The sequence below is a fragment of the Hyperoodon ampullatus genome (genome assembly GCF_949752795.1).
Source record: "Hyperoodon ampullatus genome assembly, chromosome: 18".
NCBI classification, from domain to species: Eukaryota; Metazoa; Chordata; class Mammalia; order Artiodactyla; family Ziphiidae; genus Hyperoodon; species Hyperoodon ampullatus.
Window position 1 is genome coordinate 11,091,474 of NC_136931.1, and position 71,651 is coordinate 11,163,124.

General features: G+C 44.9%; 3 protein-coding genes across 4 annotated transcripts; all 3 read right to left on the bottom strand.

The window, feature by feature from the left end:
* Positions 1-2,643: 2,643 nt before the first annotated feature.
* Positions 2,644-13,996, bottom strand: SYCE1L (synaptonemal complex central element protein 1 like). Of its 2 annotated transcripts, XM_079723493.1 has the most exons (12): positions 13,899-13,996; positions 8,880-8,942; positions 7,140-7,199; positions 6,874-6,948; positions 6,250-6,297; positions 5,925-5,979; positions 4,646-4,729; positions 4,335-4,398; positions 3,418-3,487; positions 3,244-3,331; positions 2,952-3,030; positions 2,644-2,764 (listed from the first exon to the last, which is right to left on the bottom strand). In XM_079723493.1, exons 1-12 carry the CDS (start codon positions 13,957-13,959, stop codon positions 2,717-2,719), a joined length of 795 nt encoding a protein of 264 aa, XP_079579619.1. In that variant the 5' UTR covers positions 13,960-13,996; the 3' UTR covers positions 2,644-2,716. The 2 variants fall into 2 exon arrangements, with proteins under 2 accessions (XP_079579619.1, XP_079579618.1); XM_079723492.1 differs by having other exon boundaries at positions 2,644-3,030.
* Positions 13,997-15,190: 1,194 nt separating this feature from the next.
* MON1B (MON1 homolog B, secretory trafficking associated) lies at positions 15,191-22,952 on the bottom strand (the record flags this gene model as incomplete). The annotated part of the gene is made up of 5 exons (XM_079723645.1): positions 15,191-15,400; positions 18,777-18,924; positions 19,284-20,103; positions 20,626-20,946; positions 22,805-22,952. The coding sequence occupies 5 exons, from the start codon at positions 22,950-22,952 to the stop codon at positions 15,191-15,193; spliced, it is 1,647 nt and encodes a 548-aa protein (XP_079579771.1).
* A 44,486-nt stretch (positions 22,953-67,438) lies between these two features.
* On the bottom strand, positions 67,439-68,969 carry LOC307066782 (metalloproteinase inhibitor 1-like; the record flags this gene model as incomplete). Its single annotated transcript, XM_079724026.1, has 5 exons — positions 67,439-67,672; positions 67,964-68,029; positions 68,395-68,472; positions 68,619-68,692; positions 68,855-68,969. 5 exons carry the CDS (start codon positions 68,967-68,969, stop codon positions 67,439-67,441), a joined length of 567 nt encoding a protein of 188 aa, XP_079580152.1.
* Between the last annotated feature and the right edge of the window lie 2,682 nt (positions 68,970-71,651).

Below are 71,651 nucleotides of genomic sequence, written 5' to 3' on the forward strand. Positions count from 1 at the left end.
ATAGCTCTAAATCTAGAACATAGGAATCTTTTGATTTCCATCTTAGTGGAAAATCTTCTCCCTGATATAAAGAAGCAAATTGAGGATAATGTAGCTGGGTGAGTGGGTCAACCTCCATATTATTCAGGTGGGCCCCAATCTTTTGAGGAATTAAAAAATGTACTTGTCTTATGAATCTGGTCTTTACAAGACCAGACATGTGGCTCTAGAAACAATTCAAAGCACACCTATTGTTTTTACCAAGCCCCAAACATTCCCTATTCATCTCGAAAGGCTTGAAGATATTTGTAAAACCTCTGAATTTAGGAAACAAGAGCCCTTGATGGCGGAACTTGCTTTCTTTCCCAGTGCCTTTTGAGATGTGAGTATTCTACAAGCTGGGTCGGGTCAGTCTCCACTTTCAGAGAGTTCAGTCTGGGAGGGGCAGTCCCGTGCACCAGCCATCTCCTTGTGTATCACACTGTATTCACATGAGGAGGAGGAGATTCAGATTCCCTCAGAGGAGGTTTTGGAAGGAGTGAGGAGTTGGCCAGGTTTATAATAAGTTCTGTGCAGTTGGTGGCACCATTTTGCAAAACTGAGTTTTGGAGACATTAAACAATTTGCCTGAGGTCACTCAGTGAGCGGGGAAGCAGGATTTGAATCTTAGGAGGAAAGTGATGTCAATGGAATATCCAGGCTGTCTCCATTTGTGTGACATAGAGAACATTTAAGTTCCCTAAAGATCCCTGGACGGTGGTCTAAGGCATGCAGGCAGTGTCAGTTGGGCAGGTTATCAGGACCCAGGCCTGGGGTCAGCTGGACCTGGTGTGAGCCATGGTACAGGGATTAAAGCCTTCTGGCCCTTGTCTGTGGACTTGGGATAATAATGGCAACAACGGTGAGACCCAACATTTATCCTGGGCCTACTGTATACTTTCACTGCCTCAGTTTTCCTCATCTCTAGATTGGGAATAACAAGAATAGTAATGAGAATAATAAACGATAGGTGGCATTTATTGAATATTTTTTGCATGAAACTCTCTAAGAGAAATACACACCCTGGTGTTCCTCATCTGTAGCCTGGGAATAATAATAATAGTAATAATAACAATAAATGATATGAATGATTTATTAAATACTTAATGGATTATAGGCCCCCATTCTAAGTGATTCATGCATCTGAGTTTCCTTCACAGATGGATTGGGAATAATAATAAATCATCATAGTAATTAGTGATAGCTAACATTTCACTGAGTGTTTACTATATGCCAGGTCCTGTCCTGAGAAGAACAGATTAGACAGACAAGGGCCATCTTGCCTGGGTCCCCAGGAAGTCTCTCATATTGTTAAGGGAATCACTGACTGAAACCACCTGTCCTGGCCAGGCCCAAGAGTACCACTTGCAGGAGTTATCTTACAACAGGAGGTCCTGGTAAGGAACGCAGAACTAAGAAGCTACCACCAACCAGAAGAATTCGGGAAAGGTCAAAAGGAGACCAGGAAGGACCCTCAGTCAGAATGATTGGCCAGAGACAACCCGGAAACTAACCCCATCACCATAAAACCTGAGACTGCGAGCCACGTGGCAGAGCAGCCCTCCTCGGTTCCCTTACGCTGCTGCGCTGCACCCGGGCGTCCCTTCCCAATAAAGTGTCTAGCTCTGTCAGCACGTGTGTCTCCTCGGACAATGCATGTCCAAGTGTCGGACAGGAGCCCGCTCTCGGGCCCTGGAAGGCTTCCCCGGTCCAGTGCCAGCACTCTACCCTGTGCCTCGTCACCTCGCTCGGCTCCACCACACTGGCCTCCTCCAGATGCTCCTCGCACTGGACAAACTCAGTCCCCTCCACAGCCCTTGCGGGCGCCATCCCCTCTGCCCAGCGCCCCTTCGCCCAGACACCTAGGGGCTCACTCCCTCGCCTGCCCCCTCACCTCCCTGCTCAGGCACCACTACCTCGGTGACATCCTCCCTGACCCTGCTACTTAAAATCCGGGGCCTACAATAGTGCCTGGTACACAAGCAGACATTCAGCAAATGCTTGTTTAACCCACACGTGCTTAGCAGGTGGCAAGGTGCCCTTTGGAACTGGGTCCCCCAGGCCAGCCTCCTGAGCAGCTGACATCCTTAACAGCCCTGCAGTCCGAGGAGACTGGGGTAAGGGCACCCCAGATGACGACACAGCAGGGCAAAGGCCCTGAGATGACAAGGTGCTTGGAGAAGGGTGGAAAATCAGCGGTGTGGCTTGAAGCAAACCTGTGAGGGTGTGCGAGGCGAGGCCAGGTAGGCGGGCAGATCCGAGGGAGTCTGTGGGTAATGCAGGGACTCTGGGAGGCTGGGATTTTACTCTGAACCACAGGAGACTGACAGGACCTGCAGCGGGTTTTTAACACGTCCCTTCTAGCCCTTACTGGTAAAACAGACGGTTCAGGAACCCGAGATGAGGCCGTGGAGATGGAGTTGTCTTGACACCCACCCAGTTATTGAGCTGTCGGGGGCGTTTACTGAGCTCCCGCGGCCTGAGCCGGCCAAGGGACTGGTGGGCGGAGTCCGGCGAGGCCCCGCCCAGACTTCCTGAACCACTCCCCTTTCTCCCTGAGAGAGGAAGGGTTCGACCCCCACCCCCAACGACTCCTGTGGCACAGACTCAGCCGGGGAGTTGGAGGATGGTCCGCGAACGTCGCCTTTATTTCCGGGCGGGCCTTGAAGTAAGGTGGGGCCGGGTGGGCCCTACTGGCCTAGGGGGGCGCCAGGTCGTCGCCCTCGCTGGGGAGCTGGGGGCCGGCCTGCGGGGGCTGGGAGTCAGGCTTTGGGGCCCTGGCGCCCGCCCACGCTGGCCCGAGCCGCCCTTTCCCTGTCCCCACCGCCCCGAGGACGCCCTGCACCCGCACACCCCCCTCTCAGAGGGGCTCCGGATCCCAGATCCCGCCCGCTGTGTCTCGGCCCGTCTGGCCTCCGTCCCGGGCTCTCTACCTCTCCGGCCCGGTCCTCTGGGGTGGTCTGGGTCTGGACGGGGACCTGCCCCCCGAGTTTCTCCAGCTCCGCCTTCAGCCTGCGGAGAAGGGTCAGAGGAGAGGAGGAAGAGAGAGGGAGTGTGGAGGGGGCACAGGGTGGAAGCGACTGACACACTGAGCCCTCAAGACTGCAGAGAAGCCCCGGCGGGAGGAGAGCCCAGCCCGCGGAGGCCCCGCCCTTCTGGGAGGAGCAGAAGGGGAGGTGTTGGCGGGGCGGACCTCGGCACCCCGCTCCTCCTTTCCCCTCTTACCCGTCTTTTTCTGCCGGGGCGCTCTGGACCTCGGGCGGCGAGCGCAGCCGCCGCTCCACCGTCTCCAGCTTGGCCCGCGTCTGCCTCTCTGCGGGTGGGCGGGGCGTCATGGGCGGGGCCGGGAGCTCCCGCCGGCCGCCCCGGCTCCGACCCCACCCCGCGCAGGAGTCCCACCTTCGGTGAGCAGCTGCTCCTTGCTGCTCTGCAGGGCACGGATCTCCCAGGCCAGTCGCTGCTTCAGCATCTGTGAAGAGAGAGAGGGGCCCTGTCCGTCCAGATGTCCTCCTGGCCCCTCCTCCTTCGCGCCTCTCGGAAAGTCCTTACTTGAATTAGGGCGTTCATTCATTCATTCAGCTCTCCGTTAATTCAGTGTGCAGCTTCTGCTGTGGCCGGGCGCTGGCAGAGATGCTCTCCCCCTCAATCACTCCCCATGTCCCCATGTACCTTAAACCTCATCTCTTCCCACTCTCTTATCCCCCAGCCCCACTGTTTGCTCTTCCTCAAATACCCCAGGCACAGTTCAGCCTCCCAGGGGGCACTGGCACTCAGATACCCGCATGGCTTCCTCACTTACTTCCCTCGTGTCTGTGTTCAGATGACACCTGCTCAGAGAGGACTTCCCCACTGGCGTTACATGATCTATCTACTTATTTTCTTGTTTAGAGTCTGGGTATGCATCTCCTTGCTCCTAACCAACCTGGGGACAGCAAAGACTTGGCCCCTTTGGAATGCTGCTGGACACATCCAGAGACATTGGTTGAACGAGGGAATGCCCTGACCATGTCTGGTTCAGAGTTCCCATTTGCCACTGCAAGATAAGCACTCTAGGCAAGCAGGAGGGAAGCAAGATCAGCAATGGCTACTGCAACACTCTGGGCAATGGATGCTGGGTGTGGCAGTGGGGGATGATGAGAGGTGGTTGGGTTTAAGGTAGAAGCTGAAGGACTGAGTTGGGGCGGTGAGAGGAAGAAAGGAGTCAAGGACTACCCCTCAGCATTGGGCCTGAGCAGTAGGTGGACCCTGGGCTGATCAGCAGAGACACTGAAGCTAGGGGAGGAGTGGCTTTGGTTGAGGCAATGATAATGGCTCACGTGGAATTCCCAGGGGTCCTTGTGCTGGCCTGTCAAATCCTCCAGATGTTCTTCCATGTGCAACCTAGGGGCCAACATCCAGGAATGAGAAAACACGTGCTAGGACTGACACCCAGCCTGGCCCAGTCCGGGGGTTTTTCATTCATAGGCCTTCAGATCTTTGCCTGGTGCTCCCTTGCTAGGAGCCCCTTTATGGGCTTTTTCCTCCAAGCCTTGCTTCCAACAGCACCACTTCCAACAAACTCTCCCTCATGCAAGCCCCACTCCCATTCCCCACACCGCGCCACCCCAGGCCCTAGACCCAGGGTTACCCCGGCTTCCTCTGTCCTTGACTCTCTGTGATCTGACAGTTATGGATAGAAATTTGTTCCATGTGCTCCGCCAACATGTACTTCCTGGGAAAGGAAAGAGAACCCTCAGTTATATTCTCTGAATGAGCCACCACTCCTTCTAGCAGGAGAGGGGCTGGGAGTCCTCATTCTCCTTTCCTCTGAGCAAATGTGAACCTTTATAGGCCTCTCTTGACACTATCACCCTGTCCATTCTGTCCCCCATCAAACCATGACTTCCCAAGAAACCTTTGTGAAGGGTACAGTAGTTTAGTTTCATAAATTATAAAGTCCTAGATTGAGGTCTGGATCTGCTATTCCACTGTGATCTTGGACAAGTTAGTTAACCTCTCTGGGTCTGTTTCCTCATATGTAAAATGGTGGTACTGTCATTGCGAGGATTAGTTGATAAATGAACATAAATTGCTCATCAGACAGTGGTAGGTGTGGTGCGGTTAAGCATATATACACTTTATCTATCATCAAGTTTTCCCACATTATTAAAATAATGATGTGCCAGCATTTGAGACTTTTGGTCACAAGAATATAAAGGTTCAAAGGATGGAGAGATAGATGGATAGATGGCTGGATGGACAGTGAACTGGATGGGTGAATGGTAGGCTGGAGAGATGATGTCTGGTTAGAGAAATGATGAGTGGAGGGATGATGGATGGATGGAGAAATAAAGGAAAGATTGTCAGAAGGATGCATAGCTGTCTGGATGGATGGTTGGGTAAAGAAATGAACGGTTAAATGGTTGATTGGAAAGGTGGAGAGAAGATGAATGAATGATTGGATGGGTGAAAGATGATTAGACGCAAGGCTGGAGAGATAATGGCTGTCCGTCTGGATGAAGAGTTGGACAGTTGGATAGATGTATGGATGGATGAGTGGGACAGTGGGTGGACGGGTGGGTAGATGGACGGCTGGGTCAATGGGTGGCTGGGGTCATAAATGAATAAACAGATAAACAAATGAATGGATGGCAGAAGAGCTTCCCCTATTGAGGGGAAGACTTAGAATAATACCAATGGATGAAATTTATTTGATAAGGAAACTAGCAATGAATGATTAAATGAGTTCATTTTAATACCACCACTTAATATTAATGAATGAGCAGGGGTGTCTCTTGTCTAGCCACTCGATTTTATAGAAAGGGAAAGTGAGGAGTGTGTGTCCAAGATTTATTTTCCCTAGCTCTTGCCCGCTCCTCCCTCAGGCTGGGGAAAAAGGCGGGGAAGAGCTGGGCACGACCTCTTACCTCTGAGCCTCACTTTCCTTCCTTTGGCAGTGCAGCTGGAGGGTCCTCAGTGCCTCTGTGAGGGGGGGCACCAAGGGGCTTTGTGAGAGCTCTTGAGAAGTCAGGGTTGGGTAGAAGCAAGGGGCCTCGCATCGTGCTGGGCATTGGAGGGCACTGAGGGACTTCAGTGCTTACTCCGAGTCAGATGGCAGCCAAGGGAGAGATCTGAGCAGAGAGGGGAGCACCCTGACTCAGGTGTCAGGGGGATTCCTCTGGCTGGCTGAGAACTTCAGGCATTTGTGGGGTGACGGGGTAGAAGAAGGAGGACGAAGCAGCTGGTAAATACCTTGCTTTTTGCTCAAAACCTCCTCCAGGTGCACTTTCTCTCCATTCACTGCAAAACACAATGACACTGAGTCTCCAGGGGCCTCATCCTGGGCCCCGACTGCAACTTCATGCAAAGGGAAGGCCCAAGGTCACACAGAAGATATGATACAGCCTCAGGGGAGGAGAGGTATCTCCTCACCAACCGTGCACCCATCTCCCGCTGGGGACCATCCTGGTGCAGCTTTTCCCGCTCGGGGCACACACTCCCTGTAAGTGGGGAAGGGGTGAAAAGCTGCAGGGCTCCCTTGCATAGGATGCCTATGGTTTATACTGAGGGTAGATATGACGAGAAATGCAAAAGTACACCATGTCAAGTAGAAATAAAGGCTGTGAAGAAATCAATCAAGCAGGGGAGTGAGAGAAGGTGGTGTTCTATTTTTAGAGGGGGCCATCAAGGTAGACCTGTTGGGGTGAAGTTTCAGCTGAGAGCTGAAAGGTGACTCGAGATAGCACGAGGCAATGTGGATTATGTAGGACGAGAGCCTCAGGTGGAGGGAACAGCCCTTGCAAAGACCCTGAGGTGTGCACAGGAATGTCAGCACTGGTCATGAGATCTCTGGGTCCCTCTTCTGGTCCCACTTACAGGAGTCCAGGTCCCTATGCAGGGCCTCCCAGAGAGCTTGGGCTTCTCCCAGTTCCTCGCTGGATTTCTTCTTTGCTGGGTCAAAAGAGGGAAGAAGACACGGTGTGAGTGCAGCCACAGCCTTGCTATTCTCTCACAGACCATGACACTGCACACTCATCTTCAGACAACCTGGAGGGGCCTGGATCTCATAGATGAGGAAGCGGAGGCTTTCAAAGCCCAGGTCCCTCTTGGGCAGCTGGCCGTCTTAACGTTCCGGAGCTTACCTTGCTGAAGCTCATTAATCCGGTTAATCAGGTCTTTGACCTGTGGCTCCAGGGTTCCCTCTGCAGAAGGAAAGAAAGATTGAGCCAGAGAAGGCAGATGCCTGGCTGTCTAAGGCAGGAGGTGGGGGGTTGTTGCCATTGTGTCTCTGCTGCTATGGATCAGCATTTATTGAGTGCGCGCTGTGTCCCAGGCTCTGTAAGAAACCCTTGCAGGGCTTGCATTCTGGGTGGGAGACATGGACACTAAACAAAGATTCATGATGTCAATGCTGGTGGCAGGAAACGCCAGGGAGGGAAATAAAGTGAAGCAAGGTGCCTCTTGAGATGTGGAGAGGCCCCGAATGAGGTGAAGGAAGACAGCCCTGCAGCTCTGTGGGGTGCGGAGTGTGGAGTGGGGGACATGCCAGACAGAAGGACAATGAGTGCAAAGCCCCCACAGTGGGGCTGAGTGAGGCGCATGCCCCAAATATATGGCCAAGCAGTCTGCTGTGGCTCGTGTGGCTCTAGTGAGCTAGTGGGGAGTAGCTGGAGGCCAAGTGGGGAAGTGGGAGTGGCAGATCGCCCAGGGCCTCCTGGGACGTGGTAGAGGCTTCTACATGGAAATCTGAATGTGGTGGGAGACAAGGGAGACCCCCCTGCCCCCCCCATGAAGAGGCTGGCGGGGTGGGTTGTCGCTTCTGTCCACCTGGACTCTGGTGCTGACCTCATATGAGATACGGGGAAAATGCCACTTCTCATTCTGACAGCTATCAAGTTCTCCAATGACAGGGAGATCAACTGTCCCTTTAGGGCGTCATCGCTAACTGCTCACAGTCCGAATTTCAGTGCTCCGTATGGGGAAGCCCTCCTCGTCCCTCTCTGGCTTCAAGGTTGGAAGCACAGAGTCGAGATAAAAATCTGCCCAACCCTCGCTGGGTCTCACTACCAGCCTATGAGACACTCTGGAGTTAAGTTCAAGTTCTGGATTTCCAGAGGCCACCAGCTTCATCTCCTGTGACTTCCAGGAGACTGAGTGCTCTCCGAGGTGCTGATTATGATACAAATCCCTGGGGTCCTTGTTTTACTGGAGACGGGCAGAGTCACTGCATTTTCAATCACGCAATTCCTCTACCTAAGTTTAGTCTAGGCAGCAGCTCCAATGTACTTTTGCATGTGGCCACAGAGTCAGGAGAAGGGGAGGTTCCCCTTTATTTGGAACAGACCAGTGGATTGTAGTATTTTAAGCTGCTGATGGACTGGGGGGGATCCAACCTCAAACACAGCCAGAACTCTGCCCCAGCTCTGTTGTGGGTACTGGATGCTGGCTGGCTCCCAGTCTCCCATCAACAAGCAAAGCAAGGTGCAAAGCTGTTTGCATTGCCATTTGTATATAAAAAAGGAGGGCAAAGAATGTATTTTTTTTAATGTCTAGAAAAATACCTAAGAATTTAAAAATAGTTGCTGCTGGCCTATGGGTCAGGGAAATGGATGGCTGGGGTGTGTGTGAGTGTGAGTGTGTGTGTGTGTGCGTGTGTGTGTATGTGTGTGCGTGCATATGAGTGTTGGAGGGTAGGGTTTTCCATCCCTTTATACTTCTTGAACTTTGAAGTTGTGTTTTTGGTTTAAAGAATTAAATCGTGTAAGAGGGAGAAAGTGCAATGGGATAATTTCCCAAGGTTGTGAGTTGAGAGGGTGGGTTTGAACCACATCTTCCTGACTCAAAACCTCAGGCTAAGCCTCAGACACGAGGAGACACATGACCTTTCTGCAGCTTCTTCACCATTTCCAGCAACTCTTCAGTCTTCTTTGAAGACTTGGTCTGACCTGTGGAGATGAAAATCAGAATTACAGCATCCAGTGACAGTGAGAGGGGACTGAGGAAAGGTCCAAGCTAATCTGGGCAGGGAGGAAGAAAGCCTTACTGGGTTCTGAGGACACCCCTGGGCTGAACCAAAGATAGGCTGAGGGGCAGCTTTCCAGCCAGAGCAGGGTCCCTGCCTGACCCCTGTCCTTTTTTTTTTTGGCTGCACCACACGATTTGTGGAATTTTAGTTCCTTGATCAGGGATTGAACCCAGGCCCTTGGCAATGAAAGCATGGAGTCCTAACCATTGGACCACCAAGGAACTCCCAGGACCCCGTCTTGTGTCTCTAGGGTTGATGGTGTGTGCTAGATGAATCAGGACCCCTAATGGCCATTTCTTCCTGAGAGGTCAAAGAACACCACAGACATCCCTTTAACGAAATTGAGGTGTGAGAGAAGGGGATGCACTTTTGCTGCTACTGCTGTTCAAAATCAGTATGAAGTTTTAAGCAATGCAGTAGGACAGGACAATTTCATATGAATTTCTTTAAAATCATTATAGGCCATAATTTGCAAATTCTTAGAGAACTGATGGGTCTAGGAAATGGTTTACTAATGGCTGCTAACATCCACGAAAGCCAACTGGATATTATAAGCCTCCTGATGGAAGAACATAACACCACCTGTGAAGGATTCTGCTCCCCTCAATCCCAACCGGAAAAAACAAACAAACAAAAAGGAAACTTCACCCTTTGTCACTTTTGCCAGTGGGATAGGCAAAAACAGCGTTTCATTTCAAACTTCCTGGTAGTAAATATTAAAAACGTACTCAACTCCTCTGGATCAGAAATTCCACCTCTAGACATTTTAAGGGAATAATTAAGGATGGTGGGCAAGATTGTTCCATTGTTCATAATCTTAAAAGACGGAAGCAACTTAAAGGTATCTTAGTTGACTACGGTACATTCAGAGGATAAAATTCTTTGCAGCCATTAAAACCCATGATTTAAATCAAGGGTTCTTGGGAATTCCCTGGAGGTCCAGTGGTTAGGACTCAGCACTCTCACTGCCGGGACCTGGGTTTGATCCCTGATCAGGAAACTAAGATCCCACGAGCCTCGGGGGGAAAAAAAAACAGGGCTTCTTGACCTAAGCTTATTAAATTTTGTTGAAATATTTGGTGGTATGTTCACTTGCTTTACATCTTTTTGTCTTGTCTGAGATATTTTACAGATTGGTATGTATTAATTTAATTGTGCATAAATCTCATTGCTTTTCTCTGGTATCATTGGTTGGTATGTCTCCTGTGGAGACTTTTATGTTCTTTGAATATTCTTAATATTTGGAATGAAACAAAAACAATTAAATCTACTTTAATAACGAAGGGAGATATTTGTGATTACTTGTTTTGTTTTTAATACTATGAAAATTTCCAAAGGCACACGAAAGTAGAGAGGATACCATGATGAACTCCAGTTTACTCATTGTCCAGATCTGACAATCATTAATATTTGCTTCAGCCGAAGAAAACATATTTGCTTCAGCTATGTTTTTCTTGTGCTAAAGTATTTTCAAGCAAGCCCCAGACTTCATGACATTTCATCCCTAGATACTTCATTGAGTCTCAACTAAAATAAAAGAAAGTCTCAACTACTAGAAGACATTTTCTTAGATGACTCCAATCCTATAATCACACCGACAAGATAAGGAATCATCATTAATCATCGGATCATTTATATCACAAAATGCCCACAACGTATGTGGTTTCCCGATTGTCCCCATATGTCTTTCACAGCTGGCTTGTTGAACCATTTCTGTGAAAGCTCCATCTGTGTTTTTCCTCTCCACTGCATTTATTTTTTTATTGCAGTATAGTTGATTTACGTTGTGTTAGTTTCAGGTGTGCAGCAAAGTGAATCAGTTATACATATACATATATCCACTGTTTTTTTTTTTAAAGATTCTTTTCCCATATAGGCCATTACAGAGTATAGAAGAGTTTCCTGTGCTATATAGCAGGTTCTTATTAGTTATCTATTTTATATATAGTAGTGTGTATATGTCAACCCCAATCTCCCAGTTTATCTCTCCTCCCACCCTTATCCCCTGGTAACCATAAGTTTGTTTTCTACATCCATGACTCTACTTCTGTTTTGTAAATTTGTACCCATCTGTACCCTTTTTTAAAGATTCCACATATAAGCAACATCATATAATATTTGTCTTTCTGTGTCTGACTTACTTCACTCAGTATCACAATCTCTAGGTCCATCCCTGTTGCTGCAAATGGCATTATTTTGTCCTTTTTTATGGCTGAGTAATATTCCATTTTATATATGTACCACATCTTCTTTATCCATTCTTCTGTTGATGGACATTTAGGTTGCTTCCATGTCCTAACTATTGTAAATAGTGAACATTGGGGCACATGTATCTTTTAGAATTATGGTTTTCTCTGGTATATGCCCTCAGAATGGGAGAAAATATTTGTAAATGAAACAACTGACAAGGGATTAATCTCCAAAATATACAAACAGCTCATGCAGCTCAATATATATATATAAAAAAACACAATCAAAAATGGGCAGATCTAAATAGACATTTCTCCAAAGAAGACATACAGACGGCCAAAAAGCACACAAAAAGATGCTCAACATCACTATTAGAGAAATGCAAATCAAAACTATAATGAGGTATCACCTCGCACCAGTCAGAATGACCGTCATCCAAAAATCTACAAACAATAAATGTTGGAGAGGGTGTGGAGAAAAGGGAACCCTCCTATACTGTTGACGGGAATGTAAATTGGTATAGCCACTAAGGAGAACAGTACGGAGGTTCCTTAAAAAACTAAAAAAAGAACTACCATATGATCCTCTGCGCTGCATTCCTAGTCCTAGTCACACAGTAAGATCATAGGTGATCAGTAAATCTTTCAAATAGTCCAGCTAACATCTTGACAAAAGTTTAAAAAAATCAATGCGACAAAACAAAACAGCCTATAGAGCATGAACCCCTTTGAAACACTTTATTTTGAAATAATTTCAGATGTATTGAATACATAAAAGTTGTAGAAATAGGCCACAGGGCTATTTGCCCTTGTATCAGATTTCCCATTTGTGAGCATTACTGCACATAAATTGCAGGCATCATGACCCATTATTTCTTAATATTCCAGTATATATTTCCTATTTATAAGGGGACTCTACCAGGTAACTGCAGTATAACCATCAAAACAGAGACATTAATATTGACCAATATGAATGTATGATCCTCAGATGCCATTCAGGATTTTCCCTCTTATATTTTAATATTATTTAGCACTACTTACATTTTCCTTTTTAAAAAATTACAAAAATGCTTCCACCTCTACAGCCCCCAAAATCCAAGTCCCTTGTTGAGGGTCACCAGTTAGGCCTTTAGCCTTCAGACATTTTTCTAAGCAGCACACATAGGGCTGTAGTTGAACTGCTTCTTTTTTTTAATCTCAACTTGCTTTTCTCTCATAAGAATATGATCTCTTTTGAAGCTCACTCCCTGTTAATGAATCACCATCTTCTCCTTTAAAAATTAATTTTAATTAATTAAATTAAATTGGAATTTATTTTTTCCTGCCTCTTAAGAAAAAATGTCTACTCTACAGGCATTCCATAATGCATGGATATGCCTAAATTTAGTCATTTCCGTGACTGCTCCTGTGTTTTGCTTCCATCAGCAACATTCCAATGACCCTGCTTGGTCCACACATCTGTGTATTCTAAGATTACCAAGCATGGTGACTGAAGATATGAAAATACCAGATATACTTTTCCAAAGCCAATTTTGATGGGTTAGAAATCGTAACTTGATATGCTTTTCAACTTTCTCCATTGCTGGCGAAGTTGATAACTTCCTTTTTAAAAAAAATTTGATAATAATAGTCTTTTTTTTTTTAAAGCACAGTGGCAGCTATACTAAGTGCTTAATAAGGAAGATTTATTGGCATCTGCCTTATTTCTTGTTGAAAGCTTGCACTCAATGTGAGGCCAAAATCTAAGAGAGCTCTCAGTGTTATTTCATTATTCATGCAGTAAAAAAATTACTGAGCACCTACTATATGCCAAGCAGGCATTGTTTCAGGTGCTGGGGAAACGGCAATAAATGGTTCTCATGAAGTTCACATCCTAAGACAGACAATATACAAGTGCATAATTATTGTCATCTGCATAGATATATCTGAAAAGATGGAATCCAATGTGTTCATTAATATGACGGTTTAAAGAGTATGTAGGAAAGGTGGTCAGAGATAAATAAAAGGAGGGCCAAGAGTCGAAACAGTTGATACAGAGTGATGGGCATTCATCATGCTATTTTCTGTGCTTCGGTACATTTTGAAAATTTCTAGAATTAAAAAAAAATGCTAGTGGCTAACAGGGGTTCATTGTCTTGGGAGATTTTCTTCTTTTGGCTAGACCTAAATTTCCAACTCCCTCTAGGAAAATTTTGTCTTTCCTCTCATTGGGGTGTGGGGTGTCAATATTAACAAAATGCCCTGGAGAATTTTCTCCAAAGAAGCCGTCTGTGGGAGTGGCCATTCACAATTAAGATTTAAGAGTCCATGCAAAGTGGGATATGGGCTCAGTGTGAAATGATGAAATTGGGGAATTAGTTAATTTTCTTAGCTATGGCAGCAGTTGAGTGGGTTCTGTGAGACCAACCACCCCTCTTTTGTTTGAAGAGATGCATACTGAAGTATTTAGTCTATTGTTTACTTTAAAATACGTAAGCAATATAGCCAATAACGTTGATAACAATTAATCGAGCTGCTGAGAATATACATGTTATTTATCTACACTTTGTTGAAGAGCATTTTTTGTTTTTATAAAAGGCTTACAATTTTTCTTCTTTAAGTACTGCTGTCAATATTTCATTATTTTAAGGGGACGAAGCCTCCCTCCCTTCTACCCTGGCCGCCAGATGCCCACTTGCCCTCACTACCTTCAGCCTCCTCAAGGACCTCCGGCGGCGCCACTTCCGAAGGCTCCAACTTCGCCGCCATTTTCCAACGCACGCACGACTGCCGCGCCTGCGCTTGGGACGATGGTTGGTTTAAAAAAAAACAAAATCGCGCGAGGGCGGAGAGACTGTGCAGAGCGCATGCGTCCAGTGCGTGTCTGTGCGTCAGTTGACCAGGGTGAGGAGCGATGGACTTTCAGCTCCCGGGAGGGGACAGCCCGGAGCCCCCGAGCGACAGTTGGCCCGCACGCGTGCACCACGAGGCCTGCAACTCCAGGTTAGAGAAAAGAAGGGCAAAACTAGGGTCTTGGTCATTGGCGAGTGAGTGCTGCGTGCACGCATGGAAATTACAGGCAGGTCTCGCTATCTCCCTCTCTAGGATGCTTGTGTTGTACAAGTCTGGGACAAATGTCCATGCGCTGTGTGGTGGTACGCAAGCGTTGAGTCCCTTTTCGTTCACGAATCCTCACTTAACAGCCTATGAGAGGTTAGGTATCTCCATTTCACGAGTGAGTAGAATGAGTCGTGGAAGGTAAGTGGATCTACGTAAAAATTCTGGATCTCAGCCACCATGTGAAGTCAGGTGCTTTGCCCCGGGTTACACAGACAGGTAGACGCTGGAGGCCATCTTCTCATTAATATTAGCAGCAGCCAACACTGATGGGGGTCATTTTTGACTGGGTAAAGATGAAGTACATGAAGCACAAAGGAATGTCCTTATGGGGATCGGTTTTAGGCTTTTTAAGTGCAGTTTTTTTCTTTAAAATATCTTCAGGCCGTTTCTGGGCACAGGCTGGTCCTGCATTCCAATTCCAGAACCCCCGTGGGCCACCCAAGGAGACCTTGGCCAGCCCTGGACCCTCAGGGCTGAGATCCCATGGGGGAGGCAGACCCCTGATGCAGGACAGAGGGTGTGGTGCCCAGGGTTGGAGGAGACGGTCCCTGACAGAGGCTGGAACATCATCCAAGTGAAGGAGGTGTGGCAGGGGAGGGGAAGAGGGAGTCCTACGGACTTCCCCAGAGGTGGAGGGGCCGGAGGGGGCTGGGGAAGCAGCCTGCTCACCTGTGTGTAGTGACACTGCCACCCGTCTCTCATGTGTGGGCAGCCCCCCAGATCTTGCTCCACTGCCCGGGGAGACAGGGACCAGCCACAGACACCACCCCCAGCAACCTCCCCGCCCTCGCCCCACCCCGGCCCATTTCCAGGGCGGAGACAGTAAGTAAAAACCAAAGGTGGTGGTTCCCCACACGGCCCAGTCTGAGAGCTCCACCTCTCAAGGTCCAGTAAACAGGCCGTTATGGGACGCCTGGTCCGTGGAGGCAGCTGGGGCTGCTGGGGGCGTGGAGTACTTGGGTGGGTAACGAATAAAGAGACGATCCTCCTCTTTCTTCACCCAACGCAGGAGTTTGGTCACTACGAGGATGGCACCTGCCTTGGTCACCAGGGGGCTGAGGCAGGTGTACAGCTCAAATTTGGAGGTCACCTGGGGGTTTGAGAGGAGACAGGGTCAGCTGGGCCGGAGCTGGCCATGCCCGGTGCTGTCCACCCCACCCTAGCCCCATACCTGTCCCGTTTGGAAGGTGCACTTGGCAGCAGCTCCTCCTTGGTGCTGCCTGGTCACTGGGCTAAAGCGGGTAAGCTGATGCTATTGTATCATGAGTGGGCCAAGGGATCAGCGAGATCTAGTGGCTTCAACTGGGTGATGCTGGCTCTGTGTGTGTGTATGTATGCTCTCTGGACCTCAGTTCACTCATCTGTGCACTGGCGACGACAACAATGCTTCACGTTTAATGAGCAGTGGTTGTATACAAAGTCCTGTCTAAGCTCCACACACCTGTTTCTATCATCTGTAGCCTGGGCATAATAGGAGGATTAACGCAATTTAATCTTCATACCAACCTGAGAGGCTTAACCTGACCAGGTCACCAGCACCTTTCCACGTCACCTCTCTCTGCTCTCCCCCTCGCTCTCTCTGTTCCAGCCACTCTAGCCTTTCCTTGCTGTTCCTCAAACATAACCAGGCTCAGCCTCACCTCATGGCGTTTGCACAGTCCTTTCCCTCTGCCAGGTGTACTGTTCCTGGAGATACCCACACGACCTGTGACCTCCCCTTCCACGTGGATGTCATTTCCTGACCACCCGCTTTAAAATCCTAGGCCTACCAGATCTTGTTTTTGAAATACCATCCTCCACTGAAAGGTACAAGGGCTCATTGGACAGATGGCCAATTTCAGGACTGGCACAGAGAAAGTACAAAATGAGCTTGGAATATCTTGTGCCAGAAAGTAAGAAGGGCTTAAGCAGTCATGCAGACGTGTCAAAAAGATACAGGGGCCAGTCTGGCTAAATCATGGCTCCTGCTGGCTAACTCAGAGACAGTTTAAGCACAAAAATAAATGAAAGGAAAAGATTTTAGCCCACTGAATTCAAGAAAATTCCATAATATAAAATTTAAAATTCAACAAATAAATAGGAGCAGGGAAAGTTCTTCCATACAGTAGAATCTCAACCAATAAATGAAGTTATGATGGAGTTGGAAAAGTAACCATCTGGTAAATACCAGAGAAACAACTGTCAAAGGCAAAAATCATTAATGGATATTAAAATTAGTGGAACAAAAACAAACAAAGAAAATTAGTGGATGAAAATATGGTGAAAAAGAGAACACTGGGCTTCCCTGGTGGCGCAGTGGTTGAGAGTCCGCCTGCCGATGCAGGAGACACGGGTTCGTGCCCCGGTCTAGGAAGATCCCACATGTCGCGGAGCGGCTGGGCCCGTGAACCATGGCCGCTGGGCCTGTGCGTTCGGAGCCTGTGCTCCGCAACAGGAGAGGCCACAACAGTGAGAGGCCCGCGTACCGCAAAAAAAAAAAAAAAAAAAAAGAGAACACTGACATAATCACCACAAGGTATTTACTAATTACAAAGGGCAAAACCCCCTAACTTTAAAGTGGAGAAACCTGGCAGATACCACCTTAATAAAGTGATAGAAGTTAACATCATCAATGGGACACAGTGACATTGTGCTCCTCCTGATATGAAGCAGAAAAGGACACATCCCTTCTGTGATATACGTGCCCAAAATGCATGACCTCAATTTAGTCTTGATAAAATATTAGAAAAACCCAAGTTGAGGGACATTCTACAAACTAACTGGCTGGTACTTTCTAAAAGTGCCCAAGTCATAAAAGAAAAAAAAAAGAGTGAGGAAATGTTCCAGAATAAACGAGAGTAGGGAGACACAATAAATAAATCTAATATGTGATCCTGGACTGGATTCTGGACCAGTAAAAGGACATTAGTGGGACAAGTGGTGAGTCTGAATGAAGTCTGTGGATAAGATGTGATTGTACTGATGTTAATTCCCTGATTTAATGAGTTCCTGTGGTTATGTTAACATCTGGAGAAACTATGTGAAGGACCTATTTAAAGTAACTTTTTGCAACTTCTTTGTAAGTCTAAAATTGCTTGAAAATGAAAGCTAAGGAAAAATTTTTTAATTAAATAAAATTCTCAGCCTAGAACAATGCCTGATACATAACAGGCATGCAAATAAATGATTTAATAAATATGCACTAAATTGCAGAATCTAGGGGAAAGTGCCATTTCCAGTGGAGTCACATGACCAAACTCCCTGAAGCGGACCTCGAATAGACCCATAGGAAGTGAGGACAGGAGCCCTGAAGAGACCCCAGGGAAGGATACCCCAGGTGGAAGGCACAGCAGGGGAGCAAGCCTGTAGTGTTCAAGAGTGCTGGGAACTCATGGAGTCAAAGCTCAACTGGTACCTGCAGACACGTGGGCGGGGCTCATGGGACATCGGCGAGCACAGTGATGGTGGATAACGCGGCCTCTTGAAAGTCAAAGACACGCTACTGGTGGCTAACCAGTAGACACTCTACTGTAGACTGGTGGTTTGTCTACAGGTGTCAGTGCATGTGTCTAAGAAGAAGAAGACTTAATTTCTGTTTTATGTGAAGAACAAATTCAGATTTGGCACTTTTGTGTTTTAAGTGCCTAAGAATGGAAAGAGATAACTAAAGAGTATTAAAGAAATTTAAGATCATGAACTGGGAGAGTCCTAGGCATAACTGCTAAGAATCTTGGAAACAGAAAAAGAAGTTGAGTGTCTGTCGTGCAGTTTCCTTAAGCTACAATGAACACCATCTTCTCTCTGGAAGAAGACAGAAACTAGGAGCAACTGTGCATGGTAACTTTCACTAAATTCTTCTAAGAATATTTACCTTGTTTACAACTGGATTCATTTATTCCTTCTAGTATTGACTGGAACACTCCAGTCAGATACAGGAATTTTTTGTGTAAGTGTAATTTCAAAAATTTCCACATGATGGCGGAAGATCCTAATATCTGGAAACAGGTTACTGAATGAAATTCGGAAAACTTTGTATTTCAATTTTACCTGAAATAGTATGCATCTTTTCATATTTCCGCTAGTAATTTTCACACTTGTATCGTCTGATAGAGACAGTTATTGCTACTTAGAACATTTTAAATGTTTTCAGTAATTTTAAAATTTTAAAAATAAATTTGTTTTTCCAGAAAAAAACCCCAAAAACCACCAGACTCTCTGCTGCTTGTTTCTCTGGTATTTACCAGATGGTTACTGTTGACCGAGGGGACGGTCAACACAATGACGGAACTAAAGATTCTGGACTCTGCAGCTGCTGGGTTTCACGGACACACGCAGTGGCCAGGACACTTCTGGAGGCAAAACCGCAGCCCAGGCCAAGGCCTGGTGCACTTGAAGGGGGGCTGTCACAGCTGGAGGGGATATGGGGGGCGGGAAAGAAGGCTTGAAGTGGGGCCATTAACTCCTTCAGAGCCCCCCACTCAACTCACCCAGGCCAGCAGCGTCTCCTTCTCAGCCACGTGGTAAATGAGGCGCAGGGGCCGGGAGGTGTTATGGAGGCGCGCGTGCAGGCGGTGGTACAGGTCGGACAGGCGCTGTCGCTCCTCCTCTCTGCTGTATGGGGCCTCCAGCTCGGGGCTGCAGTGATGGACGGGGGTGGGGGACAAGGTCAGTCTAGGGCTTTCTTGGCTGGCCTATCTCCCCTCAGTCTAGGGAGTTCAGTTAGGAGCTGAGCCTCCCCCATTAGACTGGAGGCTTCTCAGGGCCTAAGCTCCCCATCAAACTCAGGGATTCCTTGAGTCCTGGGGCCCTCCGCTCCATTGGAACGGGATTTCTCGAGGTTGGTGGCTGAGCCTCCCGCATCGGGCAGGCCCATTCTATTGCATCTCTCTAGAGCATGGCTGGCTCTCTCTCCAGACTCATGTCTATGAGTTGCCGAACCTTCCAGTTAGATAAGCCCTCCCACCGGGCCACTTGCCTGCAGGGTAGGGGCCCACCTGGTAAACTGGGGCAGCTGGCGGTGATGGTCGGGGATGTCCAGCGGCTTATAGAGGAAGTGCCGGAGGCCGGCGGCCTCCACAGCCTGCACACTGTAGGCCGAGGCACTGGCCGATGGGGTGTTGGAGAAGCTGGCAGCCTCCCTGAGGGTGCGCATGGCCCCAAGGGAGTGCATGCCATCCTCGACCAGGCGCCGGCAGGTGGCCATGTCGTGGAAGGCCTCGGGGTCGGTGCCGAGCAGCAGCAGGCAGACAGGCATGGCGTCCAGGCGGGCCACGTAGGCGTAAAAGAAACCATCGGGATTGAAGCGGGGCAGGCACACAGGCGCCCAGGCCTCGCCGGCCGCAAAGGCCGGTGCCCCCACCCAGTCCAGCAGCAACTGCAGGTCGGCTGGGTCCAGCCGGCACTCGGCCAGCACAGTCCGCTCCTGGGCTGCTGTCACCAGGCGACCGCCAACCGCCAGCACCGAGAGGGCCAGGCCAGGCGCCGTGCAACGTCGGAGCAGTGCACCCAGCGCATCCCGCAGCGGGCGAGCGAGAGGCACGCAGCGCACGGCGCCCAGCAGCAGGGCCCCCGGGTCCCGCTCCACACTGTCCAGAAGCCGGTCTAGAGTGCGCTCCGAGCCGGCCAGCAGGCGGCGGAGGTCGTAGTTCTGCTTGCGCGCGAAGATGCGGGCCACGCTGGCGCGCGTCAGGGTGCTCACGATCTGTGCGTGCACGGCCATAAGCTCCCCCCGCAGCTGTGCTGCTGACTGAGGAGTCCTTGACACGGCCACCAGCAGCAGTGGGCCCTGCTGCAGGAACACCAGCTTGTGGTCCTCTGGAGGAGGGAAGGGACAGGAGGTAGAGATGCGTCAGTGGTGACAAGACGGGGTCAGGTGCGGCTCTTCCACCCTTCCCCGGAAGGCATACACTCCTGGTCCAAGCCCACACGGTCACTCTAGGGACGCAGCACTAAGGTCAGGACAAACTGGGGGAGTTTGGACATCTGCAGAGACATGATGGGATGGTCAAGCAATCAGGCATACAGCATGGAGTGAGGAAGATGCGGCAAGGACTGAGAGAGCTAGAAAGACACCAACTCGGCCAAACAGCCCCCAAACCCACCCTCTTAGGCAAGAAGGAAATATCCAGCCAGCTACCTAGATCCCAGTGAGTTAACCACTCAGAACCCAGCAGGGCCAACAGACAGACAGACCCCTTGGACAGACAGACGCCTAGCCAGCCTCCACACACACTGACTCACTCCTAACTAGCTGGATAGTCCCCCAGGCAGCCAGCCAGACAGACGGCCATAGTCCCAGTCACCGTCACCTGTTCTGCCTCCTGCCCCTTTGCTCACCAGCATAGATGGCGCGAATGGCATCTCCTGCACTCTGCACAAAGGACACGAGGGCTGTCATCACACCCATGGTAGTTGACAATGCCTCCACGCTACCATACCGCGAGTAGATGGGCTTGCCAGCCTCACTCAGCACAAACACGTGCTTCCGCTTCCTGCGCCAGTCCTCGTCACTGGGGTCCCCGCCCTGGCCCCCTGAGCCACTCTCAGGGCCACCCACGGGACTGTTCTCAGAGGCTGCCGGACCCCAGAGCCCATAGGTGCATGATGGAGCCTCGGACTGGAGCAGCAGGCCGGGTGGCTGGTCCTTGGCCTCGGATCCTGAAAGGGAGCCCCTGGTGAGTCATCTGCCTGTGGACTCCCAATAACCCCATGTGCCCGCAGACCCACCAAATCCCTACCAGCCCTGCAGTGACCCCCTGCTGCTGACACAGACCTCCAGGTGTCTCCTCTGCCCCTCAATGACATCCACTAACACTTAGGTTTCAACGATTCCCCTAAAACTCCAAGAATCCCATCTCACTGTCATTACTGAACCCTTTATATCCCTACAGACTAATCATTCCCCTTTCAATAACTGCCATTCCCAAGTCTTCAAAGCACTCCACTGCCTCTGAATGATTATCAATATCTTCATCTTCAATGATTCCCCCATTAATCTCTGACCCCTCTTTTATTTTCCTGGTATCTACTCACCCCTCAATAGCTACCATTATATCTATTAACATCTGTGTCTTTGAATGTGCCCCTCACTACCCTAACCCCTTATTTATTCTCACTGATGTCCACTGATCCTAATGACCCCATTGACTCTCCCAGTCTTGGTGATGATCACTAATCCACATTCTGCCACGATTATCCACTAATATCTGGATCTTTAGGACTCCCCTCACCCCCTATTCATTCCCACTGCTGTTCACTAACATTCCAATGACCCCACATTAACGTCACTAATACCTGGGTCTTCAATGACTGCCCCGACCCACAATTTAATCTACTCCATGTCCACTGCATTCCCAAGAATGACCACCATTAACCTCCACTAACATCCAAGACTTCCAGTGACCTCCACTGACTCCCCTGACTTTTATTCTCATTGATATGACTCCCCTTTATTCTCACTGATACCCACTCCCCTCCCTACAATAACCACCATAACATCCACTAACACACAGGACTTTAATGACCTCTATTGCCCTTCGCCATGACCATCAACATTCACCAATGAAATCCACAATTTCATTGCCCTCTACTGACTACCCTCCCATTTATTTTAGTTGATGTCCACTGATCCCCAGTGACAACCAGTGTTATCCACTGGCAAACTATGTATCAATACTTTCCTCATAAAATCCCAATGACCTCATATTCCCTCATTTTCTCATTGACAGTCCCCAAGTACCTACTCCCAATACTTGCCAACAAGTTCTCAAAGATGCCCCCCCCAATTACTGATTTTCAGTGATGTGTACTGATCCTTCCCAATGACCCCATTAATATCCACTAATTCCAAAGTGGTCAATGAGCACTCATTCCACAATGACTTACGCTGATCCTCCACTCTATACCTTTACACATACACCAGAGTCTTCAAAGATCTTCCTACTGGTCCTCTAACTCTCCAGATAATTTCATTGATGTCCATTGTCTCCTCATCAATGATCATCATTAATGTCCACTAAGATCTGGTTCCTTAAAGACTTCCTCCAACAACTACCATCAACTCCTCAATGATGTAAATACTCTGAGTGCCCACTGGCCCCCACTGATCCCCTTTCCCACCTCAATGATTTAAAGACCCCAAAGGGGTCAAAGGGGGGACTGACTTCTAAATAGTCCCCCTTTGACCCTATTAACTTTTTTTGGTCATTCACTGACCTTAACATCCTCAATCCCTAGTGCCCCTCTCTAACCCCAACGGATCCCTTTCTGATTCTTCAATTACCTAAATTCATACCAGCTCCCCAATGAACATCCATTGACACCCACTGATTTCTTTTTCACTCCTCAATGATTTAAACTACAACGTGAGTACACAATGACTTCCCACTGACCCAAGCTATGGTTTAAACTACTTCCCCGAGTCCCAAAAGGCTCCCCTCTGGTCCCCCATGGACCTCCCCCAACAATAACACCCCCTAGGGATTCCTTCCAAGACCCCAGTGAAGGGAATGCATACCTGTTTTCTCCACGCTCGCATCTCCAGTACCGGGTAGGTCCCTGCAAATCCCTCCACCGTCTCTAGCCTCCTCACTGGGGAACCGCATCTCCTCCAAGTCCTCCGCGTCCCCAGGGGCTGGGGCAGCAGTGCCTCCTCCGGCCTCCATCTGCACATCCCTGTGGGGGAGGGGAATGGAGAGTGACCCGCAGCAAAAGAAACTTCTTAAAAGCTGTCACTGAACCTGGCCCCCTTGTACACACTCCTGGGGCTCGTTTCCCCTCGCGTTTCAACAGGATGAGACATTCAAAAACACGACCACATACTTGCAACCTCCAACACTTTACGAAAAGGGAGGCTCTACCGAGCCTCTGGAAATAAAGATATATAAACACCTGTTTTAACTCCGTATCTCAATCGGCCAGGTACCATTACTTCCCGCAGCCGCGGAAGAATCACACTTCCGGGTGTGGCTGCTCTCTTGCCACACTTCCGGGTGCGACGCGGCTCTGAAGACACTTCCGGTTGCGGACTTTATTCGCTCCCTGGGCGCCGGACCCCTCTCTCCCGCCGCCCACTTGTGTTCTCTCACCGTAGAGAAGGCGCGCGCCACTCCCGGGTCTACGTCGGATGTGGCCCGGAACCCAGAGCCCCTTCTACCCTTGTTCCCACCGCACCCGCACCAGCGGCTAACAGGGGCGAGTCCGGGCCACTTCTCGTACCCAAGGTTGCCGGCGTGAGGGGGGCGCGGCTCACGTTCAGCCAATCCGGAGTACGGAGGGCGGCACTGCCTCCTTTATGGCCCAATCAAGCGAAGCCGGTCCCCTCCGACCGTTCCGCCCACATTCCGTGAGCTTCGTATCTCCACCAATACTGTGCGTCGGATTGCTATTGCAACCGCCGATCCCTTGACTGACATCTCTCTGGACCCAATCTAAGGTTCGAGCCTATTCCTCTCTTAACTGGAGGAGGTTCGCAGCCTAGGTCATGATAGATGCCCGTGCCTGGTCTATAGACGTGCTCGCCAGAATTGAGGCAACTTCACCCTCCTTTATCCACCAGGAAAGGCAGGGGCGTGAGGGTGGAGTGGACTCTTGACAGAGAGAAAATGATTGACGGACAGTCGCCGCTTCCAATCGGAGTGCCGTGCGCAGGCTGGACAGCCTATGGGACTCAGCTTCTAAGGCGAGAGGCGGGCCTCTCAGATGTAGGAAGTATTCGTGGGTGTCTGGGTATTCAGGCAGGCGAAGGGCTTAGCGGCCTCTGGAAAAAGGCAAGCGCGAGCCGTGGACATGCTCATGGAGCAGAGGGGTGAGTCTGCAAAGGCAATGTGTAGGCTGACCAGGGCCTGCCCAGACCGGCAAAAGGCCGAGCTGACCTCACTTCCGAAGATAGGGCTCTGTGGGCGGAGCCATGCAGATTAGGAGCCCAGGCCTAACTGGGGTGCTTGTGGGCGAGGCTTTGGGAAGCTTCTGAGGCCTCATTGGTTGAGGAAAATGCCACTCCGGTCTCTGAGCGCCACCACTGGCTGGACGAGGGTAGGGCAAGATGCCCGCCGCTGGGATCCGCCCCCTGGAGGGTGTCTAAGCTAGCTTAGAGGAATGCGCGGTCCGGATGATCCGATCTTCTTTCCCTGGGCTGCATCAGGCGGTCCTAGCCGACAAATTTAGTGTGAGGGTGAGCGCAGATGAGGACAGGCCTGCTCTGGATTCTCCTTCTTTGCTCTGAATGTCTCTGCCCGCGACTCCTTGTCTCTGAGCCTCTTTCTCTGTGTCTGGATGTCTCTTTGCGTCTGCATCTCTGTCTCTCTTCCGATGTTTATGTCTCCGTGTGTCCTCCTTCCTTATCCCTTCAGCTCTTTTTATATCTTTTTCTCCAGGTCTTTGGCTTTCTTAGTCGTTCTTCAGTTTTCTCTCCTCCAATATCTCCCTTTCTCTCTCTTCCTCTGTGTCTCTCACTTTGCTCTCGCTTGATCTCTGGCTTCCCACTCTTTCCCCTTTGGTCAGCCGAATGGAGCTCAATGAGGCAAAGTCCCTGAGGACCAGCCTAGTTGGAACCCCGACCTCCCCTGCCCACAGGATTCCCATTTACGTTGAGGAATCTTAGGAGAAGTTGACTCTCACTGTTACCGAGCCCAAGCTCTTTCTGCTCGCCGCATGACAGGCTAATAAATCAAGAGAAGAGGTGTTGGGGCAAGGAATAACAACTTTATTTGGAAAGCTGGGAGTCTGAGAAGATGGCAGACTAGGGTCCTAGAGAACCGTCTTGCAGGGGGTCTGGATGCGAGTTTCTTTTTAAAAAAATTTATTTATTTTTGGCTGAGTTGGGTCTTTGTTGCTGCGCACGGGCTTTATCTAGTTGTGGCGAGCGGGGGCTACTCTTCCTTGCGATGCTTGGGCTTCTCATTGCAGTGGCTTCTCTTGTTGTGGAGCATGGGCTCTAGGCGTGCGGGCTTCAGTAGTTGAGGCTCACAGGCTCTAGAGCGCAGGCTTAGTAGTTGTGGTGCATGGCCTTAGTTGCTCCGCGGCATGTGGAATCTTCCCAGACCAGGGCTTGAACCCGTGTTCCCTGCATTGGCAGGCAGATTCTTAACCACTGCGCCACCAGGGAAGCCCTGGATGCTAGTTCCTTGTATAGAACAGAGAGGGGGCAAGTGAGGAGGTAAAGTAAAAAGCCCATACGTTTTGCAGATATCTTCTGGTTTCACCAGACTCAAGGAGGGGATATGTTAATTTCTTCTTTCCTGCAGTCATTCACAGGTGGCTTGGGTCAGGATGCTTCCCTGTGAGCTGAACAAAGGTATTTTAGTTTAACATTCAGGCAGAGGGGGCAGGGCTACCTGAGACGGGCCATTATGTATGCTTCATGTTATAGGCAACATCCTTTTAGTGATTAACTTGTAACAAAAGCAACAGAAATCAAAGGTTAAAGTAAAAGAAACAGATCTAATATGGAGTCAGATTTGTTATTCCCTATTACAATTCCCCACTGTCAATGTCCATTCCACAATCTTATGGGAAATGGGGCAATGACCCCTCTGGCTACTTCCTGCTAAATAGGGGTGATGTGGGTGATTGTAGAATGGAATTGATCAGCCTTGGGCTGATAAGAATATTCTATTCTAGTCTAAGAATAGTCCTTAGAATCTTTGGTAGATAGGACAATTCTCAATTATTTGAACCCAATGAAATCCCTCAGTCCTTCTGTTGTCTAATTTGTAATTGGGCTTGGGGGTTTTGGTTCCAGTTTCTATACATATCTATTAATTTTAACTTTCCGACTGTGTCATAATTACACTAGATTGCTGTGTTGTTCAGTTGAAGAATATTAAACAAGTAGGTTGACCCACGCTTTTCCAGCTATAATGAAATTGCAATCTCAATATTTATCTTTTTTGAAGAGCAAACTTAAGTCTTCTAAGGGTTCACAAACCCATTGCTCTCTAGGCCTTTTGGCAGTTGGGCCATTTTCTGATGACAGTGGTGCTGTTTTAATCTGAGTATGATAAATCCATGGCTTTTCTTCAGCTAACTTGACAGATGAGTGCATGGTAAGTAATACCACATGTGGTCCTGTCCACCTTGCAGTCAGCTGAGCTTCAGGCCCTTGTTCTCTCCAGGTTTTAAGGAAGACTCAGTCTCTGGGTCGGAAAGGATGTAAGGCTCCTTCAGTTGGATAGGCAAACCTGTTGGAGGCAAACTCATGAAGAGAGGTCAGTATAGTGCCCAAAATTTTAACCTAATTAGCAACAGCTAGATATTTCAGAGCGTTTACGGATTCCCTGGTCCAGGTAGACACCTGTAATGGCCTACCATAAAATATTTCAAAGGGGCTTAATTTAAGCCTGCTTCTGGGAGCCACTCTGATCCATAGCAGGGCAGTTGGCAGAGCCTTATCCCCAGTTAAATTATTCTCTTGACCTATTTTAGCAGTGCTTCTTTTTAATGTATGATTCATTTTCTCATTTTTTTCCTGTTGATTGTGGTCCCAGGATGAATGTAACTGCTCATTAACTTGTAGTGCTTTAGACGTCTATTTGTTGGATTATGCTAGAGACCAAAGCAAGCCTTTTATCACTTTGAAGGGTGCTAGGCAGTCCAAACCCAGGGATAATTTCCTTAAGGAGGACTTGAACCACTTCAGAGACTTTTCCTGTCCTGGTGGGTTATGCTTCCGCCCATCCTGAAAAAGTGTCCACAAACACTAGCAGATATCTGAAATTTCCTGCAGCTCAAGGCATTTGCGTCAACTTTATTTGCCTGTCCTCAGTGGGGCAGGTTCCTCTGTGTTGGGTCCCCATCTGGGGAGGCCTGACAGCAGTCTTTGGATTATTTTTAGCTTAAATCATGCAATTCTGAGTGACTCACTGGATGGTTTTTTGTAGGTTAGGCCCCATCATATACTTTTGAATCCATCATAAGGTGGCATCTCTCCCGTGATGGGTACTATTATGAATGTGCTACAGCACAGTGTCCAGGAGTATCTCAGGAATCAAAACAATTCCTTGTGCACTACGTTCCCAGCCAGGTGATGTGTGGTCAAGAGTGAAACCCCACTCTTCGGCCCTCTCCTTGTCCTTTTCTGAATACACTGCCTGGTATTTTGACAAGTCAATCTGTGGGAGAAGTGATCCTATCATGGCTTGATTGTTGCCTTCTTTGCTCCCTTCTTTGCAGCTTGGTCAGCTAACCAGTTGCCCTCTATTATATGAGTTTCTCCCTTTTGGTGGCCTGGGCAGTGCATTATGGCCAAGTGGGAGGGCTTATGGACTGCTTCTAACAGTGAAACCACTAGGTGGCATTTCGGGGGGCTCCAAGGAGCTCCGGTTCTTTATGTCTCAGCACAGAAAGAATTAAGCGCGAGGCAAAGTGATAGATAAGAAGTGATTTATTAGAATAGGACACTTGTGAGGCTTACAAGTGGGTGGGTGAGAGGGTGCTGCACCCTGAGAACTCAGTGGGCTACAGTTTTATAATCAGAGGAAAAGTGGGAGAGGGAGAAGACCACCTTCTTCCTCATTCTTGAGTAGACGTCACAGTTCCATTATCAGGTCATCCTCCAGGTTGGGCAGGAGAGTTTTCTTGTCCCTACATGGTCAAGCCAGGACTGTCATGGCACTATGGAAAAATGATTTCAGCTCTCGGTGCAATGAGGGTCTTTCACTTTGAAATGTCACCCTTCCATAAATTATTGTTTTTTATGTGTGCAGAGAGCATGTCCTAGGGGTCATTAACTTACTGAGCTCACTGGGCAGGATATGGGTCTCATGCCACCATTGTTTTATTGTTTGGGGGCATGTCTCATGCTTCTGTTCCATGGTTTTATTGCTCAGCAAGCCTGCTTGGTTTTGTGGTTAAGCAAACCTGCTTTCTTGAGTGATCATTAACTAACAGGGGTCTCCCACCCCTTTTTCTTTACCTACAATACCCTAGTGGGATTAACTATTTAATTACTTACTTTGTCCCTTTACTCTGTCTCTATCAATAGTGACAGGATTTCAGAAGAATGTTTTATGTCTTTATTGTTCGAAATGAGGAGCCCCTTTTCCTTCCAGATCGCCCGTGAGCATGCGCCACGGAGAACACATAGCAAAGTATATAGTTACTCCCTTGCCTTCAGTGGGAGTAAGGCTCTTGTCAGTGCAATGATTTCCACCCTCTGAGCTGAGCTCCCTGCGGGGCAGGGCTTTTGCTTCAACAATCTTTTTAAGGTTTACCACCACATGCCCAGCGTGTCGGCTACCTTGGTCCATGCAGCCGCTTCCATCGGTGAACAGTTCCATATCTGGCTCAGCTGAGGGTTGGTCCGTTAAGTCTGGTCTGCTAGAGTACACTAGCTCAATGAAGTGTAGGCAGTTGTGCTCTGGGGATTGTGCAGCATCAATTGGGAGCAATGTGGCTGGATTTAGGGCTGAAGTGGGCTGAAGTGACCTGAACTCTTACGTTGGAATTGTCTAAGAGAATGGCTTGGTACTTTCCCATTCTCCCAGAACTCAGCCAATAGCCCCCTTTTTGTTCCAGTAAAGAAAGGACATGGCGAGGGACATACACAGTGGTGGGTTGCCCCAGGGTAAACTTCTCAGCTTCCTGAAGTCTGTCACATGTAGTGGCTACAGCTCGAAGGCAAGGTGGCCATTCCTTAACAGTCTCTTCTAGTTGTTTTGAGAAGTAGGCAGTGGGTGGGGGGATATTCCCCAGAGCTTGAATGAACACCCCAAGACTTATGCCTTGTCTTTCATGGACATACAATTTGAAAGGTTTCTTTCAGTCTGGCAATCCCAAAGTCGGGGCTGAGACTAACTTTGTTTTTATTGTTTCAAAGGCTGTTTGGCACTCTTTAGTCCAAGTAAAGGGTTCAAGATCATGTCCCTTTAAAGCCTCATAGAGGGGTTTTCCTGTGAGATCCAAATCTGAGAGAACCCTGCCATTCCCAGGAACCCTCTCAGTTGCCTGTGGGTCTTGGGTATTCCCAAGCCTGCAATTGCCTGTTTTCTATCAGGCAAAAGATGCTGCTGTCCTTGGGAGAGGAAAGAGCCCAGATAGGTGACTTGCTTACATATCTGGGCCTCTTTCTGGGAGACCTTATATCCACAATTGGCCAAATAGTTCAGGGTTCTGATGGTATTTTATAGACATTTATCATATGTAGGACTTGCTGTGAGCAAATTGTCCACATATTGGAGTTAGAGTCCTTCATCCAATATTAAGTTTCTGAGGTCCCTAGCCAACATTTCCCCAAACAAAGTAGTGTTACCGAATGAATCAGGTCCTGCTGCTTGCCGCTTACAAAATCAATACTCACAAATGTCGGTAGAAAGAAAAGGTGCCTTTAATCAGAATGCCAGCAATCTGGGAAGATGGTGGCCTCAGCCCAAAACCACCTCCAAAGATTCTGCTCAGGCATCAAAGTCTTGAAAGGGAAACAGAGAAGGAATCTCAGTTAATCATTGAGAGGAGGGTCAGAGTCAGCGCCACCACCCACTGTGTGCAGGCTTGTCGATTCCTCCGGATCTTCCTCTAGACATTATCTTGTTCACAGAGTTTGCTCACACAGTTTGTTCCAGAGATTACTGAAAGGGAAGCTAGGGAAGAGATCTGGTCATCTGTTAAATACTTATTCTTCATTGTTACTGCTTTGATCTATGGAAAGAACCGACAAGTTAGGTAAAGTATTTGTGTGATTAAAAGATTTGAAAGGCGTGCTTGGGTCAGATATGAGTAGAGCATGGGGCTGCTTGGTTTAAAAGTTAGTTACAATATAGCCTTGCTAAAGTGACAAGGAAAGGGGCTTCCTGCTGAGGGCGGTTTCCTGCAAAGAGCAGCTTACAGTAGGGGAATTCTTAAATCCTTGAGGCAGGACAATCCAACAATACTGTTGGACTACCTGTGTTTCTGGGTCCTGCCACATAAAAGCAAATAGCTGCTGTGATTCTTCTGCAATAGGAATGCAGAAAAAAGCATCTTTCAAGTCCCAAACCGAGAACCAGCCGTATTCTCCAGCAATAGTTGTGAGCACAGTGTATGGATTAGGTACCACAGGGTGCAAAGCTTGGACTATTTCATTAATAGGCCTCAAGTCTTGGACAAAGCAATATTCTGCTGAGTTTGGCTTTGACCGGGAGAATAGGGGTGTTGTTCAGGGACTTGCAAGGTTTAATCAGTCCTGTTTTCAAAACCTTTTCGAGAACTGGCTGAATTCCCTTTTGGGCCTTTGTTTTAGATTAGGTGTCCCAGCATTCCTTTTTAATGGGATTCATATTGGCCATGCATTTTTGGCTTTCCCTGGGGTGCTGTCAGCCTACACTTCTGGCCTTACGTTTTCGTAGACTTCAGGGGGAAAAGAGCTATGTCTCCTTTTCTGGGGTTTCCATGAGCCCCATCTGTAGGCTCAAAGCATACTCTAGTGGGTCCCTGCTGTCAAGCTATTCTGTCAAAAATGTTACTTGAGCTTTTAATTTACTAAGGAGATCCTGTCCCAAAAGAGGGATTGGACACTCTGGCATATATAAGAAAATGTGTTTCAGGGTGAGGTCCCCTAGTTGACATTCTAGAGGTTGTAAGAACGAACGATTTTGTACTTCTCCAGAGACTCCCATGACCAGGATGGATTGAGATGTTTTCTGTGCCACCTTGGTGTTTACCACAGAATATGTTGCACCCATGTCTATTAGAAAGTCAATTAACTTGTTCTGCACTGTCAAAGTTGCCCGGGACTCCTGTGGGGAGATTGGAATTTGATGCCTCAAGTTCAAGGGAGCCCCCGGGACTTTTCATTTATCATGAGCTTTCCTCTCTTTCTACCATACAAGAGAGGCTCCCTGCTTCCTTTTATCGTTTTTGTTCCTATGTTTTAGCCTAGGGCAATCTTTCTTCCAGTGCCCTTCCTCCTTACAGTAAGCGCATTGTTCTTTCCCCAGTGGTGGCTTACCTCTCTTTGGGTTACTCACCTTCTGGGAATCCAGTGCTGCTGCCAGAAAAGTGGTGTTCTGTTTTGCATCTTCTTTCTTATGTCGTCATTCCCTGTTGTTGAACACGTTAAAAGCAACACCTACCAATTGAGAAGGGTCCACTCCAAATGCACCATCTAACTTTTGTAATTTTCTTCTTACATCTGGGGCGCTTTGCCCAATGAAGGTCATATTTGCCCTCCTTATATTCTCAGGGGCCTCAGGATCTGCATCCCTGTAGCGCCTATGAGCTTGATAAATTCTATAAACTCTGATGGATTCTCACTGGGTTTTTGTTCTGTCTCCTGAATTTTGTTTAAGCTCTTTTGCCTAGGTAACCCCTTTTGAAGACCCGCTACACTTTCTATTGATATAATGCTCTAGGTGTGGCATGCGTCCGTTTTTAGGAGCCCAATTAGGTTCAGCAATAGGACTGCCAGATTTGCTTCTGGAGCTTCACCTGGATCCGCTAGATGGCGCTGGTGTGCTTCCTCTGTAGCCTTGTCAACAACCATCCTCCTTTCATCCCCAGTAAGCACCCCATTCATGAGTGTGAATGTCCACCCAAGTGGGATGTTGAGTGGCAAAGATAGATATAAAAAGTTCAGTCATGCAGAGGGGGTCCTCTCGGTAAGCAGGGTTATGGTCTTTCCAGTTAAGCAAATATGAAGTTGAGAATGGATTGTGCATCCATAGAAACCTAGCTGGTTGGCCATTTGCATTAAAGCCTTCTATGGGATATCAGCACAAGGGAAATTTCCCAGCTCCGGAAGTGGCTCCAGGTCCAAACTGAGTGCGCTGTTGGGTTTTAAATAGTGATACCAAACCAGGTCTCCGTGCCCCAGCGGTTAACATAGAAATGTCTATTTGATCCCCATAAGTAGGGGAAACAGGAGGCGGTAGAAGGGGTGAATATATTGGCGGCATGGGGACGGTCGGCACAGCTGCTAGTACAGTCGTCTCTGCCGGTGGGAGAAGCGGATAGGCTAGAGTTCCGGGGTAAGTTTTTTTTTGGTTTTTTTTTTTTGCGGTACGCGGGCCTCTCACTGTTGTGGCCTCTCCCGTTGCGGAGCACAGGCTCCGGACGCGCAGGCTCAGCGGCCATGACTCACGGGCCCAGCCGCTCCGCGGCATGTGGGATCTTCCCGGACCGGGTCACGAACCCGTGTCCCCTGCATCGGCAGGCGGACTCTCAACCACTGCGCCACCAGGGAAGCCCCCGGGGTAAGTTTTGACATAACATGTCCCCGCTCTCATTTCCTCTCTCTCCCTCTTGTAGAACAGATTTTCCCTTGGGTTTCCTTTCAGACCGAGGCACCATAAGGCGTTAGCCCTCTGACTCCTTTTCCTCCTGATGTAATAGTATAAATGCTTCAGTGTGTAGGATCTTGGCAGTTTCCCCTGCTCTTTCACAAAACAATTCTAACTGCAAGATCGTATAATAATTGAGTGAGTTATGCAGGGGCCATCGCTCCTCCGATCCTAACATATATTGTGGCCACACACTATTACAATGGAATATCATCTCTTTCTTAGTTCTAGGCTTGTTATCGAGTCCAAGCTCATTCTCCTTGCCGCATGACAGGCCAATAAATCGGGAGCGAAGGTGTTGGGGCACGGAATGACCACTTTGTTTGGAATGCCGGGAGTCCGAGAAAATGGCAGACCAGTGTCCTAGAGAAGCATCTTACTAGGGTCTGGATGCTAGTTTCTTTTAGAAAACACATAAAGGGGGAGGTGAGGAGGTAAAATAAAAAGGCCATGAGTTGTTGCAAACATCTCCGGCTTCATCCAGACTCCCGGAGGGGATGTGTTAATTTCTTGTTGCCTGCAGCCATTCACAGGTGGGCTGGGTCAGGATGTTTCCTGTGAGTTGAACGAAGGTATTTTAGTTTAACATTCATTCAGGCATGGGGCTGGGGGTGCGGCAGGGCTCTCAGAGAAGACTGGCCATTATGTATATTTTAAGCTATAGGCAACATTCCTTTAGTGATTATCTTGTAGTAAAAATAGAAAACAAAAGTTAAAATAAAAGAAAGATGTAATACGAAACCAGATTAGTTCTTCCCTGTTACAGGGCCTGATGTAAGGCCGGGCACGTTACAGAAAGCCAGGCTCTTGACGAAAAGCAGGGTTAGGAAAGTTAAACCAGGATAAGACGGGTAAAGCCAGATCACCTGACGAAAAGCCGCCTGAAAACCTGAGGTCACGCCAGGCAGGAGAAATGCCATAAAGCAGGGTCAGGTGAGGTAAAGCAAAGTCAGCTGATGTAAAGCCTGGAAGTGCCGTAAAGCATCGTCAAGCGACATAAAACAGGGTAAGGTGACGTAAAGCCTGGGAAATTAATGTAAACAAAGCCTGGTGGTGCCGTAAAGCATTGTCAACTGACGTAGAGCAGGGTAAAGTGTCATAAAGCAGGGTCAGGTGACGTAAACGCCGGGAAACTGAGGTAAAGTCTGCGGACCCTTGTGTTTAGTTCCACTTACGTTACAAAAGCTGGGCACATGACGTTCAGCCCGAGGACCAGACATAAAGAGGGAACGTGAAATAAAGCTGTGGCACCAGCTATAAAGCCGGGAACCTGAGGTAAGGCTGGGCACGTGACGTACAGCCGGGGCACGTGACCTAAAGCCGAGGGATAAACGTCAGGAAGGAAACATCCTGGATTTCATCCTAGGGGTCTGGCTCCATTCTCTTTGATGCTGTGCCTTGTGGAAACTTGTCACAAGCCTGTAGTGTCTGTGCGTCATCCACATTATATTGACATAGTAGTGTTGGTGGTGGTCAGCAAGGTTACTGATAATACACACTTCATGAGTTCAGCGTTAGGCAGGTATATCCTTCAGTGTTTCCTCCTACTTGTAGCCCCAGAACCCTTCACCCCCCACCCCGCCCCCCGCCCCAGTCTCCTGTAGCTGCGGGAGCCGGGTGGGTCTCAGGCCTCCAACAGGTCCTGTTGAAAGAACAAGACTCTGGCCCTTCATCCCACAGAAACTCTTCTGTCCCATTTCATTCCTTTTCTCCCCGTAGATGACCAAAAGCTTCGGGAGGACATTTGCTGTCTTCTAATTAGCTACGTCATTGATTCTGCTTGAGACCAGCCATGAGGCTGGAGTCCCAAGCAAAGGTTTCCTCATGTGGGCTTCGTGACCCACGCCAGTCTCCTTGCCCCGCACGATTCCCGGTAGCTGGGTCTCAGACATGGACCTGGCCACACAGAGCCTCTCACGTAAGGTCTTCTGCCCTCTGAGTTGTCTCCAGGACACTGCTGCAGAACGAGGAGTCCTAGAGGATTCTTTACCTGCCTCAGCGTCCTCTGAGCTTCTGGAACTGACCCTTGTGAACCACACTGTGTCCTTTTATGGAGCTATCTGGACACATCGTTCTGGCTCTAATGTTGTACCGTGTGTTCCCTCAAAGTTATCTGTATAACAGGTTATCTGAGTCACAATATTTGCCCTATGGATTCCTGGATGGTGTAACGTTTTGAGCAAAACCAGGTTTCCTGGTACACAACAGGTGGGATGAAACGGCACCACCAACAGCTGAGCCTGCAGCTCCAGGACTATGGCTTGTTTTCCCTCCACGTTCCCTCCTGCTTCTCCGTGTTCCTTGTTCTCTGCTTTTTCTTCTCCTTTGCTGCCTTCACTCACTGACCGTGCTCTCTCTCCTCCTCCCCAATGCCTGTCCCTGTTCCCAACTCCTTTACCACGTTCCCCGATCCCTTTCTCCCTACTTTCTGATCCCGTTGCTGTTCTCTGTGGGATCTGGTCTCTGTTTTTTCTCCCCGTTCTCTTCCCGCTCACTCTCAGCCTGTCTCCATCTCTCTGCTCCGTGGCTTCACCAAGACTCCGTTTCCTCTTCTCAAATATTTGATTCACTTCTCTTCTCTAATTGGGGTAGACTGCCGTAATGGAGAGCCGACGGGGACCGACTTTGCTGTACTTTGAACTCTGTAGATAGATTTCAAAACAGACGTGGGTTGCTGCTTTCCTGAATTCCTGTCCCATGAAGAAGCCCCATTTGCATAAAAACATTGAGTTCAATCCACTTGCTGGTGACCGGCTCCTGATGCCCTCTCTGCTCACTGTCAATGAAACTACATAAATAAGAGCCTCTGCCTTTCACTACACCTCACCCAGTTGGTTAGTTGTCTTAACCTCTAAGCTCGTAAATCTCCCCAAGCCTGTCAATGTTCCCAAACACCTTAAGACTGCCAGGCTCACCAGTCATTCCAAACACACCATTCTTGCTAATCCCATCACCCCTCCTCCAAGCCCTCAAAGCTCACCAAGCACATGAATTCTTATCTGCATGTGGGCACTTGTTTTGTTTTGTAACAGTTCACGGAGTTGTACACTTACGATGTTCACACATCAGTACAATAGAATAAATAAGTATACCCAAATTGTCATCTCCTCTATGCCTCTTCATTCTGTGTACTTTGCTATCTGAATTCTTCGTCACCTGCAAGTCACACTCCTGGCGCTGTTTTTTTCCTCAATCTCAAGTATAGTCTGAGTCTTTACCCCGCTGAGAGTATAAAACCTGAAGCTAGAGAGGGTGCTAGATCCAGAGTGTTTTGGGGGTAAGAAAACTTCTTTCATCTTGTGAACCTCTCTTAAAGATCATGGAAGCCATGAGTCATCTGGGATAGGGAGACAGGGAGAACATCTGGCCTGTTTGGAGGGTTGAGTGTTACATTTGACTGGTAGATCCCACAAGGTCTTAGACACGCACAGGAGATGGTCTTGAGACGTGGGTGTAGTTTAAAGAGTAGGGTCGTGCCTCATGGATGCCATTGGCAGCTTGACCCTTTTTCTCTGATGAGCCTGTCAGCCTGGCTCCAAGTCCAAGGCAGGGACAGGTCTATGGCTTATGGGGTAATGGACAGGTCTGTGGAAAAGGGCATGGTGCATGGGGAGAGGTTCCTGTGCTGCCTGTGACCTCCTCCTATCTACAATCTGGTTTTCCTCTGAATCCCAGTGGCCCTATATCCCTCTTCCTGGTCTCCTGTTCTCAGAGGGTCTTTGGGGGACTACACAGCTCGAGGCAGGAGACACTCACATTGGGAGTTCAGGGGTCATCATGGCAGACTAGATGAGCTAGTCAAGGCCCGTCCTGCCAAACCCTGTCTCCTCCACAATACCCTGGGGACTTTGAGAGGTCCAGAGCCGTGCCTGATCAAATGGATTTAATTCTGAAGTGAGTGATCTCCTGCTGTGTACAGAGAAGATCTTGGAGAATGGTTATGACCTGGGGTCACAGTCCAAGAGGAGAGCCCTGGAGGAGAACAGGACCACCAGTGCCTGACCTGCCTGTGTCCTCTAGCCAAACACCTGCTTGGCCCTGGGCCTTGCCAGGACTGGGAAGGAGCTGATGGTCTGGTTACAGACCAGTGTGTGTCCAGAGTTTATGAAGGCATGGTGACTGCTTTCTGACCCGTAATTGCCCTCTCACTAAGTCCTTGATGTGCCCTGTACATTTCCTTGCTTGACTTGTGCTCTCCTATGATTGCTGCACATAGGGTCTCCAGGAGTCAAGGAGACCTGAGACCTTTTAGGAAGTCAACAAGCTGTAGTGCAGACCAGATGAGCTGGTTGAGGCCTCAAAGACTCAGATAAGAGGAAGCCTGCTTCTCTCCCCATCCCATAACGAGGCATGGACTGGCCTTAGTAATGGCTTGGGCATGGCCAGCCCTGTAGATTGGGGTGGGGGCCACGAGCATTGATTATTGACCTGTGCATCTCCTTCCACTTAGGGCCTGACATGTCTTGGACATTCTTAGGCTGAAGATGAAGCAGTTAATGTTACATATAATTAGCCCAGTCTAGGACCTGGGAGCTTCATAACTGGCCTCAGATCTTTGTGTGACCTTCCACAAGATCTAGCCAGGGCCTTCCCAGGGCCTAATGTATGGCTACATATAAGTACTTGAGATCTCTGTTCCCTTCCATGAAATGGGATGATCCTAGTAATTTGCAAAAGGTAATACACCAGAGGTGTTTCACCCATATCTGGACCAGATCTAGATGATAAGATTCCGGATTTTTTAGCTTATACTTTAACGGGAATTTGGGAGTCCTTGGGAGGGGATGAGAGTATTTTGCCTGTAGAAGTGTTGTGAATTTTAGGTGCCAGAGGGTGAAATGTAGTAAATAGCCTCTAAGATATCCTTCGATTATTCCTGCCTCTTGTTGCTCATACTTGTGTGTAAACCCTTCCATCTGAGTGTGCACTCGATTTAATGACACAGTTTTGAGGCATAGAATGTTGCAGAGTAATGGGATGCCATTTGCTGATTAGGTTATAAAGACTGCATCTTCCTTCTTGGGCAAACTCTTGATCTCCCTTATCTCTCTTCCTTCTTCCTTCTCTAGGGGAAACCAGCTGCCATGTCATGAGGCAGGTGAAGAGGGTCTCAAGGCAAAAAACTGAGTTCTGTCAAGAGCCAAGTAAGTGACCTGAGAGGCATACCCTCCTACACTCGAGTCTTGAGATATCTGTGGTTCTGATTTTCATTTTGATCATAGTCTCACAAATCACCCTGGACCACAGTCACCAAAGCTGAAGAAAGAACCTTTTGAAACACTGGACTTCATTAAACTTTAAATTATGTTATTTGAAAGATGTTGTTAAAAGAATAAAAGCCAAGCCATAGTTTAGGGGAAAATCACATAGCTAATAAAGGACTGTATCTTGAATACATAAAGAACTCTCAAATTTCAACAAGAATATGAATAACCAGATACAAAATTGGCAAAAAAAATTGAACAACTACTTTACAAAAGAAGTTTTACAAATGGTAAATAAGCATATAAAAAGGGCTGAACTGGGCTTCCCTGGTGGCGCAGTGGTTGAGAGTCTGCCTGCCGATGCAGGGGACACGGGTTCGTGCCCCGGTCCGGGAAGATCCCACATGCCACAGAGCGGCTGGGCCCGTGAGCCATGGCTGCTGAGCCTGCGTGTCCGGAGCCTGTGCTCCGCAATGGGAGAGGCCACAACAGTGAGAGGCCCGCGTACCACAAAAAAAAGGGCTGAACTAATTAGTCATTGGAAAACTGCAAATTAAAATCACAGAGATACCACTGCATACTTAATTAAATGTCTAGCATAAAATAATGAAATTTAATGAAGAAATCAAGAGGATAAATAATAGCATCAACACCACAAAACAGTTAGTGGGAATTTTAGCAAAATATGTGTAAGACCTGTATCCAGGTAACTACAGAATTTTGCTGCAAGAAACCAAGAAGATGTAAATATGTTGGGATGTATACTATGATCATTGATTGGAAAACTCCACAGAAGTTTCATTTTTTAATATAATAGTAATGAAAACCGTAACGTGCATTTTTGAGGAAACTTATGAGATTATTTTAATATTTACATGAAAATGCAAATATTTTAGAGTAGTTAAAACCATTTAAAAAATGAGGGAAGACCTACACTAGCAGTTTTAATCACATACTTAGGCTATATTAAAGAAATATATATGATAGTGAGAAAGTTTACACATATAGATCAAAGGACCAGACTAGAGAACTCATCCCCCCAACCCCCCACCTCTATGGTGCAACAAAAATGACAAGATAATTCAGTGGGGGAAATGATGGTCTTGCCAACAATGGAGTTGGAACAGTAAATATTCATACAGAAAAAAAATACTCAACCCTAAATTAACACCATACAATGAATTAATATAAAATACGTCAATCACCTAAGCATAAAAGTTAGAATTATACATTTCTAGAAGAAAACATAGAAGAAAAATTTTCACAGTCTTGGGTTAGGAATGCTTTTTTCACTTATGTCTCCAAAAGCATCAATCATGCAAAAAAAAAAAAAGATGAATTGGATTTCAAAATACACCACGCAAATAAAAACAAATAACACAGACTGAGAGAATATGATAGATTAGATAGATAGATAGATAGATAGTTAGATAGATAATTGACAAAGAAATTTTACCAAAGAAAGTGTGCATTTGGTAAATAAGCACATACAAGATGATCAGCATCATTAAGGATTGGAGAAATGCAATTTAAAACCACAGTGAGATATCACTGCACATTTAAAAATTTTTTAATGTCTCAAATTCTCAGGCAAAGAATATATGGAAAGAACTCTTAATAAGAAGAATACAACCCAATAAAAATGAGCAAAGGATTTTAATAGATACTTTTTAAACTAAGGTATGCACATGACTAATCAGTACATGACAAATGCTGAATATCATAAACCAAACTGGGAATTCAGATTTAATCCGGAATTATCCGGTATTCGTGGCCAGTCCCCTCAGTGTCACTGCAGCCTCCACAGGAAAACAGATTGTCCTTCATTTTCACCCCCCATCAAATCTCCCAGATTGCACAGGCCCAGCGATTCATGTTAGGGGAGCCTGGAAAGGGTCTCTGCACACTTTCTCCTCCAAAGGTTTGGGTATATGTGTAAGGATAAATTCTTTAGTCTCTTCATAGCAGGGAATTCCTGAATTGTAACTCCTTTCTTACCCTGGCCAGCCTCCTGTGTTAAATTCCAGGATCCTGGCCGTATTAGCAGGAATATGCCTTTTCATGAAATCAACATTTAAACAAATGCACTTTTCCAACCTCCGTGTCCCCACCAAAATACAAGGTCTTTAAAAACAGCTCTGGGTGAATGGGGTTGGGTGAATTCCTAGAGCCCAACAAATTCTCTTGAAATATTAGGACTCTGGATTCCCACAGATTCCCTTGTATTAATCACCTCTTGCTGCTTTAACAACTTATCACAACTTTAGTGGCTTAAAACAATACAAATGTGTCTTATTACAGTTCTATAGGTTAGAAACCCAACATGGATCTCACTCACCAGGCTAAAAATCAGGATGTCATTGGGGGGGCTTCCCTGGTTGCGCAGTGGTTAAGAATCCGCCTGCCAATGCAGGGGACACGGGTTCGAGTCCTGGTCCGGGAAGATCTCACATGCTGCGGAGCAACTAAGCCCGTGCGCCTCAACTACTGAGTCTATGCTCTAGAAACCGTGAGCCACAACTGCTGAGCCCATGTGCCACAACTACTGAAGCCCGCGCGCCTAGAGCCTGTGCTCCTCAACAAGAGAACCCACTGCAATGAGAAGCCCGCGCACCGCGATGAAGAGTAGCCCCCACTCACTGTAACTAGAGAAAGCCTGCACATAGCAACAAAGACCCAACTCAGCCAAAACAAACTAACAAATAAATAAATTAATTAATTTTAAAAAAAGATCATTGGGGATGTGTTCTTTTCTGGAGGTTCTACAGGAGAACCTGTTTCCTTACTTTTTCTAGCTTCTACAATCTTCCTATATTCCTTGGGTCATGGTCTCCTGCCTTCATATCCAAAGCTGACAGTGTTGCATCTCTCCGAGTACTCTTCTGTCACCACATTTACTTTTCTGACTGAGAACTAGGAAAGATTCTCTACTTTTTAATATTCACACAATTAAATCGGGTCCACCCAGATAATCCAGAATAATCTCCCCAACTCAATGTCCTTAAATTTAATCATGCCAACAAACTCCCTTTTTCTATGTAAGGTAACATAATCACAGGTTCTTGGGATTGAGACACAGACATATTGGGAGCGGGGCATTATTCTGCTATGGATTGAATTATGTCCACCCAAATCCATATGTTAAAGCCTTAACCCCCAGTGTGATGGTATTTGGAGATAGGGCCTTTGGGAGGTAATTAGGTTTAGACAGCCGTGAGGATGGGTCTTCATCATGGAATTAGTGGCCTTATAAGAAGAAACCAGAGAGCTTGCTCGCTCTCTACCGTGCGAGAATACAGTAAGAAGGCAGTGATCTGCAAACCAGAAAGTGGGCCCTCACCAGAAACCAAATCTGTCATCACCTTGGTTTTGGACTTCCCAGGCTGCAGGACTGTGAGAAATAAATGTCTGTTGTTTAAGCCACCCAGTCTATGCTATTTTATTATAGCCGCTTAAGCTGACTAAAACACTTCCATACTCTTCAGGCCCGTGCCGCACTCCTATTTTTCATTACAGATGATCAAGGCAACTGAGAGAGTATTTGAGTTCATTTGTATAACTTCTAAGGAGGATAACTGTATTTACATCCAAAAGTGGACATCGCGGGAGAAGTTGAACTTCTCAGGAGGCACTTACCTTGGTTCCTCATCTAGGCTAGGTTGACCATTGTCCAGACTCCTACCCCTAACCCTTGGTATGCATTCCTCAAAAGTGTACCCAACCCATCTTCCCAGGACAAAAGGTCCCCACTCCCTGCACATTATTCTTCATGAGCCTCCCAGGACTGACCAGCCATGTCCATTCTATACCTGCCCCAGGGTGCCCTGAGTCTCTGGAACAGACTATTTGTAAACCACAACGTGTTCTTGTCTGTGGATATCTACACACACTGAGGTGGCTCCGGGCTATGACCTCTGTTCCCATGAGCCTTTCTGAATCACAAGAAATTAAAACTGAATATATGCAGCAGGAATTACTAGGGAAGATTTCTAGCTCGGAGTGGCAGCAGGGCAAACTATGGGTCTATGAGGGAGAATGCAACTATGCTATTTTAGACTGTGTCTTGGGCTTGTTGAATATTATATGACATGGTTCCTTTTATTTATTTATTTATTATTTATTTTATGGTGTTGCATTTGCTTTTTTTTCTTCCAGTTGTATTGAGATGTAATTGACATACAGCACTGTATAAGTTTAAGATGTACAGCATAATGATTTGACTTATACACATCATGAAATGATTACCACAATAACTTTAGCGAGCATCCATCATTTTATATAGACAAAATTAAAGAAATAGAAAAAGATTTTTTTCCTTGTGATTAGAACTCTTAAGGTTTACTCTTGTAACAACTTTAATATATAACATACATATGAGCACTGTATATGATAGTGGTAATTATATTTGTTCATATCGTACATTACATCCCAGGTACTTATTTATCTTATAACTGGAAGTTTGTGCTTTTGACAGGCTTCTTCCAATTTCCCCTTCCCCCAACGATTGCCTCAGGTAACCTGATCTCTCTTTCTATGAGTTTGTTTGTTTGTACATGATTCCTTTGAAAATCTTCCATTTTAGTAAGTGATCAATCTGTTTTGGTTTGGAACGCATATTCTGGCCTGCTTTTATGGGCTGTAGCTCAGCTATGAATTTAGCTTTCAAAGCCTTTGCAGTGTGACTCTCGTCTCCCTCACATGTGTGCTACCCAGAGGCCAATTTTGAAACCTGTTTGGTCTTCTATATTGTAATTCACTTCTCAAACCTTCTTCTGTGTTGGTTATAGCCCCTTTCATACATACATTTCTTAAGGGTTTACCAGGACATCAAATACAGATTTGGTGAATCCCTTTCTCCTGCTCCATCATTTCCGTAAAGCTCCCCATACTCTCTAGCTGGGATAGGAAAAAATGCCATCTTGTTATTGTAGGGAATCAGTGAGGATGTAGGAATGGAATTTCAAGCTCTAGGCAACAAGATGACAGCAGTCACACACACACTGAGGGAGAAGCAGACTACAGAATGAGTCCAGGGACGTCACTACACAGACAAATAAAAATCCATCAACTACAACCACCCACAAGGCAGCAACAGAATCTAAAGTTAGTATAATATACTATCTAAAATGCCAGTTTTTCAAGAATGCATGCGAAGAAGTAGGAAAGTGTGCCTTATACACAGGAAGAAAAAAATCTGTCAATAGAAGTCTTCTCTGAGGGGGCTAAGATGTTGGACTTAGTAGAAAAGGACTTCAAAACAGGTATTATCAATATGCTTTAAAAACTAAAGAATTAAAGAAAATACAATTACATGACTCATAAAATTGATAACATGAATAAATACATTGAAATCATACATATGAACTAGTAGGAATATCTGGAGTTAAATAAGTACAATAACTGGTATGGGTAATTCACTGGAGAGGTTCAACAGCAGATACGGGCTAGCAGAAGGAAAAATCCGCAAAACTGAAGAGAGCAATACAGATTGTCCAATTGATGGACATAAAAGAATGTGTTCAAAGAAATATAAGAGAATCTTAAGAGACCCTTGGGAAACCATTAAACATACTACATTAAACATGCAATGCTAATCCCAGAGAGAGATGGAAGGAAGAAGGAAAGGAGGACGGGAGGGAGGGAGGGAGGGAGGGGTCAAAAAGAGACACTTAATGGCTGAAAGCTCAAATTTGAGGAAAAGTATTAATATGTGCATTTAAGAAGTTCAACAAATTCAGAATAGGTTGAGCACAAGGATATCTACACCTAGATGCTGTGGATAACATACACCTAGCCTAGGCCACTGTTCTAAAGTGCTACCGCTTTGGCGTTCTTGGCTGAGACACTCCACAGAGTTTCTGCAGGGCTCTCAAGCTCCTTAGGAGATAAATAGTCAACTGTATTTTATTTTCGTCTTTTGGGCATAGCTGTGAGAGAAATACAGGCTGATGATGGGTTCACAAATCAATTGGAATCATTCTTCTTAGGTTACTTAATACAAGTCACCAACTCCACCTGCCCTAGACTCCTTTGCTTTATTTTGTTTATTCTTAGGAAGGGCCTTTTCACAATTTTGTTTTTACATTTTAACTTGTTAAATGAACTTTAATTTTGGAAATTTAGTTTGGAGAGTTCCTGTATACCTTTCACCCGGTTTCCCCAGGGAAAGTACATAAAATACATGGTATGCAACCATTGTACATTCGTTAAAGCTATGAAATTAACATTGGTACAATATTATGAGCTAAGCTATAAACTTTATTCATGTTTAATCAGTCTTGCCACCCATATCCTTTTTCACTTCCTTGGTCAAATTCTGGATAATAGATGACATTGACTCCTTAAGTGCCATTAGTCTTCTACAGTATGTGGCAGTTTTCAATCTTTCCTATCTTTTCATGACCTTGAGAGTTTTGAAGAGTACTAGTCAGGTATTTTATAGAATGTCCCTCCTTGTTGTCTGTCTGGTGTTTTCTCTTGTTTAAATTTGGGTTATGGATTTTCAAGAAGAATACCATGGAGGTGTATTCCCCTTCTCATTGTATCATATCAGGTGATACATGGTATCAGTATGGATCATCACTGGTGATATTCACCTTGATCACTTGGTTGAAGGTGTCTGTCAGGTTTCTCCATGGTAAAGTTGCTAATTTTACCTTTCCATACTTTATTCTTTGGAGGTGAGTGAGTCATTAAGTCCAATCTGCGCTCAAAGAAGGAAGTGAAGTCCTCTAGGGCAGTGGTCCCCAACCCCCAGGCTGTGGCCCTGTAGCGGGCTGTGGCCTGTTAGGAACTAGGCCGCACAGCGGGAGGTGAGCGACGGTCAAGGGAGCGAAGCTTCATCTGCTGCTCCCCATCGCTTGCATTACCACCTGATCTATTCCCCCCCACTCCTCATCTGTGGAAAAATTGTCTCCCACAAAACCAGGCCCTGGTGCCAAAAAGTTGTAGACCACTGCTCTAGGGGTATCTACGTATGTTATTTGGAAAACTTTTGTAGGAAGGATTTGCCTCTTTTCCTCATTTCTTTCTTTCTTTCTTTCTTTTTTTTTTTTTTTTTGCGGTACGCGGGCCTCTCACTGTTGTGGCCTCTCCCGTTGCGGAGCACCGGCTCCAGACGCACAGGCTCAGCGGCCATGGCTCACGAGCCTAGCCGCTCCGCGCATGTGGGATTTTCCTGGACCGGGGCACGAACCCATGTCCCCTGCATCGGCAGGTGGACTTTCAACCACTGCGCCACCAGGGAAGCCCTTCCTCATTTATTTCTTTATTCAATCTTTAATTTATATCCATATAGTTATTGATATTTATTTTGTTCTTTTTGGGCATAACCCTATACTGTCACTATATATTTTGGGCAAATTATTCCAGCTTTAGCCATTGAGATCACTTTGAGATCAACTCTTGTTTCCTTTTGGGATATCTGTAACTCTTATGTATTTATTTAAAAATTGTGCTTTCTTCTTGGCCATGGTCACCGAGGGGTGGAGAACATGGAGGAGAGGTGGGTTCAAGGGTTACAGACTTTCAGTTATAAGATAAATAAGTTCTGGGGATTGAGTGTATAGCATGGTGCCATAGTTAATGATACTGTACTGTATACTTGAGACTTGCTAAGAGAGTATATTAAGGGTTCTCATAGCAGTGAAATAATTTTTTAAAGAAAATGCAGCTATATGAGATGATAGATGTATGAATTTAGCTTGACTGTGGTCATCATTCACAATGTATACGTATATCAAACCATCATGTTAACTACTTTAAATATATACAGTTTTATCAATTATACCTCAATAAAGCTGGAAAAATCTGTACATCCTTGATTTGTGGCACAAGATGATGCCCTGGGATCATTTTGCATTGTCCCTGCTTCTGGCCTAGAATCAGCCATTTCTCCCTGGTGCTGCACTCTTTGTCACATTCTATCAAATATTTTCCTAACTCAGAGCCTTTCAAGGGCTTCCCACTAAGTCAATACCTATGAAAAGGTCATAATGTATCCCAGTGAGGGACACGTTGAGCCTGCTAGGAAAATAGAGACAATATCTCAGTATAATGACAGCACATAAATATCATGTACAGGCAAGAGCCATGGAGTGGATGTGGAACCAGACTCTGAAGTTGCTGGCCAGGTGGTATTGAAGATTCCATTTGGATCAGAACACCAAGGATACAGGATTTAACACCAAGGCAGGAACTGTTTTAGATGGTGTCAGCCTGTCTCTAGGATGGCTCCTAGCAATGTGTGATAACTAAAGTACTTGATGGAGAAAAACCAGAAATGCCATAGCAGACAGAAGAAATAGGTAACATAGACCCACAGAGGTAGGTGTGTTGGAGTGGATAAACTATGTAAGACCAGAAAAACTATCAGACAACTCAGTTCTTTAAGAGGGCCCATGAGATAACCATTTATATCATCAGTAAGTAATGCACTGGGGAGAAAGGCATCGGAATTATAGAAAGTTCTTTGGTGGCTCCCCTTGAAGCTCAGTACTGAAGATAGGAAATACTATTCAGATCTGAGATCGCTAATAACATTGGAAATGGTAGGTAACCAAGAATATAGGTACTAGGTATAGGACTTAACTGTCCAAAGCCTGGTGACACAATTATCTTCGTGAGCTACAAGGTGGGAATGGAAGACAAAGGGGCCTGAATGGCTGAAAGTCATCGAGATAAGTAATAGAAGAGAGTCCTCCTCAAGCAGAATAGATGGGCAGCCATCATGGTAGTTCTCAATCTGTACAATCAAATGAAGTAAAAGAGGGATGGGAGGCTCAGGGAAGCTGTCAAACTGAACACTTCCCCAGTCCTGAGCCACTGTCTTTACTGGGAACACACTAAATGCTGGAGAGGATTGGTCCACAGAAGGGAAGACCCTATAACACCACACAGTACACATTTTCCTGGTCCTCCAATGGGACTATGGACCTTTTGGTAACTATATACTGGGACAAGGAGTCTAACTGAGCATTTCCATCACTGTTCGGCGCAGGTCTGAGTTCACATTGCTATCCGGAGAAACAAGTTCGATTGGGATCATATGAGATCCAGGTAATTAATAGAGTCCTGGCCCAAATACAGCTCACTCTGAGTTGACCAGGTCCACATAAACTATGCTTACACTGGATCATTCCCAGGTGAAAACTTAGGATCCTCTCAGGTCTGTTCTGAGCACATGCCTTGTCCTGGGCCTGTGCATAACCTTCTAACTTCCCTGTTTATGTGAGTGCTTTTGAATGCGTGATTTCCCAGAGAAACTCTTCTCAGATTTTGCTCTGAAGTTTTGCTCTCTGGCCTTAAGCAATCTATTGAATGCTTTGAAGGTAATATTTTTGCCCTAGGCATCTGTGGGTAGTTAATAGGCCTTGTAGTGTTTCTGAGGAATGCCTGTTACTTTTCTGCTCTGTTGTCCTGTGCTGGCTTCCAAGTTAGATGAAACAGAGATGAGGAACTTTTATTAGTTTTATAGGTAGCCCCCAGACAGATCTGAACAGATATACAGTAATTTGAAAAAAAGATCTACTCAGTTCCTTCCTGATCCAGGGAGCAGCGTTCCTTTCAGGGAATGCAGGTTGCTACTGCTTTAAAACTGCTGCTTGGCTGGGGAGAGGGGTGGAATAAGGGCAAATAAAATAACCACAAAACTTTCCTACAATTTTGAAGATTCATTTTTTTCTTGATTCAGCATTGGCTTGGTTGCTGTACATTGTTGATTGTTCTGGAGAGTTCTGATAAAATTGGTTCTGATATTTTCTGTTTTTTGATGTGACTGTGGGGAGACAAGAGCTTAGAGCTGCCATTTCGCTGACATTACTCCTCCAGATACTGGCTTTTAAATACCATTCTCTGATTTTAAAAAAATATGGGGTTTGCAAATGGGTACAGGAGCCAACCTGAAATTGCTCGCAATAGGCAAACCTTGAACAATATGAGCAAATACATAGATAATACTAGTACTGGATTATATAACCCAAGAAACTAAATATCCACGGGTCTATGATAATGTGAATGAATCACTGAATGCATAAATAGATGGGGGGAAAGGAGGTCGATCTTCCTTACAGAACAATTTGAATTGATTCCAATTACTTTCCCTTCCCTGGAGTGTAGGCTGGACTTCTGACTCACTTCCAAATGTTAGGGTATGGAGGGAATTCCCTGGAAGTCCAGTGGTTAGGACTCTGCACTTTCACCGCTGAGGGCGCAGGTTCAATCCCTGTTTGGGGAACTGAGATCCCAAAAGCCTTGCGGTGCGGCCAAAAAAAAAAAAAGATAGGGTATGGAGAGGGAAAAGAAAAAGTGGCTTTACAGTGGAGAAGATGTGGTAGAAACCACCTTAACCAAATGATCACGATTAACATCACCAGAGATACCATGGGCATATAATGTACGCCTGTTATGATTTCATGAGAAGGGTACTTGCTCATCGGGGATTTTTTCTCCAATAAAAAACATAACCCTAGTCTAATAATGAGAATACAGGAGACAGAAATCAAGGGGTATAGTACAAAATATGTGATCAATACTGTTTACATTTTCTAAGTTGCACAAAAAAGGACTAAGAAACTGCCGCAGATCAGGAGACAAAGGAAACATGGTGACTAAATGCTGTGATGTTCTGGATTAGATTCTGGCACAGAAAATGACATTAGTGGGGAAATCTGAACAGAGTCTGTCATTTAGTTAATAGTACTGTGCCCATATTAATTTTTCAGTTTTGACAAATATACCCTGGTTATGTAAGATATTCTCCTTAGGGCAAACTAGGTTAAGGCTGTAAACAATTCTGTGTACCATCTTAGAATCTTTTCTGCAAATCTAAATTTATTCTAAAGTCTAAAAGTGAATAGAACAAAAAAAAAATAGAGAATGTGCTGTCTTTGAAGGACTCTAGAAAAGTTTGGTGTTGTGAAATTATGTTAAAAGGAGACATTTAATCAGTTCCCAAAATATGAACTGTTCAGACTCATATCTGCCGTATATCTTCTACAACTCTAACTTGTGTCTGCACCTTACTGTGTTGTCATAGTGTTGGCTGTGCTTTATTTAATTTTTGGAAACATGTTTTACTTAAAAGTAGTCAAACTTACTAACAATTTCCTGCATATTTTATGCCTTTTGTATCTTGAAGTCCTAAAGATATTCTCCTTTGTGTTATGATAAAATTTTTAAAGTTTTGTTCTTTGGGAGCTAGAATACCCTCCCTTCTCTTGCCCAATGATTCTTGGGTTCAGCAAATCATCTAGGGAAGGTTCAGGGCATGTCAGGTGGAGTTTGACTCCAGATCCCTCTGGATCTATTTCTTTGTCCAGGCTGTGTTTTGCTTTGGATGGAGTGAGAAGATGGCAGGAATTTTGGAATGAGAAGGGTTAGGGTCAGGCATGAGTTTGCTGGATGAATAAGAGATAAAAGGTAAATGAAGAATACAGAGAATCAAGGGGATTTTTCATCAGGATGGAGTTTGTCATCCTGAGATTTATTTTCATAAATTTTATTAATGCATATGTTACTTACAGAAGGTAAACAAAACTTAAGGGTACAACTCAATGAACTTTCACAAAATCACCCCAGCTTGTCCCCATTTCCCACATCAAGGAACCAAACATTATAACCCTACAGTGAAAGGACAGGCTGAAGTATTGCTTGGACTACTTCAAGTAGTTTAAATGAGCTGGAGGATTTTTTGCATTCCACGTAGATGTTAGTGGTCTGGATGGAAGGGTCATAGGATTAACAGTTGGATGAGCTGGTGGGGTCCTTGGGTGGAACGGTAGAGTTGTGTCCAGAAAAGTTATCATGTGTGCTGGGGAATTGTTGGGATTCAGGCTCTAAGTGGGCAGGTGTACATCAGGATTCTTCTTTGGAGGGGAAGGATTGGGTGCCACATCAACTTGGGTCCATTCACAGCCACCAGTCATGGAGGGCACACACTTGGAGTGCAAGGACTGGTTTCCTACCCATAAGCGGCAGCCTACATCCAATGACTGGTCTCGAAGGGATATAAAAGTCCACAGACAACCCATTACTGAAAATATAAACCCCATTCTGTAAGCCCACAGATCAATACTCACTACCCCACATATGTCCATCAGTGTCTCTATACACCACTGTCATCCACCCCAAAAGCCCTGTTACTTCTCCCTCAAACCCAGTTCACACTCCACAGTTCCAGTGAGGTTTGTGGGCAAGGCCCCAGGTAGGCCAAGAAAGAAGAGAAGCATCAAGACCCTGCCATGTCTGCTCACGTAAAGACTATGGTCCTTCTCAAAAATGACCAGTAGATGGCAGAAAAATATATGATTTGGATATCTAGACATGAGCTCCAAAAATTATGGAGCTTTGACAGTCTAGAGTTTTTCTGAGGACACCAGCTCATCTGCCTGGTGAATACTGAGAATTACAGATCATTGTGATATCATCAAATTTTCCATCAAGACATTTTGTTCTCAGCCCACCACTTATAACACTGCCCACCCTACTTCTATGTCACTTGTCCAAATATGTACTTGTCAGAAGAGTGTGTGGTTAATCTCACCTTTCTCTTCATTAAAACCCATTAGGAGGAAATAACCTACTTTTTTTTAAGGGATTTAAAATTTTATTTATTTATTTTTTTGGTTGCGTTGGGTTTTCGTTGCTGTGCGTGGGCTTTCTCTAGTTGCGGCGAGCAGGGGCTACTCTTCGTTGCAGTGCGCGGGCTTCTCATTGTGGTGGCTTCTCTTGTTGTGGAGCCCAGGCTCTAGGTGCATGGGCTTCAGTAGTTGTGGCTCACGGGCTCTAGAGCACAGGCTCAGTAATTGTGGTGTGCAGGCTCAGTAGTTGTGGCTCACGGGCTTTGTTGCTCTGCAGCATGTGGGATCTTCCCAGACCAGGGATTGAACCCATGTCCCCTGCATTGGCAGGCGGATTATTAACCACTACGCCACCAGGGAAGTCCCTGTACTTTGAAAACTATTTTATAAAAGTCTTGAATGTGGTATTTCATGTTTCCTACTAGAGTTTTCTGCATTACAATAGAGATTTGGCAATCCGAAGTGATCAATGTGTAATAGAACGGTGTATGAATGATTTTGGACAAGGAAAGAGTTCATGTGCTGTTGAAATTAACTTGGTGGAGGCAGCCCTATAATTTTAGTAATAATAATAAAAGCTGATATTTATTTAGCATTTACTATATGCTAGGCACTGTGTGAAGCATTTCATAGTGGCACATTTAATTTTCACAATAACCCTAAGAAGTGATGGCTATTTAACGATTTTTTTTTTTTTTTTACTAAGAAGTACACTGATGCCCAGCGAGTTCGAGTAATTTGTTCAAGGTCCTACAATTAGAAAAATGCTCAGGACTTTTCCTTTTTATCTATTCATACTACATGCAGTTAACAATGTGGTGCTTGTTGTTAGCATTGCTGGACCTTTATGAATTCAGGTGAAATGTTATTGTTCTCTTGACACTGTGATACATGGGTTAAAATCTTCTCCTTCCTAGATCTAGGAAACAGTTTTAGCTGTGTTATCTTGAGTAAGTGTGACCATAAATGAATGCTTAAGAGAGCACTGTGACAGCATCCAGGCTGATGTTAGCAGAATATTTTCAACCAGGACTGTCTTGCTGGCCCCAGGTTACATGACGCTATGTTATGTTATGTTATGTTATGTTATGTTATGTTATGTTATGTTATGTTGTTATGTTATATTGTTATGTTATTTTTCAGGCCATGCTGTGTGGCATGTGGGATCTTAGTTCCCTGACCAGGGATGGAACCCGGGCCCCTTGCATTGGGAGCGTGGAGTCTTAACCACTGGACCGCCAGAGAAGTCCCATGACCCTCGTTTAGTATGATGGAGTGGTTAAATCACACATCCTAGCTGCCAAGGACCATCTTGAGCCTATCTTCTCCCTCCAGCACAGGCAGAACATCACTCAATTCTTCCAATCTGATGTGTTTCTCTGGTGGTCTAGTTTGATGCTCATGGGCTTTGTGGAACAGCTCAGCCTCAGCGCCCCTGGGACTGAGTGAGTTTTGTCAGAGATGTGTTGTGTTGTGCCACGGTCCTGTGCCTAGAAAACAGCCTCCCTACTCACTGGCCCATCTCCTAACACTTGCTATAGTGGTTAGGATGCTGGGTTGAAAGTAAGAGAACCCAGCTCTCGTGAGCTCATTAAAAGGGAGGTAAGGGGGCTTCCCTGGTGGCGCAGTGGTTGAGAGTCCGCCTGCCGATGCAGGGGACACGGGTTCGCGCCCCAGTCCGGGAAGATCCCACATGCCGTGGAGCAGCTGGGCCCGTGAGCCATGGCCGCTGAGCCTGCGCGTCCAGAGCTTGTGCTCCGCAAAGGGCGAGGCCACAACAGTGAGAGGCCCGCGTACCGGAAAAAAAAAAAAAAAAAAGGAAGGTAAGGAATCAGAGCCTACCTCATGGCACATGGGACGGAAAGCAGCTGAACTTCAGGAGGGATGGAATCAGAAACTGGAAATCCTGAGATTTCTTTGTCTGCCCTCTGCCTATACCTCTCTCCAAACATCCTTATACCTTTCTCCACACCTCTCTCTATATCTTTGTTATTTACTTCTGAGCCCCCAGCTTTCCTTGTTTCTGAATGAAAATCCTAGCCACACAAAGCTCTCAAATTCCCATGTTTTGTGTTTAGCCACATAGGAAAATCTGCCTTGTTGGCCCCAGTTCCAAGTTCCTCAGCAAATATCTGATGAGTTCAGTTCTGAGACTTGCCTTTTACCAGTCAGCTGTGGGTAGAGCAAGATCACGTGGTACACAGCTGGCTTCTGGGAGCCTGTCCCTACTGTGTGAGAGAGAAGGGCTCCCGATGGAGTGCACAGATCCACAAGGCTGCAACAGACAGAGAAGCGTCTCTCCATAGTTGTGCTTGGGTAGACCTTGCTCAGAACAGTAACAGGGTAGTGGATGGCATATGAGGCCCCCTCTGGGGCATTCTCTTAGGCCCTGGCGGATGATTGCCCTATGATCACAGGTGTCTCTGGTCAGAGAACACTTCCGCTTGAGAGAGCTGTAGGGGCTGTGATCTCCATCCCCTGTTTTCTGAAAGTGGTGTTCCTCTTCTCCTTTAGGAACTTCTCCTCCCTCACCCATGTGGCCCTTTGGTCCATGAATCACCTGGCCCCACCCTTCCCTGGACAGAGGAGTCAAGGCTTGGGCCAAGCCTGTCCAATCGGAGTACCGCAACCCAGACCTTAGTGACCGGTTGGTGAAGAGCACATGACCCCGGGGTGGTCTCCTTGGAAGTTTTCATGCCTGAAAAGAGAAAAGACTGCCTTTTTTCAGTGGGGTGGCTGAGCTGGCAGATGGGAGCCCATCGGAGGAAAGGCACCAAAAGAATCCAGTAGAGTGTGAGGTGCAGAGGCAGATCAGGAGGCCTCAAGGTACCGAGTCTTCGCGTCAAGCCAGGTCTGAAGCCAGAGGCAGTTCTGTATTTCCTCACTGTGAGATCCCATAAATTCTTCCTCTTTTGCTTATGTTACTTTGAGCTACTTTTCTGTCTCTTACAACCTAACGCACTCTCTTGTTTGCCTAAGCCCACAATAGTCTCTGAAGGTCTTCACAGGCCCTGTTTAATCATTTCATTCACGGTTGTTTGTTTTTTTTTGTAAGTCTCTTCAAAGGAGAGCATCTAACTAATCATCAGCAGAGCCCCAGAATATCACCCTTCATCACCCTTCAAAGTAGGCTCACATCTGGTGCTGGGATTAGTAACACTTGGTGTTGCATCATGAATGAATTCACAGGCTTAGTGATGTTATCTTGTTATCTGTTTTCTCTTAGATGAATCATTTAGGGACAAGATCATGAAATAATTTTTAGAAAATTGCCTAACTTGAGGGGAAAATCCACTAAATTTTTTTCACCCTTAATGTTAGGCATTCCTAAAGCCTAAATACAGAATCATATGTGGAGAGGAGAGATAGTTACATCCACATAGAAATGCTGTGGTGTCAAGAGAATGTGTTAACCACACACCCAGATCACTTAAATCAGTAGAAGGTCTGATCCTTATCATTTGTTTGCCTTACTCACCTCCCTGACAAGCAATGGTGGTATCAACCAAATGTTATACAGATCCCTAAATTTCCCTTAGCCTGCAAAAATAAAAACTGAGCTCAGAGTATGTGAAAGAAATTTGGAACATGCTTGTAAGAAAATCTGGAAATTACTAAGAGCATTATTTTTTAACATATATGTATGTACCAAGCATCATGAAGGTTAAGACATCTCCATCTTCTGTCATTAACAACATGAGTTGCAGTCTCATAGGGAAGGACCTCATTTGAGTCACATTCTCAGTAAACATCCTGAAAGACCAGAAGGCAAGACCCCTACACTCCAGTAGTCAAATTTTGAGATTAATTTTTTGCATTAACTTAGTAGATCCTAGATGAGAAAATTCAACAAGAAAAAAAAATGAGGGCAAATCTGTAATGGTCAGCATTTAATTTTTTTGCAGTAGTTTAAAGTCAGTGGTTATAGATATAGTCATATAAATTTAGTACATTACAGCAGAGGCTTACAAAGGAATTGTCATTTAAATATAATGCATTCATTACATATTTAAGTAAATTTCACCTTGAAAAGAGAGAAAGTATATTTCTAAAATATACTCAGAGGTAGAGTGTGTTTCTCATTGCATCATGCCAGGGGGTATATGATATCAGTAAAAGTTATCACTGCTGAAATTAGCCTTGATCGCTTGGTTAAGGTGTTTCTTCACTACTTCTCTATTATAAAATCATGATTTTCTTCTTTCCATATTCTATTCTTTGGGATATGGCAAGTCCTCCCCATACTTAAGGGGAAGGAAATGAATTTCCACTTCTTAGAAGGCAGGTATCTCAACATGTTATTTGGAATTCTTCCATAAGGAAGATTTGTTCCCTCCATTTATTTATTTATTCAATATTTTATAAATATTGGTGGTATGGGCTGATGGATATTTATTTTGTTCTTTGGGGTATAATTCAATATTATATATTTATTTTGCTAGGAAAATTGTCCCATATTTTAATTGTTCCATTTGTTATATAGTTTTCTAGGAAAATGGTTCCAGCCTTGTCTATTGGGCATTCTTTCATATTGATTCATGTGTCCTTATAACATAGATGGGATCATCTTGTGTTTTACCTGGCCCAGCCCTGTACTCAGCCCTTTTTCCAAAGAGCTGTGGTTTCCCTTTAATGGATGATGGTGTTTAGAAACCAAGATCTGTGCACTAAATGTGCTCATTGCTTTCAAGGTGTCAGTGCTTCTAGGTCTGCTCAGGAGACAGAGCCAAGAAACAGACAAAGAAACAAATGAATACATAAATATTCAGTAAATATCTATTCAATAAATAGATTATATATATACTGCTAATTTTGTATATAAGCATATCTATAATTATTTCTGCATCTGTGTATCTGAATATATAATAAAATAGACATGAATACTCACTGCACTGATATCTCTGACTATTCTGTCACCACAAAATACAATGTATTCAATAGCATTTCTCTCCCTTGCTTATGCAGGGGGGCTGGATGAGTTCATTGGTGGCACTGAGAGGCCCTAGAAGAGGGCAAGGGGACAAGAAGCTGATCCTTGACCTACTTGTGACCTCCTCCTGAGGCAAAAGGCAGGGTGTGTGATTAAAGTCAGGGCTTATAGCCTCAGAAAGATTGTGTGTTGTTTGTTGGAGTATGTTGTGGCTGTGTGCTTGCCTAGACTTGGGCATTCTCAGAGGAGGGGGGAGACTAGGGCATGGCCTCACTCTGGTGAGTGGCCAGCATGGGGTGAGGGTGTAGGGACATGGCTATGTCCAAGAAAATTCATGGCCAACTTAGAAGGAAAATGGGCGGTAACGACTGTGGGGACTAATCTCTGAGCAGTTTTTGATATCCTACAGAGTTCTTTCATATCCCGGGACCTTTATAACCAGGGCCAAGGAAGTAGTCATAAGAATGTTGGCATTCTCTTTGGGAGTATTGATTTCCCTTTAGGAAATGGGGATGATTTTGGTACACTGTTAATTTACTTTAATATAACATTATAACCATGATTAATACCACCCTGGTGAATCCTGTTGTTGTCTCTTAATCCGTACAAAATTGGGATAGTTATGATGCATCGTTGATATTACTTTTGCCTTTATAATTGAAATTAATACTGTAATTAGGAATGAAGAGATACTTGTAAATTAGGGGGGTAAATCTGTATTTTTATGAGTATTTGTGAGGTGTAAACGAGGTAGATCCTTACTTATTAAAGCTATGTTAGTAACAGTAACTACTAATCATAGAGTATACAATACAAATCCAAATTTTTTGAGTGTTCACTTGGTTTCAGGTCATACCTCAAGTGTATTCCATGCATTAAGTATGTAACCTTGTCGGTAATCCTGTAAGAGAAGTTCTGTGATTATCTGCATTTCATAGTTGAGGAATCTGAGGCAAAAAGCTGTTGAATGGCTTGTGCTGAGGTACTTCAGCTGGGAGTTCATGCAACTTGGATTTTAACCCAAGCACCTTGAGTCCATGCTCCATTTATTTAACCTCTATGTTTCTCATGGTGATTAAAAGGATACTTATCATAAGTCGCTAGTATTATTTATCTACCTCCTGTCAATATTACGTCATTAAAGACAGGGAGACTGCAAGAAGGTCTTTTCCTAAATCTTTCCGTATCCCCCATGCTCCCACCTGGCTCCGACCTTCCTGGTGGTCTCTGCATCTTCCTGCCTCTCATCACCATGCCTGGGCAGGCCTGCTCTTGTGCACTATTACACCACTGGATTGTTACTTAGAAGTTGGGGAGTCTGTTAAGAATGCAAGGTCCTGGGGGCTTCCCTGGTGGTCCAGTGGTTAAGACTTCGCCTTCCAATGCAGGGGGTGCAGGTTCGATCCCTGGTCGGGGAGCTAAGATCCCACATGCCTCATGGGCAAAAAACTAAAACATAAAACAGAAGCAGTATTATAACAAATTCAATAAAGACTTAAAAAAATGGTCCACATCAAAAAAAAAATCTTAGAAAAAAAAGAATGCAAGGTCCTTTGCTGTGGTGTTTCAACATTTGGTTCTAAGGGGTGAGAGTTCACCTTGCTCAAGTGGTTGAGGGAAGGATCCCAGGTATGAGTGCAGTGGGGCTGCACATTTTGTATTTTGAGTCTTGGCTGGAGGCACATGAGTGGGATCTTGAATACATGAGGGGTCCCATGCATACTCTTTCCACCCTCTCAATCATTGCTGCTTTATTCTAGGGCTTGGCCATGTCAGCAGGAAAATGTAGCCCTATGAGAGCGCATGAGCAGGGAAACCCTACCAATTCCTCCCCATAGGTGTCTCCCCTCGAGAACGGAAGATTTTGGCCCATGGAAGATTCTGACTGAGAGAATGTGCAGGGTGTCTGGAGTCTAACAGGTCTGGGTTACACACAAACACCACAGTCATTTCCACCCCACACATATTCCTGAGTGCCATATCATTCTTTCTCTTTCCTCCACAGGTGATCAGATCTCCTGGGGAGAACTTTGAATTTATCTACGCAAGTGGTAAGGAAAATTATCATGGTTACATTCCTGAGTGGAGCTTTCAGCAAAAATACCTAATCTAGGATGAGTCACACCACCGCCCCCCCAGCCCTTTGCCTTCTCTCACCCGCTGGTATGGAACCCGCAGTTTTGGCCAACAGACCAGAAATATAATCATTGTCTCTCTTTAGTAACTTAGAACATTGTGCTCCCTCCCGGGACTGCTCATCCATAGCTGATTTGTTTCCTTGCCCAGGGCTTCCTGAGGCCATTAGGCCTAGATTCACTTAAACCACAGAGTGGACACAGTGTGCTGACCTTCCAAATTTGACTTCTGTCTTCATGAGCAGTTTTGAGTAACAATAAATCAAAATTGAATAGACGTAGCATGAAATACGGAAAAGAGTATAACTAAGATACCTTCTCGATATCTACAGGACAGGTCATTCTACCATGAATGACCCATCTGCTGATCTTTCAGCCCAGGACCTGGTGCCTGCTCTCTTTGTGCCTTGCTCCGTCTCCCTCTTCCTTTCCTCCTCTCCTCTCTATCCTCTTGGCCGTTCCGTAATTCCTTTTTTTAAATCTGTTTTTGCCCTTTCTGTTTGATGAGCTCCTGATCTTCCCTGTTCTCTATTGTCACTACCTGCTTTACTTGCTACTGTTTGCTCCACTTGCTGTCTTTTTGTTCCTTCCCTCTCCTCCCCGGACTCTGCCAATCCTTCATCTTCTGTTCCACCTTTTTTCTATTGTCTGCATTGAACAGGGCACAGAATTAAGACGTGGTAAACTTTGCTCTGCTTTCCGCACCCTCCAGAGAGATTTCCACAGGGATAGTGGTCACTGCTTACTCATACTCATACAGTCATATAGGCAAGATTTCTCCTGCTCTGTCTTCAGGGTGTACAGTTTACCAAACCAAGCACCTGTCTAAACTCTGTGAACAATTGTTCTGAAATAACTTGAATAAGACCCTCACAGATGGCATGCCAACCTTCTCAAATCTAATAACACTTAAGTGGTTTGTGTTTTCTTTCTTGATCCAGATTCTGGTAAGAGGAATACTAGGAGTTGTTGAATTTCATAGAGCGGTGTCCATAGGAAACACATACATTTCTCCTTGGAGTTGTTTTTTTTTTAATTGAAGTGTAGGTGATTTATAATATTGTGTTAGTTTCAGGTGTAAAGTGATTAAGTTACATATATATATTCAGATTATTTTCCACTATAGGTTATTATGAGATATTGAATATAGTTTCCTGTGTTATACAGTAAATCCTTTATGCTTATATATTTTATATATAGTAGCATGTATCTGTTAATCCCATACTAATTTATCCCTCCCTCCACTCCCTTTCCCCCTTTGGTACCATAAGTTTGTTTTCTGTGTCTGCAAGTCTGTTTCTGTTTTGTATATAGATTCATTTATATTATTTCTTAGATTCCACATATAAGTCATATCATATGATATTTGTCTTTTCTTCATAAATTTATTTATTTTGTTTATTTTTGGCTGTGTTGGGTCTTCGTTGCTGTGCGTGGGCTTTCTCTAGTTGCAGCGAGTGGGGTCTACTCTTTGTTGTGGTGTGTGGGCTTCTCATTGTGGTGGCTTCTCTTGTTGTGGAGCACGGGCTCTAAGCGCTTGGGCTTCAGTAGTTGCAGCATGGGGGCTCAGTAGTTGTGGCTCGCAGGCTCTAGAGCACAGGCTCAGTAGTTATGGTGCATGGGCTTAGTTGCTCTGTGGCATGTGGGATCTTCCTGGACCAGGGATCGAACCCATGTCCCCTGCATTGGCAGGAGGATTCTCAACCACTGTGCCACCAGGGAAGCCCCTGATATTTGTCTTTGTCCGACTTACTTAGTATGATAATCTCTAGGTCCATCCATGTTGCTGCAAATGACATTGTTTCACTCTTTTTTATGGCTCAGTAATATTCCATTGTATATATATGCCATAGCTTCTTAAACCAGTTGTCTGTTGATTGGCACTTGGGTTGTTTCCATGTCTTCGCTATTGTAAATAGTGCTGCTATGAACATTGGGGTGCATGTATCATTTCGAATTAGAGTTTTCATCTTTTCCAGGTATATGTTCAGGAGTGGGATTGCTGGATCGTAATGCAGCTCTATTTTTAGATATTTGAGGAACCTCCATACTGTTTTCCATAGTGGCTGCACCAATTTACATTCCCACCAACAGTGTAGGAGAGTTTCCTTTTCTCCACACCCTTTCCAACGTTTATTATTTTTAGACTTTTTGGTGATAACCATTCTGTCCAGTGCGAGGTGCTATCTCACTGTGGTTTTGATTTGCATTTCTCTAATAATTAGCAATGGTGAGCATCTTTTCATGTGCCTGTTGGCCATCTGTATGTCTTCTTTGGAGAAGTGTCTATTTAGGTCTTCTGCCCATTTTTCAATTGGTTGTTTGTTTTTCTGATATTGAGTTGTATGACCTGTTTGTAAATTTTGGAAATTAAGCCCTGTTGGTCGCATCATTTGTAAATATATTCTCCTTTCAATAGGTTGTCTTTACATTTTGTTGATGATTTCCTTTGCTGTGCAAAAGCTTTTAAGTTGGAATAGGCCCCATTTATTTATTTTTGCTTTTATTTCTTTTTGCCTTGGGAGTTGGATCTAAGAAAATATTGCCACAATTTATGTTTGAGAATGTTTTGCCTATGTTCCTTTCTAGGAGTTTTATGGTGTCATGATTTATATTTAGGTCTTTAAACCATTTTGAGTTTATTTTTGTATATGGTGTGAGGAAGTGTTCTGGTTTCACTGATTTACGTGAGGCTGTCCAGCTTTCCCAGCACCACTTGCTGAAGAGACTGTCTTTTCTCCACTGTCTATTCTTGCCTCCTTTACTGTAGGTTAATTAACCCTAGAGGTATGGGTTTATTTCTGGGCTCTCTATTCTGTTCCATTGATCCATATATCTGTTTTTGCACCAGTATCACACTGTTTTGATTACTATAGCTTTGTAGTATCATCTGAAGTCTAGGAGGGTTATGCCTCCAGCTTTGTGCCATCCCCTCCCACCCCCAAAATACAGTCTTCAGTATTGACCATGAAATGTATGGGAAAATCCTCTTAAAACTGGCAAGGTATCTATAGGAGGGAAGAAGCCCTCAGGTAGTAAGTGTTAGGAAGTAGCTTTCTTAAAAACCTCATCCTAGACCTTGGACCAAAAATTCGAAGAGGAATGAGTCCTCACTACCAAGACCATGACCGTGAATCACCTCTTGTCCAGACTCATTTCCTCTGCATTTGATATTTTTGTTAAAATGAGTTTCCTCCCTGCCTAATCTGAGTCCTCACTGTCCCTGGCAGGGACTTGGAAATAGTAACTCATCATGTAGAATTATTGTGTAAGTCTGCATTGGGCCCTGGTTTGGGGTTCACAGTAAAGGTGAAAAGGAGCAAAATCTGTTGAAGCAGAGCCACTATCAATCAAACTAAAGGTAGGAAAGGAAAAGCACTAAAGATAAAAGAGAAAAATATAGCCACCACTACTGGGAATAAAGAGAAGGCTTAGAGTAATTGTGAAATAATTAAAACTTATCCAAGTTTCCTGAAAGCCATTGTTCATAGCATTGTCAACTGAGATAAGAGTACATCTCAACCTTGTTAGCATCTCACATAATCTTCACTTCAGTGATGTTAGGCCCACAGTAGTAAGTATTCTGGAGTAAATTGAAGCCATTGGTAAATTGAGGGCTTGGGTAATTAACTTACACTCTGACCAGAACAGGACATTATTTATTTTTTCTACCATTAAAGCTCCTCTTGTATGTACATCAAACATGACCTACTGAGAATATTTCCGCACTTGAAACTGTAGGGAAAAAATGTCATACAATACACTATGTTGTGCACATTTTACAAATTAATTTTAAAAAGTGTGCCCCCAAATGCATATACATCTAGTTTCTGAGTTTTCCCGGAGACTGGCCTCACCCTCTGATGGCTGTTCAAATAGGAAAAGAGGTGAAAATGAATGGGAATATAGGACCAAGGACAAGTACAATGGCATGAACAGCAGTGAGCTCAATACATGAATGAATCTTTGAATATCCTGAACTCAGGCTAGCATGAACCTTGGGTCTCTAGAATCCACTGCCCTGGGCCACGGACACTTGGGATGGGATATCTGGGTTGAGGCACTCAAAAGTCTTAAGACAGCAGATTCCCCATGACCTTATGATCCTACAGAATTGGTCCACTCTTTCTTATTAAGGGATAGTATTTTCCCTTTTCTTGAAGATGATACAGAGGTCACACCAGCCCTGAGCCAGTATCTGTACCTGGACTTGAATGCATAAAAAGATTGGTCCACAGGTGAGAGGACCTGACAACATTGGGGTAAGTTTATATGATAATGATTTCACCAGTCCTTCCTCAGGAGGACTTAGTGCTTTTTGAAAAAATAACTATACACTGGGGCAAGGAGAATAACTAAGTATTTTAAAAACTGTAGGACACAGGTCAGAATTGACTTTGATATCTGGAATACCCAAGTGTCATTTGGAATCCCTGTTTGATTGGAATCATACAGGATCTAGGTAATTAAGGGAGTCCTGGCCTTAAAACAGATCATGCAGTGTCTACTAGGGCTACAGACAGTCAGTGACTTGGATCTTGGTCTCCAAAAATATAACTGGGATAGGTATAAGGGGTGGTTGGCATAACGTTGGGCTTTTCACCTCTGACGTAAGAGCTATCTTAATAAGTAAGACCAGATCGAAGACTCTGAAATTGAGCTCCTGGCCGAGGTAATAAAACAACATCATAATTTGGGTATAATGGCAGAAATTGGTGCCGCTGTTAACATCCTAAAGAAAGAATGAGTTAAGTTCCCCAATATACTTATATATTTAAATTCTTAGTATGACCCTTAGAAATATAGATCATGGGAGGCTGTTGCACCATGGTATAGACAGATCCAAGTGCTTTCTGGCCAGAAATGGGTTTGGTCAAATCTCTAAATCGTAAGTTCAAGCCATCTCAGCAAAAATTTACTGAATGATGGAAGTGCTGCACCCAGGACTGAGCATGAACAGATTTTGAGGGCAACAAAAGCTGCAAAGCAGGTAGCCCAGAACCCATATCATCCAGTAGTATTGTACCAAAGCCTTTGTCTACACTTACAACTTTTGGCAACCTGATAGACAAAGATAGATCCAGACTGGCTAATAGATGGGTTGGCTTGGTATGTTGATACAAGCTGAAAATGCATGGCTACCACGTACTGCAACCACTCAAGGATAATCTTGAAGGAAAGAGGTGAGAGAAAAATTCTCCCAGTATAGAGAATACAAAGAGGTGCTCCTGGTCACATTGTTTCGGTGAAAAGAGAAGTGACCTAAAGTTAAAAGATACATGTATTAGTTTGCTGGGACTCCCATAACAAAGTTCCACAGACTGGGTAGCTTAAACTACAGAAATTTATTTTCTCACAATTGCGGAGGCGAAAAGGTCAAGATCAAGCTGTTGGTAAGGTTGGTTTCTTTTGAAGGCCTGTCTCCTTGGTTTGTAGATGGTTGTCTTCTCCTTGTGTCTTCACCTGGTCTTCCCTCTGTGTGTGTCTGTGTCCTAATCTCCCTTTTAAAATAAGAATACCAGTCATGTTGGATTAGGGCCCACTCTAATGACCTCATTTTACCTTAATTACCTTTTTAAAGACCTTCTCTCTAAATACCCTCATTCTGAGATTCTGGGGGTTAGGACTTCAACATACGAATTTTGGGGGAACACAATTCAGCCCATAACAATATGTGAACTCTTGGGCAGTGGCAAATGGATATTTCAGCCCATTTCCATCTGCAGTTGATTGCAGCCATGGCTGGCATCACACGGAGGGGAAAATATCCCCCCAGCCAATCCATGGAATCACAAGAAGTAATAAAATGATGGTTACCAATTTAATCAAATATGTTAAAGAAATGGACACACAACATGACATGCACATTTCAATCACACAGTCTGAAGAATTTTTATGAATAAACACACTGTGTAACAATACCTCAGTCAAGATATAGAACAATAGCATAAATACTCCAATTCCCTCATATCTCTTTGGAGTTAATCATTCACCCATGCCAGCTTTGGACAAACATTGACCTAATTTCTATAAATATTGATTAATTTTGCATATTTTAGAATTTAATATAAATAGGTTAATATAGCATAATCTCTTTGGTAAATGGCTTCTTCCTCTCAGCACAGTCCTTTTAAGATTTATCCATGTTGTTGCCTGTACTAATAGTTCATTCCCTTTCTTATTAGTCACTGTTACATTGTATGAATAAGCCAAAATTTGTTTATTCAATCAATTTCTGATGGAAAATTGTTTTTTCTCAAGGTTTTGGCCATTATGAATAAAGCTGTTATATACAGTCCTTACCAGTCTCTGTTGTCATATGTTTTCATTATTTGTGTAAATTCTAAGGCTGTAATCTGTTGATCATATGATAATTTTATCATTAGCTTCATAAGAAGCTGTTGGGCTTTTTCCAAATTGTTTGTCATATTTTGTACTCCCAAGAGCAATTTAGAAGAGTTCCAGGGGCTTCTCTGGGTGGCGCAGTGGTTAAGAATCTGCCTGCCAATGTAGGGGACACGGGTTCGAGCCCTGGTCCGGGAAGATCCCACATGCTGCAGAGCAAATAAGCCTGTACACCACAACTCCTGAGCCTGTGCTCTAGAGCCCGCGAGCCACAACTACTGAGCCTGCGTGCCTCAAATACTGAAGCCCACGTGCCTAGAGCCTGTGCTCCACCACAAGAGAAGCCACCACGATGAGAAGCCCGCACACCGCAAGGAAGAGTAGCCCCTGCTCACCTCAACTAGAGAAAGCCCACGTGCAGCACCGAAGACCCAACACAGCCAAAAATAAATAAATAAAATAAAAAAAAGAAGAGTTCCAGGTACTTCAAATTTTTGTCAACACTTGGTATTATCAGTCATTAATTTAGCCACTATAGTGGATGTGAAGTTGTATCTTGCAGAGGTTTTACATATATTTTTGCAATAAATATTGTAGTGGACTATTAGACATTCACGTACCATGTTTTATACAATATCTGTTCAAATACTTCGCCCATTTGTATTGTTTCTCTTTTTATTATTGAGTGATAAGAGGTTTTTAAATTTTCTTTAATGTATTCTGGATACAGGTTGTTTGTCAGATAATATATATTTTATATATAACTCTTCTTTCCGAAGCGTATTCTTTTATTTTTGGAATTACAGCTTTTGAAGACTGGGAGTCTTACATTTTAATGAGGCACAATTTGTCAGTTTGTCTTTTTTTTTTAATAAATTTATTTATTTATTTATTTATGGCTGCGTTGGGTCTTCATTGCTGTGCGCGGGTTCTCATTGCAGTGGCTTCTGTTGTTGCGGAGCACGGGCTCTAGGCACGCAGGCTTCAGTAGCTGTGGTTCGAAGGCTCTAGGGCACAGGCTCAGCAGTTGTGGCACACGGGCTTAGTTGCTCTGCGGCATGTGGGATCCTCCCGGACCAGGGATCGAACCCATGTGTCTTGCATTGGCAGGCGGATTCTTAACCACTGCGCCACCAGGGAAGCCCTGTCAGTTTGTCTTTTATAGATTTTTGCTTTTTGTGCGTATCTGTTGCCTGTGCTACTGACACATTTTATTTCACTTAGGCACTCACCACACTAAGCTAGGAAATACATGTTATCAATGTATACACAAATATTTTAAAACATTTTTTGTAACTGTGTGTGTGTATGTGTGCATCTGTGTGTGTATGTGTGTGGCCTTGTAGCCACAGAAAACCTCCTTGTGCCCATTTGGTTCCCCCAGTCTGTGACAGGTATGCCATCTGTCCCATAGTTGCGCTATTTTCTGAATCATCCTTTGATGCCAGGGTTGATAGTTGAACTCCAGGGAGAATGAGATCACAGGCAATTGGTCTATGGCTTTTGCAGCCTCCCATTATGCTTATTAACCATAACTATACCCACTCAGATTCTTAATTCTTTTTCCAGGAGCTCTATCTTATTCTGAGAGCTTTAAATGGGAGGACCTGCTTCTTGGAAGCTTGAAATTGGGAGTCTGGATAAATTAGGTGGGGATTGTAGAGGTGTAATTACCAGGCAGTGCCTTTATTCCTGACACCGCATGTAAGCCCGCCCAGATTTCTGAGTCTGGGCCAGGAACACCATCTCCCCTGCAGGGCTTCCTCTCCCAGAATGGACACAGATGCTTTGGGAAGCTTTGTGCCCAAGGGTAGGGACCATAAATCTGAGTAGATGTATGTAAAAACTACATAAACCTGATACTCTAGTTGATTAAATATTTTTCACAGGTGTATATGTTGAAAATTCTGGAACTACTTTATATGTATACTAGAGTTGGACAAATAAATAAATAAATAAATAATATAAAATGGGAATCAGGTTTCTTATTGTCAGAGAAAAAAGGTACAAATAATCAAGGGTTGAGGGCTATAATTAACCCTGTATTACTCTATAGTTGGAGATAGTATGAACTCATGTTTATTTTAATATATATTGAGGGAGATATAGAAATAGTTATGTCTATGTGTATATACATGAATTAGTATGCATACATTTATTTTCTAGCTCTGTTTACTGAGAGGGCCTGGAAGCAGTGACCCCAGTGACAATGAACAACCCAGCTCCCAGGTATGGGTTTCTAAATTCCATTGTTCAGTTATAGAAAAAAATAAATAACCACGGGCATGGTCAATAGAGTGTAGAAAATGAAAAATCATGGGTTTACAGTGGAGAACCCTGGCAGACACCACCTTAACCAAGTAGTCATTGTTAATATCATGAGTGATGTAGTGTCAATGCTATGTACTTGTGATATGGTGCAATGAAAAAAATATTTCCTCTTTGTGATCCTGTTCCCCAAAATTGATAGCCCCAGTCTAATCATGAAAACACATCAGCCAAACCCAAATCGAGGAACAGCCTGTGAAACACCTGACCAGAAAAATTGCAAGGTCATCAAAAACAAAGTTAAACTAAAAAGCTATCACAGACCAGAGAAGACCGAGGAGGCAGGATGACTAATATCTGCAGTATCCAGGATTGGGTTCTGGCACAGGTGAAAGGAAAAGGTGTAGCAGTCTGAACAGAATGTCATTCAGTTCATAGTATTGTATTCATGTTAATTACTTAGTTTTGCCAAATGTATCATCCTTACATAAGATGTTATCATTAGGGAAAACTAGGTAAAGGGTACATATGAATTCTCTGTAATCATTTTGGTACTGTTTTTTTGTAAATCCAAAATTATTCCAAAATTGAAAAAAATTAATTGAATAAAATGAATAAAGAGAGAAGACACTGTTTTCAGAAGGACTGTGGAAAATTTTCAAGGTGAAAAATTGTGTTCAAAGGCAAACTTCAATTAATTCCTTAAAACATTCATTGTTGAGACCTCATTTTTACCATAATGCTGTAAGTCTGCTATCATTCCAATCTATGTCTGCATCTTGTATTTTTATAGTGTTCATGGTGCTTTATTTTACTTTTGGAAAGATGTTTTATTTTTAAAGTAGTCAAATTTATTAATATTTTTCTTCTTATTGTGTGCCTTTTGAGTTTGAAGTCCTAAAAATATTCCTCTTTTTGTTCTTGTAAAAGTCTGAGTTTCATATTTTATTCTCAGGACTTTACTCTGACAAAGAATGATTTTTATATTTGCAAAGGAGTCTTGATTCAGTGGGAATAAGGAATATTTTTTCTCCCTGGCCCAGTAATTCTTGCTTCTGCATATCATGTGGGAAAGGGTCAGGGCATGTCAGGTGGAGACTGACTCCAGTCTCTCTGGATTTATCCCTTTGTGTGAGCCCAGGGCTCTTGCTTTTGGTACGTTGAGGAAATGTCAGGAACTCTGGAATGAGAGGGATTAGGGTCAGGCATGCTGTTGCTGGATGAATAAGAGATAAGGGATGATTGAAGAATTGAGAAGATAAAAGGAATTTGTTACCAGGGTTGGGTTTGTCAGCTTGGGATTTATTTTTATAAATTTTATTGATGCATACACTACTTGCAGAAAGTAAACAAAACTTAAGTGTTCATCTCAATGAATGTATACAAAACTAACTCAATTCTGTTAAGAATAGCCAAGTCAAAAAACAATATTAAAACCCTATAATGTAAAAGGTGGCATCTCAGGAATTGTTTCTGGAGTAGTGGTTTCGGGTTGATAATTATGGGTCTGGATGCTGGTCCCTTCACAGTGACCATAGTGCGTGAGGGCACACATGGAGTGCAAGGACTGGTTTCCTTCCCATATATGGTAGTCACAGGCTCTGTGCTGCCACACACACTCTTTGACATCAGGTTGAGGGCAAGGGCGCCAGCAGAGGAGGCATGGCTGAACCTAGAGGTGGAGAGAGACCCAGGGCTTGTTGCCACCCCCTACCCACTCCTGTTCACAACCCCACCCTAAAAAGACAAGGGTCTGAATACAGGTAGAGGCTAAAGGGAGGAGTGAAGGGGGCGGGGAATAGGAGGGAAACTGGGGCAGGAGGCGGCCAGGGAATAGGAAGAAGGTGAGAGAGCAGGGGTCATCCATAGAGGGAGATAGAAGGGAGAGAGCTCTGGGCACAAGGACGTGGGACAACCACCAGGGCCTGGGCTGCGGAGAAAAAAGGCTTAGGAGGCCACTCACGTGACATTTGCATCCTTTTTTGTACACTGCCTTGAAACCTAATCTCTGCTCCCCGGTGAGCCGGTACTAGAAGTATACCGGGTGACATTTTGTGAAGTACAGCGCCTCCCTCCTCAGATACCCTGCGGTGATCAGAGAGCACACCCTGAGATTCAACACAGCCTGTGTGGGTGACCCCATGGAAGGACATGCTCTGGCCCTAGGTAGTTGGCCCCAGAGGGTCTGGAAACTGTGAGGCTGGTATGGAGTCAGCCATGAATGATGGTCCAGCGTTCTTCCCTGGGAAGTATCTGTCAGATCGTGGAGAAGGGGCCCTTGGTCCTCGGTGGTGCTACAGTTGCAGAAGTAGAGTGGGTAGCAAGGCGGAGGGGCTGTATGTGGACAGGGTGCTCACGTGCAATAAGTAATTGTGATTGTTGAGAAGCCCTCACCTCATAACCACAGCTATCCCAATCCTTGGGTGTGTAAACATAATTGATTTTGGGGGCCTGCCTGGGAAACTTGAGTATCTGTAACGGGAGGGATAGAAAGAGTAGGACCTCAGTTTTTCATAGAAGTTGCTGGTCTCTAGGAAACATCCAATTCCCTCGGCAAGAGCAGATTGGACAGCTTGTGATTTTGAGGGAAGAGGGTAAGAAGGAAGTGTTGGGTTTACCTCAGTGATGTTGATTCTGTAACTTCGTTTTAATACGGTGTCATTTCCTTGTTCTAGTATATCAGCTGTTACAACTGGGAGGAGAAAGAAATGGGTCATTGACTTAAGATTCCCCCATCCTAAGTTTCCTGGAGACATTTTTCACATCACCAGGGCTCCCCGACCTCTGCGTTTCTACACCCTGTGGTGAGACCTCCTCCTTGGTGGTTACTTCTCTGGTGTCTCCCTAGACTCACTGACGTCTGACATGCAGTAAAATGTCTGAGGATGCTGAATTTTACAAGTACAAGCATTGCAAAGTGTTGACAGAGCTAGGAGCAAAGGAAAGGCCAGCAGGAATGAGGGATCCATGGTGGGCCCTGGGGAACATAGGGCATGAGTTAAAGCATGAATTTTTTTTTAGCCCAGCTCCCCCATCCACTTTCAGACAGAAACCAGGCTGGCTTTGGAAGACTGTCTACCTCCCTTAATGTCTAGGACATGAGGAAGATTGGTCCAGCTCCCATGATCTTGTGGGCCAGATGCACAAAGTCCATGCCCCACATCTAGAATGCCTTACCTGTGTCAGTCTGCGCCGAGGTGTGCCACAGCTTCTGTAGAACGGCTGGCACCATGAAGCATAAATAGTTGCTTGCCTTTCCTTTCACACGGGGGTGTATCCATCAGAGAGGTACTATATGATTACTGGGTGTACTAGTCCTCTGGAATCATTTTTCTCTCATCTGCATTTCCTTTTCATCCTTCAGTCATATCAGCCAGGCTGGTACGGTCTGATTATTGGGTGCCCTTGTCATTTGGAATCCTTCTATGTATGGCTCTTCAAAGAGCCACCAACTCCACCCATTCCTGGGCAGTATTATGGGCTGAGCTGTGTCCCCCTAAAATTCACACGTTGAAGTGCTAACACCTAGTCTCTTAGAATGTGACTGTATTTAGAGATTGGGTCTTTAAAGAGAGAATTAAGGTGAAATGAGGTCATTTGGGTGGGCCCTAATCTGATATGGTATCCTTGTAAGAAGAGGAGATTAGGATACAAACACGCATAGACAATGTGAAGATACAAGAAGATGACCATCCATAAGCTCAGGAGATACTATGAGAAGAAAATAATCCTGCTGACACTTTGATCTCGGACCTCTAGCCTCCAGAACTGTGAGAAACTAAATTGCTATTGTTCAAGTCACCCAGTCTGTGGTACTTTGATATGGCAGCTCTAAAAAATTAAGAGCCTCTTTGGTTTTATTTTTTTTTAAATATACTTAGGGCCTTTTCTTTCTTTCTTTTTTTTTTTTTTGTGGTACGCAGGCCTCTCACTGTTGTGGCCTCTCCTGTTGCGGGGCACAGTCTCCGGATGCGCAGGCTCAGCGGCCATGGCTCACGGGCCCAGCCGCTCCGCGGCATGTGGGATCTTCCTGGACCGGGGCACAAACCCGTGTCCCCTGCATCGGCAGGTAGACTCTCAACCACTGCGCCACCAGGGAAGCCCTAGGGCCTTTTTACAATTTAAATTTGTGTTAGGATTTTGGAAAGACAAAATCACCTCCAACACCTGATCTACCAAACAAGATTTATTGAGTCACCCAACTTCTGTTATTACCCACATTTCTATTCTCTGCTCCAGCCCCACAGGCTTTCAATCACCGTATTATGTTTTATCCTCCCATTGCTCTTTTAATTGAAACATTTATAAGCACAGACATAAGCACATTCATACCTTCTCTTAGGTAGAATTGTAGCACTATATATATATATTATTATTATATTTATTCTTATAATTAATATTCTTGACGTACACACTGCTGTACTTAAAATGGATAACCAACAAGGACCTACTGTATAGCACAGGCAGCTCTGCTCAGTATTATGTAACAATCTAATCAGGAAAAGAATTTGAAAAAGAAAAAAAAATTAACATGCACAATTTTGAAATAAAGCAAGAGATGACAGCATGTCCTTTCAAAGTCATACTAGGTCATCGGTGAAAGGTCTCATCCAAGGATTATTTAATTATCTAAGCAAATGCGTCTGTGTTTAACTTTTTTCCTTATTATTTGACGGGAACATTGAAACTCTGATATTAGATGTTAAATTTTACATTTCTGTCTAATCAGAAATCTCAACTCCAAAGGTTTCAGTTTATGGCCCTGAAGGGCATTAACCAGTTTTGCGTCTATTAACAAATTTGTTTCAGCATCCCATTGAATGACTATTTAAATTTCTGTTCCTTGAATTCTACTTTGAACCAGGTGTACCATCTAAGTGATTTCTTAAGTTATTAAATATATATTGAATTAAATAGTTGACATGTGCTTATCGTATGTTTACATGAGTCAAATTTTTATCTTTTTGAAATTATCCTTCAGTAAAAGTCATTACTTTTCTAGGGAAGTCCAGCAGGAAATATTGATGTTTTGAGACATTATTTGATAATGGACAGCACATGACCACTCGGTTAGAGTAATTCGAAAGCCTAATTTGCTACTGGCCTGCAAACTGGGTCAAAAGTCTGAAGTTCCCAATGGGCTCCATCCCAGAGATAAGGCCCTAGAGATAAAATGGTTCTCCAGCCCATCCAGATCCAGTCTTATTGTTGAGTGAAGAATCCATTATTTTGTTCTAGCACTATTTTTATATGTGTACAAAAACAAATTTGAAAAGATAATCACCATTATCTCAGAGCACGAATGTATAAAATTATAAGAGATTTTCACTTCCCACGTTATACAATTGTATCATTTAAACATTTGAAAGTGAGCATATATTAGCTTTGATAAAACAATTAAAATATCCCGCATTGAAAAATGCCAATTTCATATTACTTATTTATGTAATCCTTTGCAGTCATCATGGATAATTTGAGATGGACTCTCCTACTTAAATGTTTTCCTCCATTGGATGAATATTTAAAGTTCAATAATAATGCTGTTACTGGCAGTGTGCTCCTCCCCCCCCCAATTGAACCTATTCCCTGAACCAATACTGTGTATCATGTATAAGAGATATTTGATATATGTTATCTCATTTAATCCTCAG

Excerpts from the sequence above, each read along its gene's own strand:
- SYCE1L (XM_079723492.1), bottom strand. The coding sequence starts at position 13,959 with ATGGCGGCGAAGTTGGAGCCTTCGGAAGTGGCGCCGCCGGAGGTCCTT. Across the intron at positions 8,943-13,898 it reads GGTCCTTGAGGAGGCTGAAG|GTCAGACCAAGTCTTCAAAG; the intron begins GTAGTGAGGGCA and ends TCATCTCCACAG. Across the intron at positions 3,031-3,243 it reads GCCCCGGCAGAAAAAGACGG|GCTGAAGGCGGAGCTGGAGA; the intron begins GTAAGAGGGGAA and ends CCTTCTCCGCAG.